The sequence below is a fragment of the Beta vulgaris genome, chromosome 4, assembly GCF_026745355.1.
Source record: "Beta vulgaris subsp. vulgaris cultivar EL10 chromosome 4, EL10.2, whole genome shotgun sequence".
Lineage (NCBI taxonomy): Eukaryota > Viridiplantae > Streptophyta > Magnoliopsida > Caryophyllales > Amaranthaceae > Beta > Beta vulgaris.
Window position 1 is genome coordinate 41,441,682 of NC_079205.1, and position 70,000 is coordinate 41,511,681.

Genomic DNA, 70,000 nt, shown 5'->3' on the forward strand with positions numbered 1-70,000 from the left:
GTATTACTAATGATATGTTTTCTTTTTCAGCTCCGGCCAAAGTTGCATTAAAGAAATCTTGGATGGGAGACATCAGTATGTCTAAGTTCACAAATTCTCTTTGGAAGGAGTATAACGAAACCAACTATGAAAATAGGACGGATAGGATGGATACCCTGGTTAGTTTTTTTTTTCTTTTATTATTATTCGACCTTTATTGGTTGATTTTGTCCGGCCTAGACCTTCGTCCAAGGGACATGACAAAAAGGGTGAAAGGAGCTCCTTCCAAGAGGTAGGCGACCACTGTAATACTCCGTATTTTGAGAATTAATTCGTATTAATTAAGAAAATATAAAGAAGTTAATAAAAAGGTATTTTAATATTATTTACAGAATAATAAGAATATAATAATATTAATACGAGTCGGTTGTGTTAATTTCGGATTTATAAAGGTTAAACCGAGTTTACCCGATCTAGAGTTACCACTTTTAGAAGGTTATAAAAAGGAAAAGAAGAGGAGAAAAACTTCAGAAACCCTAAATTTCTTCCTTTCCTCCTTCAGCCGTCACCTTCCTTTCCTTCTCTTTTTCTCTCGCTGCTCTCCTCTTCCCTCTCGCTGCTCTCCTCTTCTCTGTCGTTGTTTCCTCCTTTTCTTCGTCTCTCTCTCGCCGTGTGCTGCTGTGCGAGGCTCGCGTGGACGAGGCTGCAGGCGTGCCGGTGTGTGTGAGACGAGCAAGGGACGAGGTTGCGCGGAGAGTACGTTGGTGGTGCGAGGGTGTGCGAGTCGAGGGGTTGCGAGGCCTGCGTGAGCAAGGCCTGTGCGTCGAACGAAGGCTGTGCGAGCGGTTTTGTGAGGACAGAGCGAATCGAGGGCAGGCGAGCGTTGTGTGCTGTTGTGCGAGCGAAATGGTGCGGAGATCGAGACGAGTGCGCGACGAGTGACGACGGTCGAGGTTGGTGCGAGGCTCGCGTGAGCGACGAGGCCCGCTGCTGCTGCTGTGCGCAGGTGCGGTGCGAGGTGCGGTGTGAGGCAAGCGGGGTTGTGCGACGAAGTTGTTGCGCCGTTGCCGGAAACCGGTCGTCGGAACTTGATTTCCGGCGAGCTTAACGGTATAAAACATTTTTATATATTAAATATATTATATTAAGTTTAATTATAAGTTATGTTTTCATAATTATGTTAAATTATAATTAATTAATTAATAATTCAAGTTAATGAGTTCATGTTATTATTCTGAGTATAATTGCGGATCTAACTTTTGGACATAATACTGGATTGGACCTAAGAGTATTGGACCTAAGAGTTTTGGACATAAGATTTGGACATAAAGCATGGTTGGACTTATAAGTTAACTGGTTTGGTAAAGATAGTGGACTAATGACACTAACTGATATTAGTATGTTCACTAGCTTTGACTCCTAAAAGACGTTAAATTCTTTATAATAAAAAAGTAACGAAAATTCTTAAACAAGGGGTTTATTAATCGTTTACTTCGAATTATTAAACCGTATAGTCTTAGTTACGTAGTAGTTGTTAATATTACCAACGACGTAGCACTAAAGCTTTTTATTTAACGGTTTAGGTCCCAATTTCATAAGCGGAACGTTCGATTAAGACAGCGAAAATTCTCCGTTATAAGGTACGTACGCGTACCAGTTTAATCCCGAGTATTAGTATCATGATTAGGTTGCAATCTATGTTATTGGAACCTAGAAGCATGATAGGGAATGTTTGATTGATTGAGATTGTCTGGTTAGACATTTGTAATTGAAATTGATATGTTGCATGGGAATGCGTAATTCTATCGTAGTATTTCAAAGAGCATTTTTAATCTATCCATAGTGTAACAAGGTTGTTACAAGAGATATGATTTGAGCATAAGAGGACAGGTAAATGATTCTATGTATCCATAGTGTAACAAGGTTGTTACAAGAGATACGATTTGAGCATTTTAATGAAGAGAACAGGTAATTGATTCTATGTATCCATAGTGTAACAAGAGTGTTACAAGAGATACGATATGTGGTTATGAAATGAATGGTTAATATTAAAATGAATTATGGCAATATCTTGTAGCTGGACTCCCTACAAGTGATGAACAATGGGGGGAGTGTGGGACTTGTCCTACGCTCCTACGCAGGCCTACTGTGACGACAGTAGTGTCCTTATATTTTTGACACTCAAGTAGGCGGAAGGTTCCGTTCGATCTTGGGGGTATGCATACTAAGGTGATGGGTGTGAGACGGCTCGAAACCGTATTTGCATTTCATCTAACAGACCTAGTGTCTGTTAAGGATTCAGTAGCCCGTATGATTCTAGTAAGATGACGGTGCCCGTTCGATGCCAATTAAAGATTAAAGATTAAAGGTTAAAGGATGTAACATAGTGTAGCATCATGTTAAGATTGTTCATGTGTGCATCATTTATGTTTACATGTATTCAATGGTTCATTACGTACTCAGCATAGCTGATTGTGTGTTTTATGTGTTTGATGAACTGCGATGAACCATTGATGCTACAATGGGGAGCAGACTAGGTGTGCTGGTGCTGCTGCATAATCTCGAGCATACGGGGACTAGGCTTGGGTATTTACATTTAAAGCATTTTGAAATAAGTATTATTGGTTTTTCTAAGACTTATATATGGTTTGTGGTTTGAATGAAAGGGGCATTGATGATTCCCGAGTTGTATTTATATTTTAATTCCGCTGCATTTTAGTTTTCAAGTTAATGTTTTAAGTTATCGTTAACCTTATTATGCCTTGCGTTCCATCGCGGCGGTAACGCCCCGAGGTCGACGCGACGCAGCAGTGGTAGGCGCGTGGATTTTGGGGGTGTTACAAAACTGGTATCAGAGCCGAAGGCTCTGAATTTCAAAGACGTTTTAAAAACGATTTCAAAATGGGTAGTATGGGATAGGAGCATATAGAACATATTATGTTATGTGCATTAAGTCATAGGAATGATTGCAAATGTGATTTCGTTTCGTGTCTTGAACTCGAATGTGTTGTTTGATTGTTCAATTGAAGTTGCGAACGATTCTTGCAATATTCAAATATGAATAGGTTAGGAGGATGTACAAGGATGTTTCAAAAATGTGTTGAATAAAACCTTATTTTTGCGACAAAACTTTTACTTGATTGAAAGATCGTTTTATCTCTTATACATATATATACATATATATGATAATGTTAAAACCTTTAAGGATACTTTATGATATTCCTTGTTATGGTTGTGACGTCTCATGTGAGATGTTTGTGTTGCAAGTCAATAAAGACTTAATATTTGTTCGTGACAACTGCTTGCTATATGTGCAATGTGTATTGGTTAAGAAAGGACAGGATGATGTGTGTCACTGAGATAGCTATTATGTTATTTTCAGCGTAGAATGGTTCGGGAGGGAGGCACGCCTGAAACCTCTCTGAATATCGAGCAATCGATACGTGACTTGGTGCAAATCACTGCCAACCTAGCCCAAGGTCACAATCGTGAAGGGGTTTATCTGAAAAGGTTGCCCGTAGGAACCCACCAATACTGAATGGGAAAGGGGGACCTGAAGAATTAGAGAACTGGGTTGGGGAATTCGATAAACTTTTCTTCACCTTATCTTGCCCTGATGAGAAAACTGTGCCCTTAGCGAGCTACTACCTTCAGGGAGATGCTCATTTCTGGTGGACCCAAGCTAAGAGCAACCTCCTGAGTCAGCCTGGTTTTGGGTGGGAAACTTTCAAAAAGGCCTTAAGGGACAATATTACCCTCCATACCTTAAGAAGCAGAAAGCCCAGGAATTTATGATGTTGGAACAAGGGACTCTGTCTGTTGAGGAGTACTACCGGAAATTCATCGAGCTGATGAGATTTGCCCCGGAAATAGCACCTACTGAGGAATCTAAAGCCTCACGTTTCGAACTAGGACTTACCCTTGACCTGCAAGGAAGACTAGGGGGAGATACATTCACCTCTTTAGATCATGTGTTTGGCAAAGCTGCTCATCTTTATGCCATCAGGAAGAGAGAGGAAGGGGGTAAGCAGGGTGAAGAAAGATAAAATCCAAACCTGAGGTCCAGAAGTTTGAGAAGAAGCATAATGGGAACCAAAACCATCAAGACCCTCAAAGGAATTTCGGTAAGGGACCCAATAACAACAACTATATCCCAACAACAATAACCGCAATAACAACACCAATAACCGCAGATCTGAGCGTGTGTATAGGTGTAGGATGCCCTAACAACCATCCTGGTAGAGACTGTGAGGGTAACAAGGTGGAATGTCGAGAATGCGGGAAATTGGGACATAGGGCATATGAGTGCTACTCGAAGAACAAACTGATACCCAATGGCCAAAAGAATGGGAATTATGGGGACAAGCCCGAAATGGAAATGGAAACGGGAATGGAAATGGGGGAAGTGCTTAGAATTCTAACTACTCCAAGCCTGTAACCAACACCAATAATCAGACATCTAATGGGAACAATGCAACCAATTCCCAAGATAAGGGCAAGGGGAAGCTGTATATGATGTCGACTAGAGAACAAGAGGCTCGAAGGGATGTTGTCTCGGGTACATTTTCTATCAACTCCACTCCTGTTAAAGTATTGTTTGATTCTGGAGCATCATTGTCATTTATTGCCCATTCAACTGTTAGGACTTTAACATTGATCGAGTCTGAGTCGATTTCTATGCCTATAGTCATTCCGTCTGGGGACTGTTAATTCTTCTAAAAGATTTCTAAAAGTGCCACTGAAAATAGGAGAGAGTTTCTTTCCTTCTGATCTGATAGAGTTTAACTTATCAAACCTAGACGTTATTTTGGGGATGGATTGGCTTGGAAAGTACATGGCTAAGATAGATTGCGATGCGCAGAAAGTGGAACTGAGAGATCCTTTGGGAAAAAGAGTGTCATATAGGAGAATACCTCGAGAACCCGAATTAAGGTGATCAATGCCTTACAACTTAAGAACTACGTAGACAAGGGATGGCCTCTATTTATGTGTTCGGTGAGAAGAATTGAGGATGATCCGTTAAGCCTGAGGATGTGCCAGTAGTCCGAGAGTTCAGGATGTTTTTCCTGAAGATATACCTGGTATGCACCAAGGAGAGATGTAGAGTTCACCGTTGACCTAGTACCTGGGACTGGACCAATTTCGAAAGCCCCATATCGAATGGCTCCAGCAGAAATGAAGAGTTGAAAAACCAGTTGGAGGAACTACTTGACAAAGGGTATATTAGACCTAGCATGTCACCATGGGGAGCACCTGTCTTATTTGTGAAAAAGAAGGATGGTAGTTTGAGGTTGTGTATAGACTATCGAGGTTGAACAATGTCACTGTGAAAAACAAGTACCCATTGCCTAGGATTGATGACTTGTTCGACCAACTTCAGGGTGCGGGGATGTTCTCCAAAATAGACTTAAGGTCAGGTTACCATCAATTGAGGATTGTTGATCATGATATACCAAGACTGCTTTCAGGACTAGATATGGCCACTATGAGTTTACGGTAATGCCTTTTGGGTTATCTAATGCACCTGCAGTTTTCATGGACCTTATGAATCGGATTTTTCGACCCTACCTCGACAAATTTGTCGTTGTGTTCATAGACGATATACTGATCTATTCTAGGAGCAAGGAGGAACATGAGGGTCATTTGAGAGTCATTTTGCAGACACTTAGGGACAACCAACTATATGCGAAGTTTTCGAATGTGAATTTTGGTTGGAAAGAGTGTCATTTTTGGGTCACTTTGTCTCCAAGGAGGGTGTGTCAGTCGATCCTGCAAAGATCAAAGCCGTGAGTGAATGGCCTACTCCAAAGAATGTCACAGACATAAGAAGTTTCTTGGGTTTAGCCGGTTACTATAGGAGATTTGTGAAAGACTTCTCCAAAATAGCAAAGCCCATGACCACTTTGATGAAGAAGGATTGTAGGTTTAACTGGAATGAGGACAGTGAGAAAGCCTTTCAAACGCTCAAAGAAAGGTTAACATCAGCCCCTGTCCTAACCTTGCCTAAGGGAATGAGGGATATGAGTGTATAGTGATGCGTCCAAGAATGGGTTGGGTTGTGTTCTTATGCAAAATGGGAAGGTCATAGCTTATGCGTCTCGCAGTTGAAGCCATATGAAGTCAATTACCCAAACACGACTTAGAATTGGCCGCAATAGTGTTTGCCCTAAAAATCTGGAGACACTACCTTTACGGGGTGACTTGTCGAATCTTCACTGATCACAAAAGTCTCAAATACATCTTCACCCAGAAAGACCTTAAATGAGACAGCGCAGATGGTTAGAGCTCATCAAGGACTATGACTTAGACATCCAGTACCATGAGGGTAAAGCCAACGTCGTTGCTGATGCGTTAAGTCGCAAGTCTAGCCATAGCCTGAATACATTAGTCGTTGCCGACAAACTTTGTGAGGAGTTTTCTAGACTCCAGATAGAAGTTGTTCATGAAGGGGAGGTAGAAAGATTGCTGAGTGCCTTAACCATCGAGCCCAACTTTCTAGACGAAATAAGAGAATCAACCTGGGGATGTGAAGCTTGAGCGAGTCAAAGCAAAGCTTAAGGAGGGAAAAGCAGAAGGGTTTGCGATCCATGAGGATGGAAGCATAAGATATAAGGGTAGGTGGTGTGTCCACAAAAATGTGAAGAATTGAAACAAAAGATAATGGGAGGGTCATAACACGACTTATTCCGTCCACCCAGGGGGAGATAAGTTATATAAGGACCTCAAGAAGATGTTTGGTGGCCTGGGATGAAAAGAGCAGTAGCTGAATTTGTTTCAAAATGTCTAACGTGCCAGAAAGTCAAAAGTGAACACAAGAGACCTCAAGGAAAGATTCAACCTTTAGACATTCCGACATGGAAATGGGACTCATATCCATGGATTTCGTTGTAGCCTTACCTCGGAGTCGAGGAGGCAATAACACCATATGGGTGATAGTAGAAAGACTAACCAAAACAGCAAGGTTCATACCTATGAAAGATACGTGGAGTATGGAAGCCTTAGCCAAGGCCTATGTGAAAAATGTCATTCGATTGCATGGAGTACCCACGAGTATAGTATCAGATAGAGATTCGCGATTCCTTTCGAATTTCTGGAAAAAGGTTCAGGAAGCTTTTGGTAGTGAGCTATTGATGAGTACAGCTTTTCACCCAGCTACAGACGGTCAAACCGAAAGAACTATTCAGACCTTAGAGGACATGTTGCAGAGCTGTGCCTTAGAATACCAAGGATCATGGGAAGACCATTTGGACCTCATAGAATTCTCATACAACAACAGCTACCATGCTAGTATTAAGATGGCACCATTTGAAGCACTATATGGGAGAAAGTGTCGTAGCCCTTTGTGTTGGAACGACATTAGTGAGACTGTGGTGTTAGGACCTGAGATGATTCAGGAGACATGGATCAGGTCGATTCATTCAAGAAAAGATTAAGGCCGCACAGGACAGGCAGAAATCCTATGCGGATCAGAAGCGAAGGGATGAGAATTACGAAGTCGGGGAAAAAGTATTGCTTAAGGTGTCTCCAATGAAAGGAGTGATGCGATTCGGGAAAAAGGGGAAGCTAAGCCCTAAATTCATAGGACCATATGAGATTCTGGCGAGAGTAGGCAAAGTCGCTTATCGCCTAGATTTGCCCAATAACTTAGAAAGGGTCCATAATGTGTTTCACGTATCCCAACTCCGGAGATACGTACCGATGAGTCACATGTACTTGAACCGAAAATGTCGAAATAGACGAAACCTTATCCTATGAGGAGAAACCTGTCCGATCCTAGACCGCAAAGTGCGTAGTACGAGGAATAAGGACATCAGAATTGTCAAAGTGTTGTGGAGAAATCAAAATACTGAAGAAGCCACCTGGGAAGCCGAAGATGCAATGCGTCTGAAGTACCCTGAGCTTTTTCAAGAGGTACGTGAGTTACGGGGACGTAACTTTTCTTTTAAGGGGGAAGAATGCGATAGAATTTCGCGCTTTCACCCTAAAGTATGTTAATTATGATAGTTATTTGTAATTATTGCTGATCTGTTGTGCGAACGTTAGAAAACGCTTATGAAATTTTGGGACTTAGAAGTGCAAAAATCGTCGTTAAGACTGGCTACCTCCAAGTTTCGGGACGAAACTTCTTTTAAGGGGGAAAGCCTGTAATACTCCGTATTTTGAGAATTAATTCGTATAATTAAGAAATATAAAGAAGTTAATAAAAAGGTATTTTAATATTATTTACAGAATAATAAGAATATAATAATTAATACGAGTCGGTTGTGTTAATTTCGGATTTATAAAGGTTAAACCGAGTTACCCGATCTAGAGTTACCACTTTTAGAAGGTTATAAAAAGGAAAAGAAGAGGAGAAAATTCAGAAACCCTAAATTTCTTCCTTTCCTCCTTCAGCCGTCACTTCCTTCCTTCTCTTTTTCTCTCGCTGCTCTCCTCTTCCCTCTCGCTGCTCTCCTCTTCTCTGTCGTTGTTTCCTCCTTTTCTTCGTCTCTCTCTCGCCGTGTGCTGCTGTGCGAGGCTCGCGTGGACGAGGCTGCAGGCGTGCCGGTGTGTGTGAGACGAGCAAGGGACGAGGTTGCGCGGAGAGTACGTTGGTGGTGCGAGGGTGTGCGAGTCGAGGGTTGCGAGGCCTGCGTGAGCAAGGCCTGTGCGTCGAACGAAGGCTGTGCGAGCGGTTTTGTGAGGACAGAGCGAATCGAGGGCAGGCGAGCGTTGTGTGCTGTTGTGCGAGCGAAATGGTGCGGAGATCGAGACGAGTGCGCGACGAGTGACGACGGTCGAGGTTGGTGCGAGGCTCGCGTGAGCGACGAGGCCCGCTGCTGCTGCTGTGCGCAGGTGCGGTGCGAGGCAAGCGGGGCTGTGCGACGAAGTTGTTGCGCCGTTGCCGGAAACCGGTCGTCGGAACTTGATTTCCGGCGAGCTTAACGGTATAAAACATTTTTATATATTAAATATATTATATTAAGTTTAATTATAAGTTATGTTTTCATAATTATGTTAAATTATAATTAATTAATTAATAATTCAAGTTAATGAGTTCATGTTATTATTCTGAGTATAATTGCGGATCTAACTTTTGGACATAATACTGGATTGGACCTAAGAGTATTGGACCTAAGACTTTGGACATAAGATTTGGACATAAACATGGTTGGACTTATAAGTTAACTGGTTTGGTAAAGATAGTGGACTAATGACACTAACTAATATTAGTATGTTCACTAGCTTTGACTCCTAAAAGACGTTAAATTCTTTATAATAAGAAAAGTAACGAAAATTCTTAAACAAGGGGTTTATTAATCGTTTACTTCGAATTATTAAACCGTATAGTCTTAGTTACGTAGTAGTTGTTAATATTACCAACGACGTAGCACTAAAGCTTTTTTATTAACGGTTTAGGTCCCAATTTCATAAGCGGAACGTTCGATTAAGACAGCGAAAATTCTCCGTTATAAGGTACGTACGCGTACCAGTTTAATCCCAAGTATTAGTATCATGATTAGGTTGCAATCTATGTTATTGGAACCTAGAAGCATGATAGGGAATGTTTGATTGATTGAGATTGTCTGGTTAGACATTTGTAATTGAAATTGATATGTTGCATGGGAATGCGTAATTCTATCGTAGTATTTCAAAGAGCATTTTTAATCTATCCATAGTGTAACAAGGTTGTTACAAGAGATATGATTTGAGCATAAGAGGACAGGTAAATGATTCTATGTATCCATAGTGTAACAAGGTTGTTACAAGAGATACGATTTGAGCATTTTAATGAAGAGAACAGGTAATTGATTCTATGTATCCATAGTGTAACAAGAGTGTTACAAGAGATACGATATGTGTGTTATGAAATGAATGGTTAATATTAAAATGAATTATGGCAATATCTTGTAGCTGGACTCCCTACAAGTGATGAACAATGGGGGAGTGTGGGACTTGTCCTACGCTCCTACGCAGGCCTACTGTGACGACAGTAGTGTCCTTATATTTTTGACACTCAAGTAGGCGGAAGGTTCCGTTCGATCTTGGGGGTATGCATACTAAGGTGATGGGTGTGAGACGGCTCGAAACCGTATTTGCATTTCATCTAACAGACCTAGTGTCTGTTAAGGATTCAGTAGCCCGTATGATTCTAGTAAGATGACGGTGCCCGTTCGATGCCAATTAAAGATTAAAGATTAAAGGTTAAAGGATGTAACATAGTGTAGCATCATGTTTAAGATTGTTCATGTGTGCATCATTTATGTTTACATGTATTCAATGGTTCATTACGTACTCAGCATAGCTGATTGTGTGTTGTTATGTGTTTGATGAACTGCGATGAACCATTGATGCTACAATGGGGAGCAGACTAGGTGTGCTGGTGCTGCTGCATAATCTCGAGCATACGGGGACTAGGCTTGGGTATTTACATTTAAAGCATTTTGAAATAAGTATTATTGGTTTTTCTAAGACTTATATATGGTTTGTGGTTTGAATGAAAGGGTCATTGATGATTCCCGAGTTGTATTTATATTTTAATTCCGCTGCATTTTAGTTTTCAAGTTAATGTTTTAAGTTATCGTTAACCCTTATTATGCCTTGCGTTCCATCGCGGCGGTAACGCCCCCGAGGTCGACGCGACGCAGCAGTGGTAGGCGCGCGTGGATTTTGGGGGTGTTACAACCACGGTGGCCGTCCTAACCTCTGGGGCCTATCCATTATTAAGACGAGGCTTTATTCAATAAGGGAAGAGGACCAGCAGTCTTCTGGGCGGCTTTCTTCTTCAACTAGCTTTCGTGTGGGGACTAAATCTTCATTCAGTTTCTGGACGCGGCTTTTTCCTAGAGGGAAAGTAGTCAACTATCTTTTGGTCGTCTTCCTTCCTCGGGCAACCTTCGTCTGGGGACTGAAATTCTTATTCAGTTTCTTGACGAGGCTCTTTCCCAGATGGAGAACAGCCAACTGCCTTTTGGCCGACTTCCTTCCTCGAGCAACCTTCGTTTGGAGAGTGAAATTATTTTTCAGCTTCTGAACGAGGCTCTTTCCCAAATGGAGAGCGGCCAACTGCCTTTTGGCCGACTTCCTTCCTCGAGAAATCTTCGTTTGGGGACTAAAATTATTTTTCAGTTTCTGGACGAGGCTCTCTCCTAGATAAGAAGCGACCAACTGTCTTTTGGCCGGCTTCCTCCTTTGGGCAACCTTCGTTTGGGAACTGATTATTTTTCTAACTTATGTTTTCCATTTGTTTTTAGAAAAATGCCCCAACGTCAAAGGCGTTGGCAGAGAAGGTGACTACTAAGAAAAGGCTGACCACCACAGGGGACGAACCTCCTCCCAAGAAATCCAAAGGCTTTACGGCACATAAGAAGGCTGAGCGCCCGTCTCTTTCGAAGGTGGGGAAGTCTCTAAAACAAGATACGATGGCCATCGTTCCCTTTATCAGCGATGACATCATAAAGCCTTCTACTATCGTAAAACAATCGGACACGGTTGTTCTCCTGGAAAGCCCTAACAAGGCCGATGGGAAATCCACACAGCCGAACGCGACTAAGGATGGCTCGGCCTTTTCTAGCCATGTTGCTAGGATGGTATCCCAGATCCCCCAGCTTATAGGTCTGCTTCCTTGTTATCTGATGAGTTCTACTATCTGGTTTCTTCGTGCGAATGGTCGACGACTCGTTGGTCGAAAAAGGTGCGAACGGCCGGCGACTCGTTGGTAGAAGATGGAGGCTGACTACTCGTTGACGGCCGACGACTAATCCAAATTACTTATCCAAATAATGAACCAAATTCATTAATAGCTATCTCTCTACAAAATATGCGTTTTTTGGGTTTTCAAATATGCGTTTTTTTTGTTTTCTTTTTGGTTTTAGCTCTTTTGGGTTTTTGTTAATGTAATATAGAAGTGGTAACACAGTAAGAAAATGAAGAGAGAGTGAGAGAAAGAAGAGAGAGAGAGAGAGAAGGAAATTGGTTTTGTTGAACCCTAGTTTTGATGATGACAAAGAAACAAAGATGCAAACTAAGTAGTGAACTAATGAGTTATTTAAGTGTATGATTTTTAAGGTATCAATGAAAGGAACTAAGAGAATATGAAGTCAAGGAAGAAGTCAAGAGAGGATTTCAAAGGCTAAGTAAAGCAATTTCTATAAGTTGATACTGGAGCAAGCATTAGATCAAGAAGAATAAAAGCTAGGCGTTTTATTTTCTAGTTCCATTGTAAAGGAACAAAGTAAGGGTGGTAAGGAACAGTGGCAGTTTTATTTGAGAATGAGTTTGTTCCTTTCTAAGGAACAAACTAAGTGGCACTAAACGAATCTGTTAAAGGAACTTGGTTTATAAAAGGAACTAGACTTAGGCGTGCAAAAGTATAACGGTCAATTATGCAATTGAGTAAGTCATGCCTAAATAATAGGAAATTAGTTTTATCTAATTGAAAATCAGTTTTAAGTAGAAATTTTTTAAAGAAAAGATTTTGTTTTTCGGAAAAAATAAGAAAATAATTATCCGGTTTTTAAGAGTTTGTTTAAAAGATAATATTTTCTTAAAGATTAAAAATTCAGTTTTAATAATAAATCTGTTTTTATGACTAACTGATTTTCGGATAAAACTCAAGAAACTCCTAATCTTTAGGAGTTGTGGCTAAAATATATCCACGTTCAAAATGAGATCATGGGATCATGAGACATGATGAGAAACGTGTTCCTTAGGGGAAGGAACATCATGGGTTAATGGACTTAACATGAAATCGATCTTTACTCCCACGTTATTTGTGATTATCACTATAAATATTGAAGTCTAAATGAGTTCCAAAGTGTGTCTGACTAAGTAATTAAGTGAGTTTAACTAATTAAGTGTCAGTGCCTTCATTCTCTCATAATAGCCATTTGTTCTTTGCTTTCTTACTCTAATTCCACTAAGCTTATTTCGATCAATTGTATTTTGGTTTTTGGGTAAGGGAACTTTGAGTGAAGTTCTGTAAGAGAGAGGCTTTGAGTAAAGCTTGTATGAGTGAGAAAACTTCGAGTGAAGTTCAGAGGAACTGCTGTTAAGGGAACAGTGGCTCAGGAACTTGAGTTTAGGAACTCAAGTTGAGGCTCGAGTTAGAATTAGGTTGTAACAAAGTTGTTTGGCCTAATTAGTGAAAAGTTGAGTTTAAAATCCCTAGTGGTCGAGGTTGTTTCTTCTTGTTGGGCCCAAGAAGTTTTTCCTCATAAAAATCCCTTGTGTTCCTCAGAAAGGATAACAAAGAGCTTGTCCATCAAGCTACAACGGTCAGGGACAAAGCTATGCATGATATAAAAATGGCGGAAATCCTACATCGCCAGTCTAGGGAAGCATGGGCGAAGCGCTCGGTTGAGATGGAGGCGGCCAACAAAAACTACCTTCTTCGCATCAACAGTCTCTTCAACGAGAAGGATGAGTTGGAGTTGGCCTTGAAGGCTGAGAGGACTATTGCCTTCCTGGCCGTTGTCCAACTTAGAAGGGAGAATTGCCTTCTAAGGGCCGAAAACCATCGGCTAAAGGAAGCAGCGGTTCAAGCCTTCAAAGATGCTAAGGAGGCTCTAAGTGAGGTTGTGGACACCTTCAAAACCTGGGTTGTGAAGGCATTTGAAATGCTGGCCGAAGCGAACGACGTTCCTCGCTATGAACGTCGTTTAGACTTCCAAGAGAGCCTTCACAGAGCCATGGTGGCCGACGACGAACCTCCAGTGTTTCAAGAATCGTCTGATGACGAAGAGTAGGAGGAGACGACTGAAGAAGAGACTCCAGAACTGATGCTACCATCCCCCCTGCTAAGTAGAGCTGGTAACTTAAGCCCCCTTTCTGTTGTAACTTAGCCGAGGCCATTTTGTACTTAGTTATTTTGTTTTTATATTTTTTAGGTTATAATCCTTTTGAACAAATCAATATATATCATAACTTTCTTGTCCAATCTTGTCTTTGTTTGTTAAGTACCATAATGACTCGTCTAATTCTGAAGATCAATGAATTTTAAATAAACAAAACTCGTCCAATACTATTACAACTGATGGACGAATTGCATCTGTAATTTACTCCAATACTTGTCCGATTTTAAAATATTGAAGTTACTTGTCCATGACTACATAATTGTTTTAATTTAATAAAGCTTGTGATGGTTAGTCAGCTTATTGCTTACTGGACGAGTCTTGTTTTCAGAAGTTTACAACTGTTGGTACTGTTCGTTTGACTTTAGAGACGTCAAGAGGTTTTAACCTCAATGCTTTTTATGCTAGGTACGAGGCTATTCAGATGGCAATTTGTCTTAGCTTTTTTAGACGATGCTGCTTTTTCTTATTCCTAGACGGATTCAACCTTAGTCGAAACCTTGAATCTCTATATCTTGGATCCCCCCGCCCCCTTCTTGGACGAAGTGGATGTTATTATGGATCCCCTTTCTTCCAAGAAGGAAACCGACCATGTATATCAATATATTCTGAAAGATAAAAGCATTCAGAAGATCGGTGGACCAGCCAACTTTCTTTATTGTTTACTTGTAATAACTTGTTCCTCTATAAGGTAGTTATTACCTGGATGGCCTTATGGTTGTAAGTAAGATCCCTTTACTAAGGTTTCTTAATTCTGGTCGTCTTCTTGTAGGAGATTGATGTTACTCTTTCTACAGTTTCGGTTCAATGTCATTCGTCATGTGACAAACCTTATAGATCTGTAACATGTTTGGTCGGTCCCCTTGTAGAAGTAATGTGCGTCAAGGAAATTTTTCTTGTTTTGTTGATATTGTGGACGTTTTTTGTTTTTATTTACTTTGTTAATTAGTTAGAATTACTTATTTAGACCACTGGTCTGGCCCGTGGTAAGATGCCCCTAAGTAAAATAACATTAAGTAACAAGTAAGAAACAAATATAGGGGGAAAGTAGAAATGTATTATATGAATTTATCTCGGCTAATCACCAAGGTACTTGTATACATATCTACTTTTTCATTGTTGTGCCGTATGACTTTTGTTAGAATTTAACAAGATTTACTTAATAGCTCTGACGTGATACTTTTTCAAGGTATCTGAGCTCCAAGCTCGCGGAATAGCACGGCCATCCATGCCTTGAAGACGAAAGGTACCACTTCGAACTTCTTGGATGATTCGATAGGGTCCTTCCCAATTTGGTGTTAGTTTGCCCATCTCTTTGGCTTTGCCGACAGCCTCCATTTCCCTTAGGAACAGGTCCCCTACTTTGAGTGGTTGTCTGGCGACTCTCTTGTTAAAGTCTTGAGCCATTCGGAGCTTATACAGCTGCATTGTTAGCAATGCGTTGCCCCTGACCTCTGGTACCTGATCCAAAGCCATGCGCAGGGCAGCCAAATTGGCCTCTTCTAAGTATAACATGATTATTAGAGTAGGTTCCTCCATCTTAATGGGCAAGACGGCTTCAAAACCATAGACAAGCATGAATGGAGTTTCCCAGTTGAATTCTTGGACATTCTGATGGACCATAACACCAACTGCAAGTCCTCCATCCATAAGCCTTTAACATTGTCTAGTTTCCTTTTAATGTCGTTTGACAAGATTTTGTTGAATGCTTCTACTTGCCCATTTGCTTGTGGGTGAGCTACAGCCGCGAAGTGAGCACTGAATTATCGTTAAGCCATTTGTGTTTAGGAGTCTCAAATTGTGGTCCATTGTCAAAGACGATGGAGTGAAGGCATGCCAGATCTTGTTATGATATTCTTTTTTCAAATGAAGCCTTTGACATCATTAGTAGTGATTCTTTGCATTGCTTCAACTTCAACCCACTTAGTGAAGTAGTCCACAGCTGCAATCACAAATTTTTTCTGACCGATCGCTATGGGAAACGGTCTTAGAATGTCCATACCCTATTTGGCAAAAGGAAGCGAGAACAAGACTGGAGTCAAATAGTTGGACGACTTCTGGTGTATGTTACCATGCTTCTAACAACTATCACATTTTTTCGCATAGACAAGGGCATCCTCCTTAAGATGGGCTAGTAATACCCAGTCCTTGAAGCTTTTTCCCCAATGTAAATGAGAAGCACATGCTCCCACATGGAGCTCCCGCTAGTAGAATAATTGCTTATTACTGCGGTAATATTGCTGCGGTTTTGCCCGTACGCAGCAATATATCACGTAAAAAGAAAAAAAATATATAAATAATCATATTGCTGCGGTTTCTGCCAAAAACCGCAGCAATATAGTATCAACAAATATTTTATGAAAAATTTTGACCTTTTGACCAGGATATATTGCTGCGGTTTCCGACAAAAACTGCAGCAATATATTTAAAAAATATGAAAAAAACATTATTTTAATATATTGCTGCGGTTCTTTGAAAAAACCGCAGCAATATCCTTTAAAATTTAATAAATCACATATCTCACTTCACCCATCTCACTCTTTCAGCCATTTAGGTTTTCTCACCCTTTTCTCTCTCAGCCGTTTATCATATACACTCTCTCTCCTCCCACCTCTCTCTCTCATGCCAGTTTCACCCACCTCTCTCACACGCCAGTTTCACCCACCTATCTCCTCTCCCACCCTCACCTCTCTCCTCTTACCTCTCACCGGCACTTCCTCCTCTGTATCTCTCGTTCGTTTCCACCGTCCATCTTCGTCGTTCTCCATCTTCGCCACGAGGAACAAGCTTTTTTCGTTTTTTTGTTTCGTTTTTGTTCCTCGATTTTCGTTTTTGTTTTTAATTTTCATTCTCCAGATCTCTAATCTGTTTTTTCGTTTTTCTTTTTTATTTTCGTTCTCTAGATCTATTTTTTTCGTTTTTTTCGTTTTTTGTTTTTCGTTTTTATTTTTTATTTTCGTTTTCGTTTTTCTTTTTGATTTTCGTTCTCCAGATCTCCACTCTATTTTTTCGTTTTTTTCGTTTTTATTTTTTATTTTCCTTCTCCAGATCTCCACTCTATTTTTTCGTTTTTCGTTCTCCAGATATCTACTCTATTTTTTCGTTTTTTTCGTTTTTATTTTTCGTTTTTCTTTTTGATTTTCGTTATCCAGATCTATTTTTTCGTTTTTTCGTTTTTTTTTTTAATTTTTGTTTTTGATTTTCGTTTTTGATTTTGATTTTCGTTCTCCAGATCTCCAATTCATTTTTTCTTTTTTTCGTTTTTCTTTTTGATTTTCGGTTTTGTTCTTTATTATCGTTCTTTAGATCTATTTTTTCTTTTTCTTCGTTTTTGATTTTCGTTTTTGTTTTGATTTTCGTTCTCCAGATCTTCTATCAATCTTCGAAGTGAACGAAGATGCTGATGAAGCCGCCAAGCGAAGCCATCGGCGTTCGCATTCTGTCTGCCACAGCCAAGCGAATTTCATTTTTGTTTTGATTTTCATTCTCAGTAATGTTGTTTTTTTATATATTTTGTAAGTAGGGTTTGTAAAATATTATCTTTATTTATTGTAAAATATATAGTTTGGGTTGATTATAATTACTTTTGTGTTGTTGTTGTACAGCAAAAGTTTCCTTGGATATAAAAATATTTATATTATAATTAAGTGTATTATAACTATCACAAATTCATGCTTGAGTAATGAAAAAAAAACTTTTTTTTACCTATCCATATATTGCTGCGGTTTTGGGAAGAAACCGCAGCAATATACCTATATTTTTAATATTAAAAAAAACATATTGTTGCGGTTTTCTCAAAAAACCGCAACAATATTTTTATTTTTTTATTATTAATTTCAGCATATTGTTGCGGTTTTTGTATGGTTCAATATTGCTGCGGTTTAAAACCGCAGCAATATATTAATAACCTATTGCTACCCCCTTAATTGTTGCGCGGTCAAAACCGCCGTAATAGACCACTTTTTGACCGCAGCAATAAGCGTTTATTCTACTAGTGTCCTTTAATACCTCAAATCCATCTTCTTTAGTAATACACTTGAGAAGAGGACGGTTGAATACTTTCTTGTATAGTCTCATCCCATAGCTCAAACCACTTATCTCTGGCTTGACATACTTAGCCTCTACAGGATCAGAAAGTAGACGGCCTGTTTTCTTGAACTCTATAATGGTTCCATCCAAACTTACCCTCGACCGAGGAACATAACTTACTCTTGATCAATGCTTTTCTTTGATTTTACTTCTCAGAATATTGTTCTTGGTGCATCACCATTGGCCGAACTAGCCAAATTTGAAAGACCATCATCTTGGTAATTTTCTGATCTCGAAACTTGGTCAAGAACAAACCGTTTCAAGGGTTCGACCTTTTCTTTGATCAGGCGCATATATTTGCTCATAGATGCCTCTTCACATTCAAAATCTCCATTACCCTGACTGACAACTAACAGAGAGTCTGACTTAGCCTCAATCTCAAATGCTCCGGCCGCCTTGCACATTTTTATGCCAGCTGAAAGCGCATCATACTCCGCTTCATTAATGGACGCTTGAATTCAAATCTGAGTGCATATTCAAACTAATCGCCTTCTAGAGATTGGCAAATTATTCCTGCCTCACATCCAATGACGGTAGAAGAGCCATCTACCATAAACATCCAATGCTTCTTTCCTTTAGCTGGATGCCTGGATCTTTTACAGCTTCTATAGCTGGCCGAGTAAGCTCAACTGTAAAATCGGCCAAAGCTTTCCCTTTGATCGCCTTTCTGGGCTCAAACGTTAGGTCAAACATGTTCAATTCTACAGCCAATTTGAACATTCGCCCTGGGGCGTCCATCTTTTGCAGAACTTGTTTTAGAGGTTGGTTAGTATAGACTAGTATACTGTGGGCCAAAAAGTTCGGCCTCAACTTTCTGCTGGCCATAAGGAGTACCAAGCCAAACTTCTCCACCATTGGATATCGACCTTCCGCATCCTTGAGCACATGACTCACAAAATAGACGGGAACTTGCACTGATTCTCTTTCGGCCAATAGCACAACACTCGCAGCTTGAGACGAGATGATCAAGTATACAAACAATGTTTCCCCCTCAGCTAGATTGACCAACCGAGGTAATTGACGGAGGTGATCTTTAACCTGCTGAAGCGCTCTCTCAGCTTCCTCTATCCATTCGAATTTTGCTTTCTTCTTAATGGTCAAAAAAAAGTGATGACATCTATCCCCTAACTTAGACAAGAGTCGTCCTAGAGCTGCTAAGCACCCTGTTAGCCCCTGAACTTCCTTGATCTTGGACGGTGATGTCATGTTTAGAACTGCTAAATTCTCTCAGGATTGGCCTCTATCCCCCTTTGATCGACCAAAAATCCTAAGAATTTTCCAGCTACTACTCAGAAGACACATTTTTGGGGATTCAACTTCAATTTATACTTTCGAAGGGTCTCAAAAGTCTCTCTGAGATAGCCAATGTGACCTTGCTACTCCCCGCTTTTAACAATCATATCATCAATGTAGGCCTCCATATTATGCCCCAGTTGTGGCTAAAATACAGTGTTGATTTGCCGCTGGAAGGTAGCTGGTGCATCACGAAGGCCGAACGACATTCTCAGCAAACCGTAAATCCCTTTTTCCATGACGAATGACGTTTTGTCTTGGTCTTCTGGCCACATGAGGATTTGGTGGAATCCCGAGTAAGCATCCATGAAACTCATCAAGGCGTGACCGGTCGTGCAATCTACTAACCGATCTATTTTAGGCAAAGGGAATATGTCCTTAGGACAGGCTTTGTTATGATCGTTGTAGTCCACACACATTCTCCATGTGTCGTTGGGCTTAGGTACCATGACAACATTTGCTATCCAATCAGGGAAATGAGTCTCTCGAATGAACTTTGACTTCAATAATTTTTGCACTTCTTGGTCGACGGCCTGATTCCTGGCCGGGCTAAGGTGCCTTTTCTTCTGACGAACTGGTTTTCGATTTGGATCTATATTCATTTATGAACAGCCACTTCGCGATCAATTCCTGGCATTTCTTTAACATTATATGCAAAGACATCTTCAAACTCCTTCAACAGTCCTACTAACACGTCCTTCAATCTCGGAGCTAGAACAGACTCAACCTTCAGAGTCCTCTCCGGACGTTTATCGTCTAAAAAAATTTCCACAGGCGCTTCAACAGACTCTGGACGTTCAAGTACAACACCCATGATAGCCATAGCTTCCTCTGACGAAGGTGTTTCCTCTTTGATAGGCATGTATTTCCTTTTCTTGCTTGGCAAGAGGCTGGACGGTTTGCTTGCCAGAGCAACCTGCGTCTGAGGTCTTCCAATCACCAACCTCAAAACGTCCACTTGGCCTTTTACATACTCGGTCGCCTTGCCTTCAGCAGTTACCTTTGCCTGATCTGATTTCTCTTCTTTCCATGTTAAGGGTCTCAGAGTGGTGAGATAACATTCACAGGCCACCTGCTGATCTCCATATAAAGATCCAATTTTGCCACCATCACATTCAAACTTCAACAGCATGAAATGGGTGACAATTACAGCCTTGATATGGTTCAATGTTGGTCGTCCGAGAATGACATTGTAGGCCGTCAAATCTCTAATGACGTAGAACTTAACAAACAATGTTCTAGATGCCTCTTTTTCTCTAACCCGAACTGGCAATGTAATTGTTCCCATTGGGTGGATTATTCCTCCCCCAATCCCGATTATTGGGTGATGGACTGGGGCTAAGTTGCCTTCGTCGAATTTTAACCTTGACAAACAATCGGCGCTTATGATGTCTGCTGAACTTCCGGTGTCGACCAGAATTCTTCTTACTCTCAAATTTGATATCTTCATCTCCACCACCAAGTGATCATCATGAGGAGTTCTTAATTTTTCCCGTTCCAACGCTGACTACTAGTTTAGGGAATGTGTCAGTCTCTGCTTGATTGGTTAGCAAGACCTGGCCAAGTTACTTAAGATAATTCTTGTGCCCCCTATTGGTCGGTCCCCCAGCAACAAATCCTCCTGGTATAACAAGAACCACATCCTCATCGGTATTTTCACTTTATTTCATTATGTTTTGATCATCATCTTTCTTCTGGAATTTTCTCCCCCCTTGGGGAAAGTATGAATTTATCTTTCCTTTCTGAGCTAAATCCTCCAAAGCTCTCTTGAGATGTTTACATTCATTCGTTTCACGGCCACAATCCTTGTGAAAGTGATAATACTTGTTTTTATCCCTGTTTCTATAGGGAGTCTTCATCTCGGTCGGGGCCTTGAGTTCATGCTGATCTTTAATCTCCATAAGAATGGATTATTGATCTTTGCTGAACGATATGGGCTCTGTTGGAGTTTCAGACTCTCTTCTTTTGCTTCGTCGGGATGAAGTGGTCGTATAAGTCAGAGCCCCAGTTTCGGCCTTCTTAGGATTGTTTTTCTTCGGCTGAATTGTTTCCTCAACCTTTTTTGCTTCCGGATGCTTTGCTTTCGTACATATTTTTGTAGCATGGATGAATGCTTCAGCCTCTCTGAGGGCCTTAGCTAAAGTAGTGATCTTCTTCTTTACCAGATCGAACTTAAAACTTCTTGGCCTCAAGCCTTTGAGGCGTCAAAGGTTACCCCAGCATTGAGATATTGAATTTGCAATGCCTCCAAATTGAATCTTTTAACAAAACTTCTCAAAGCTTCCTTTGGTCCTTGGATGATCTTACCCAAGTGCATGCTTGTTTTTGTTCTTGCCGATTTGCCACAAAATGACTAGTGAAAAGATAGCTAAGCTCTGTGAAATTATTCACTGAGTTAGGGGGATTGCTAAACCATTTTTAAGCCACGCCTTTTAGAGTGGCTAGGAAATTCTTACACCATGTGGCATCATCTACCGCCTGAACATACATTTGATGCTTGTATGTAGACAAGTGATCGTCCGGATCGGTGGTCCCATCAAAGGGATCTATTGTTGGCAGCTTAACCTTTGGGAAAGGGGGTGCTTCCATGATTCTGGCCGAGAATGGAGTCGGCCAGTTAATCCTGAGAGCTCCCGATAGTCCCTCAATGAGTATGTGCTCCCGACAGTATTCCTTTAGTATTGGATTAGAGGAGGTGTTTGCAAGCCCTGGGCGCCTATACACCATAGGTTGTAACACTGTCTTCTCATGTCTTGGCTGAACAGCAAAAGGTCCCAGACTTCCCTCAGTCTTGGACGGCAGCCTTAGCGGAGGATCCCTTAGATAAGGGGTGGACCCTGTGGCCGAACGCTGCAAAGTTGTAGCCTTCTTTGCCTCCAGATACTCTTGAGTCTTGGCTGTCAAAAAGCGCAGCCCTACAGGCCTTTTTCAGCGCAGCCCTTCTTCATTTTTCCACTAGTGTAGCCTTCTTTGCCTCCAGATACTCTTGATCATTTGTTTCCATCCTATTTCCAATTGGATGAATGTTATCTTGAGTTCGGACCACCAGCTTCTAGTCCATCTTCCTTCGCTGCTTTCCTTTGACGAGCAGGCCGACTTGGACCTGGACGACCCTCTTGAGAATGCCCTTTTCGAGGGTTGTGAACAACTGGATCCGGGTTTACATGAAAAAACAGCATATTACTCTTGATCTGCTCATGGACGACCGCAGCCATCTTAGTCTGAAAATCGTTCAAGACGTTTTTGTAGATGGGCAGCTGTCATAGGACGATCAAGATTCTCCTGAATGACAGGCTCTTGACTTCATCCAGAAAGATTGACAATAGCCGAAGGCCTATCCCTTCCTCGTGGTGGCCTTTCGTCATCCTAGTACCCTAACCTCAAAGCTTCTGTTTCTAGCTACATTGGATGAGTGACAATAAGTCATTAATGCATCTCCCCACTGACGGCACCAAAGGTTATGTAATGCTTTACTCGTAGATATACTGCTTTTCCACAACAGGTTCTTCAAATGAAGACTTGTGCAACAATACCCTGATCAAAAGATCCCGAACCTGAGCTTCATTCTCGGACCTGCAAAAAGGGACCCACCCTGGAGGTTTGGGTGGTGGTCCCCCCTCCCCCCCGGAAGCTTAAGTCAGGTATCAGGAGTAATAAGGGAAGTTTTAGAGAGAGAAAGTAGAGATAGAGAGAGAAAATTATGACAGAGTAAAGTATCTTGTTCTGAAAAAACATACCTTTCTCTTGATTTCAAGGACTATTTATAATGTTTGGAGTAATTGTTGTACCTTGAGGTTACCATAATTTAAGAGCACCTGATTGCCTAAGCAATAAAACATGACATGTGGCAGGTAATGATTGGAGGGTACACATCATTCAATCATGTGCATGTGTCCTTTTGGGGCTCGGGCCTAAGTACATGCCAGGCCAAAAAGGTGGTCTGGTACTTCCCTAAATTGGGATTTGTACTTCAGCTATCTCCTTTTACCCTTGTACTTTCAGCTCCATGCAAGGGACATGTGGACGCTCCAGATGAATCCACGTGTTCCACTGAGAGACGTTGATTTTTAGGCTACAACGATTATCATTACCATTATCATCATCATCATTATATTATTATTATTATTATTATTATTATTATTATTATCGAAATTTGAACTTAATTTAACTTCATTCCAAAAAATAGGAATTATGTGGGATTGTAATTTATAAATCCATGTTTATCCCCTACTTGCTACTCCCCATATAATTTTTGCTTATAAAAGATTATAGGGATTTGAAAGAAATGAGTTTCAGTCGGTCTTACCCTTGACTCGCTGATATCTATGTACCCAATCAATGAAATGGATCATGATTTTGCCTTCTCAGCTGCATGCTTTCGAAATAAAAACGAAATTATATCTATATTATAGTCTATGATACTTATAGAGCCCAACATGATCACATCACTGAAAAACATAAAGCGGGAAAAAAAGCACATAAGACGAGCATGAGACCAATCTAATGTGCTTTTAATGAGCATGATTACTCAACCTAAAGTAGGACACCAGGCAAACCGTCATAGTTTGCAAGTAAATCATAAAATATGAGCATTAGCATGTGATCATAGTCTTAGCGCCAATCATATTAGCAAAGGAGTTAAATACTAAGTCTAACACTATATCATGTTCATGTTCCATACCCCTTTTCGATTTAGGCCATGTTAGTTCTGTTTTGCTTAATTTTTGATATTTTAAAAAACTAAACTTTTTAACTATGCAATAATAATAACTGTTGGGCCCTAGAATTTACGTGTTGGATTTCAAGTGCAAGGAGATAGGAAGAAGCAATTATCAAATGGCTAAATAAGTGGCAAGGAGTGTGGGCTCACTTGCAATTTAGTTGAGATAAACAAGGACGTGGTTGAGAATAAGGGGAGGTGCAATCTACTGGCTCTTAGTGGAGGACATTCTTTTAGCTACATACTTCGGCCTTGTTTGGTTGTATATAGGAAGTCATACTTCCTAGGAAGTTGTTTTTCCCATGTATTTGAAATTCCTAGGAAGTATAAAATTGTGTTTGGTTGATAATGGGAAGTAGAACTTCCCATGGGAAGTTCTACTTACGTAGGGGGACCTAGGTAAGTAACTTCCTCCATTTTGGAGGAAGTGCAAATTCCCATGATTTTGCCAACCAAACAACTTCATATACTTCTACTTCCTAGGAATTTGCACTTCCCATGATTTGTTTTGTCAACCAAACAAGGCCTTCCTTTGTTTAGAAATAGTTGCACCATTTCTACTTTTCACGCATGCCGATGTATGATTTCAACCATTAATATCTTTAATTATCAATAAGTAAAAATTATTAAAAGTTTATATTAAAAAAATTTACATCGAGACGAATCTAACAAGATCCCACATGACTATGTTTTTCCTAAAATATAAATCACTAAAGACAATCTAAGTGTAAGATGTGAATAGTACACAAAATAGAAATGGTGCAACTATTTCTAAACGGAGGAAGTATATTTGTGTATTGTAACCAACTTTAGACCCTAACCACTACGGGACATTAGCATACAATCTCTTTTCTCTAGCTATTACTTCATTATTCCATACTCCATAGCAAACACTCTCACTATCCCCATTAATACTTTACAAAGCTACTGTGTAAATTGTACTCAAATGTGTATATTCACGGCGACACCTTCATAGTAGATTGGTGATCAAGAGAATCACCCGCGGTTTTTCCCATCTTTCGGGTTTTCCGCGTCAACAATTGTTTGTCTCTCTATTCTTTTATTTACATTCTTGTGGATCATTAATTATTTCATATTTAATTCTGTATATTGTAATTGTTGTTGGCTTCCCAATACCTTTTGCGTACTTGGTACAAAATTGGCATAAACAATTTTGATCTATTATATAGATCGTACCTCTGTATCCTTGAGTTCTAAGGAGACAGGAAACTAAGTCTGGTGGATGAATTATGACCATGTGATCAGAGCGTGACTAGCAGCTACCAATTGATCTTCGGATCCTTGGTGCAGTAGAGGATCGTTCCCCAGCTCCTCTGTGAGATTCGGATGATCTCATGGTTGTCTGATAGACTCCCAATATCTTTTGCGTACTTGGTACATAATCGACATAAACAATAACTAAAAAAAATGGATGGATGTAACGCTCAATTGATAAAAACTTAAAGAAAATATTGTCAAAATGATACATAGCAAATCAATTGGACAATTGAAAAAGGAAATTGTGCCAAATAATTTGTGAGGGAGGAGGTACGTTCTAAAATATGTACTGGATTCCTTTTAATTTCTTTTTCTACCTGGATTTGAAATTAAGATCTCCACTAATTTTGTATATCTTTATACTCAATTAATCAGCTATTTAGGTTGACATTTCTTTTAGTTAAATATTTGAAGTACTAGGTATTGAGAAAAGACAGAATGTTTCATCCAAGTGGAAAATCCAAAGAAGTCATTTAATAGAGTATGAATAATGTTCCCTACATTTTGTAATGCATCATAATAGGATTATAACGTTGTCCAAATTCTGTAGTCCAGCAACGTGGAATAGTTATTTCAAATTTTAGGGGTGAGACTGAGGGGGACAAGAAGAGGGTATGAGGGGTCAAGGCAAACCAAATATCCCCACTTCTTTTAATACTTTTGCTCCTTTTGATAGCTTTTCAACCCTCTGCATAAAGCAAACCAACCACATTTAAATGAATACTAACTATACATTTGGTCCAGCAGCTCCTTTCTTTAGTCATCCAGAACAAAGATCCAGAGTGCATTCTTTCACCTAGAATACAAGTTACAAACTAATAAGTCTATCAAGCGTAAACAGAAAATAAAATCAAGGTTGATCAAGTCTAATTAAATTTTAATATCCAATTTAACATAAGTTAATAATTGAAAGCTTATCTCATCTACCTCATTGCTTTTTACGACTTTATGCATCAACAAAGTATATAAATACTTTCTCTATTTCTTTTTACATGTTACACTTTGACTTTTTACACTATTCACAAATTTTACTTTAACCATCGTTTGTAATTTATACGTGAATAAGAATGTAGTAATGTGTAATCTTCTAGGTCTTGTTTGGTTGTATATAGGAAGTCATACTTCTTAGGAAGTTATTTTTTCCATGTATTTGAAATTCCTAAAAACTAGGAAGTGTAAAATTGTGTTTGGTTGATAATGAGAAGCTCTACTTACCCCCTAGGTAAGTAACTTCCTCCATATTGGAGGAAGTAGAACTTCTTAGGAAATGCAAATTCCCATGGTTTTGCCAACCAAACAACTTCATATACTTCTACTTCCTAGGAATTTGCACTTCCCATGATTTATTTTGTCAACCAAACAAGCCTTAGATTCATCTTAATATATATTTTTTTAATTTGAACTTTTTATAATCTTTACAAATACAAAATTAAATATATATGTCATCAAAGTTTTGCATTGACATACATGAAAAATGAAAATATAACATGTAAAAAAACGAAAGTATAAAATATAACATAGCCACTCAAAATAAAAATAGAAGAAAAAAAGTTCACTTCACTAATATCCAAGCCTCCTGCTGATTTCTTTTCAACTGTACAATTAATTTGCAATTTTCCTATTCCTTTTCACTCCCAACTCCCAAGAAACAAGTTTCTGTGTTCTGTACCCTGGCAAACAGTCCAGGGAAGGGATAACACGAAAAAATAATTATCAAAAAAAGACTGCCAAGATCACACAATAAATACAAAAATTATGCTCCCCAACCCAAACCACGGTTGTTTCCTACAATGTACAAATGTATTAACCCCCTTAATCTCTCTTTCAGTTTTTAGGCTGATCATAAAAATACAGCCATCAAGAAAAATATTAATTCTATATATTAGTATCATTTCTTCAACAAGGCATTGATGCTGCTCATTGAAGTGATGTTAATAGCCCCAAATGCTGTCTTCTACAGGGGCGGGGGCGGGTCCAGGCCAAGCCCGGACCTGACCCAGGGACGCACTTTGTGTCGTTGTATATTCTTATTTTGGTTACTCATCTTCCACAAAGACACGATGCATGAAATCCCGGAACCTTTTAGAGTAGAGCTTTGGATCCACAGCCGAGATGGAGGCAGCATCCACTTGGAAAGACTTGTAAGCATGTTCGAGTCTTTTGCTGATATCATAATCTTGGAGGATGTCAATGATACCAAAATATACAATAACATCTAATACCTCCCCATCATTACCATTTACACTTCGTGGAGTCCCATTACTTCCTTCATACTCCGTCCGTGATACTCGCTCTGCTCGTGCAGGCATGTTTGCTCCTAGCCGTATGAAAGGTCTCCTGTGTATCAAGAAAACTAGTTATTAATAATTGTAATTACTTGTCAAGATTAACATTAGTAAATGAGTTTCTACTTTGATAACTACTACATTAAACATATCACGTATGGTTGGTTTGACTAATGATGATCATGACTGCAACTATCATAATCTGACTGTTTCATGCTTTCTGTTATTAATATTATGTCCAGCCAGCGTGTACCTTATTACGACATAATTAAGTACACATCTAGCTCTTAGAAATACCAGTCATGTTCTGTGGTTGCTAACACTAATCGTAAGTATCTACATTAAAAAAAACTACATTTTTTTTATTATACGGCAAACTCCAACTCCCAACAACCCCGAGAGGATTGCACAAAACTGAAGATAATAACAGCTATTACACTGGCCTAAGCATATAACGCCCAAATTACTCCATGGACCGCTTGAACCATTCCGATTAATAAAAGCGAGTTACTGGCACATCACAACTTAAAGGATCCAACTATGCTATGAGCAATTCAGAGGGAGTATCCAGCATTTCCAGCCTGTCAACTTCCAAATTATGAATCATTCCAATATTCTTTGACAGTTCAATGAAATTTTTGGACCATATCTTACAGGTCATGCATATGATTTTATATTTCTAAATGAGATTGACAGACAGACTAAGTTCCTTTCACTTTTAGACAATACATTCATGGTTTTATGGGAAACTACTATGTCAGGAAACCAAGATTTAGCCATACTAGAAAAGAATATTAATTAGGAGAGAGACATTCTTATGTATCTGTCATATAGTACAGCATAAATTAAGCATTTGACGACCAAGAATTGAATTGCACGCAGAGGTGCGGAGTAGGGTAGAAATGCAGGGATCAATACAATATTCAACGATTGCATCTATGCAGCAAGTGGTAAACTTTGAGCAAGAAAATTTGTATAATAGTGTGTGTCATGTGCACAGTATCATTTAAAATCTACCATTTACGACTTAGAAACGATACAAAAATCTAATGCTTTCCCAGCCTAACGTATCCAACAACCGCAGAGAGATAAATCAGATTGAGGGAAAGAAAAGAAAAGGCTAAGAAGACTTACTTTCCTTCCATTATACAGTTTGAGTCCTGCTTAAATATCTCGTATTTTCGAGGGGAACTTAGGTCTTTGTTTGTTCCTCTGCCTGCAAAGAGTAAAACACAGTTTAGTTAATATCACTTCACTTGTTCCAACTTTTGGAGATTTTTACCAACATTCAACCCAAAGACAAATTATAGTAGAAACGAACTAGTAATGAAACTAGAAAAAGATTTGAGAATGGGAGTAGTATACCAGTAGGTGACATCCCTCGCTCGTTACTAAGGCAGTCCTCGCGAAAATGAAGACCTATTAACAAACTATAGTCCATAATTCTCTCCGCCTCTAAGAATTCACAATCTCTATCAACTTGCCTGTTTTGCATATGTAAGCCATGCATTTAGTACGAAACCAGCGAGTGATGAACAGCTAAAATTGAATTTTAAATGAAGCTGACCTCATGAGCTCTTGGAACCAAGATTTCTGTAGGCGAAACACAAAATTTAGGTCAAGGTCTTTTAGGGTAGTAGTCTCATCAATTTCACCTTCAGGCTTATCAATTGACCGCCCGTGGGAAGAGCCTTTCAGATCAAATCTTTTATGAATACGGTACTCGGAGTGAAACAAATTTCCCATGACAATGAAACGTGTCTAATCAAACGACCACCAAAATAATAGTAAGAATTAGTTTTTCAGCATCAAAACTGTTGAATGATTGCTCGACATAAAGACTAAAACCATAGTACCTTCTGACCACCCATTGCTTTAAGTTTAACACAATGCACGCCGAAGAAGTTTGTCACCAAGGTATTCTTGTACTTGGAAACATGCTCGAAGTACTTTGGCAGCATTTTAATGAGTACCTGAATCAAAATTCAACCGATAACCAATTTTAAGAAGCCATTTTCAGACATAATATTGTGATAAAACCATGAAATTAGACGAGTCCCTAAATCAATTCAAAAATTGTTCCCATTCTTGCATATTAATCGGCAATTATGAATTAGTATAACATTCCCTTTATCGGAAGGATATTAGTAGATGAACGAATGTCCTGCAAACGTTAAATTCAATTCAACAAACCCAAAAACTGACCTTAACCTCAGCCTTTTTGACAGTTTTAATCATATACCGATCATCTTGTGTTAAGTAGAAGCAACTCCCACTCTTTCCAGGGGATGAAAACTCTCTCAAAGCGTCACTTCCACAAATTGCTAACATATACTCAGCTGGATCAATCCCAAATAGTTCTCTCAAATGCCTAGACATCCATATTAGTCACATAGAGAGCAATAACAAACAAGGTCAGCGAATTACACAAGCAAACTGAGGTCCATCATGGCATCAAAAAACTAGTACAATTCAATTACCTAAACACCATGGGACAATAATCTTTCCACCTGAAATCAGCTGACTGATGTGGAGGTGTGTGTTTGGATCCTTCTGGAGGAAACTTAGTCCAGAATTTCTCCTTAGGTTCAAAATCCGAAGACTTAAGATCCCGGGTTTTCGAAGAATGCTTCCCAACAGAATGCCTATGAATTTCAAATTCAATATTCAACCCACCATTTAAAATCAGCAAAAACACAAACCATCCATGCTTGTCAAACTCAACAACAATCATAAAAAGCAATCTCAAAAAAAAAAAAAAAACACAATCAAACATATAAAGTACACCATTACATTACAAAAACCAATGCCATCAATCTTATTACCTGATCCCCAATTGCAAATTAAGCATAAGCTCATAATTCTTATGTCCTTTGGGTATCGGTTGCCCAGGCTTCTTAATCTCATCACATCCTCCTCCATACCAATACGGCGTCGAACTCCCGTTACCATTACCATTACCATTAGCATTACCATTACTATTCCAATGACTAGGACTTTGACTCCTACTCAAATTCCCCTTAGGACTCTTCTTCTGCCTAAAACCCATCTCAGACTTGTCACTACCAACTCTATACAATTTGGAAGCCTCTGAATTATCAATAATATCACAAGTAATATCACCAGCCTCTTCATCTGCTTCCCATATACATATCCTTGGAAAATTCACCCCTCTCTCAGAACCACTACCACCATCCACCGACGCCCGCCTTTTCGTATTCGTTGTCAAATCAACCACCCCATCATCTTCACCACCAGCACCAGCACCAGCACCACCCCAATTCCCTGCATATGTAGTCCCATCAGGCCTAGTAAAAACCCCGGCGCCTTTCGGAACCCCATTCTCCCAATACCCCTGATACCTATTCCCATTAGCCCAAATCAATTCCCCTTTCCCAAAAATAACCCCATTCCTCCATTCCCCAACATACACATTCCCATTCCTCCACACATACTTACCTTCCCCATCTTGCACATTCTCTTTCCATTGACCATCATAAACATCTCCATTTGCATATAATTTCTCCCCTTTCCCATGTTTTTTATCCCCTACCCACATTCCCCTATATGTATCCCCTTCATTCCCAGTAAATGTACCATTCCCCTCCATTCTTCCACCCTTAAATTCACCCTCATAAGTTGCACCTGAAGGCCATGAAAACCTCCCTTTTCCTGTAGCTTTCCCTCTCCTCCATTCACCCTCGTACATACACCCATCAGACCAGAGGTACTTGCCATTCCCATGGGGCACATTTCCTATGAATGTCCCTGTGTAGTAGTCCCCATTCGGCAGGTTCCTCTCAACTACATTGTCATTGTCGGCTTGTTCGACGAAAGACGATGAATATTTTTGAATTGTTGATGTGGTTGGTGAGATTGAACATGGTGATACTCGACGGAGGCTCGCCCTACCCAGTTGTTGTTGTTGTTGTTGTTGGGGGAGTGGGAGTGTGAGTGTGAGGTTGGGTTTTTCTTCCTCTGATGAAGAGAGTTCATCTTCTTCTTCGTCTTCGTCGGAGGATTGAGATTGAGAATCGGAGAATTTGGTGCGAGAGCAGAGACTGTAGCTTCTTCTTAATGTTTTAAGTTTGAGGGTTTCTTGAAGTTTTTGGACTTGTGAAAGTGGTTGTTGTTGAGTTGTAGTCATGATCTCCGCTGATGGGTTGCCGGAGATTCACGCATTCCGACGACAAAAAGTTGGTTGGTTGGTTTGTGTTTTCTGATTTTTTTGATGGGTGTGTTTCGTTTTCTGATTTGGTTTTTTTTGTGGGTGAGTGTGCACAATGTTGTTTTTTTTTTGTTTTGAGAGGAGTGTTTGTTAGTGTTGTTGGTTTGAAGAATGGGAGGAGACAGAGAGGACAATAGAGAGGAAATGGGAAAGTGTAAGAGACTAAGAGAGAGAGAGAGTGTGTTTGTGTGTGAGGGAGGGAGGTCATGAGGCCGGCCTGGGGCCAATGGGCGAAATACGTTTGAAAGACTACTTCAACAATTAGTACAATAATTTTTTTAATTCAGATTAATTAGTATAATAGTAAATGGGTATATGAGTATCTAAGGAGATTTGTGTTTATAATACCAATTTGTTACAACAACAACCTATATAATAATTGGTATATTTTAAATGAAATCAAGTTTTGAGAGTAGTGACACCTCAAAGTGAAAAAAGAAAAAAAATATAGAGTAGTGACATAGCATTACTAGTTTACTACCTTGTTCTAGGATTATACTAGAATTTTGTAATATTGTTTGATATATGTAGTTACTCTAACTATATTGTGCATATAAATATATCATAATATTTTAAATAAAGTTGATCAAACTATGTCCGGTCCGACCCAAAAAAAATCAGTGAGTTTGGACACCAAAATCTAGCTCGGAGTTGGGATTTGGGCCTGGACTTGGTGACCCGAATCTATTTCAGTCCGGACTATGGGCAAGAGTATTGCCCTGCTTTTTAGGTCGGGCCGAACCGGCAGTTTGATTAAATGAAATGAGGGGGACGTGTGTCGTTTGCAGTATTGCAGTGCTGATTGAAGCATCGGGGATGAGCTTAGGCTTGTAGCGTGCTGATTGAAGCATAAGTGCTTGCCTTGAGCTTGTTTGCCTAATGCATTAAAAGAAACTGAAAAGGAAAATTAGTGACTAAAATTAACGTGCAAAATTAGGAAAATTAGTGAGAAAGAAAGTGAGAAACCATAACCTTATGTGCAAACGTTTTCCTTCTTCGATCTCTACTAAAATCTCATTTTTTTTTTTTGGCAATTCAAAGTTTTTACTGAAAACCAAAAAGAGGATGATACAACCTAGCACACTTAAGGTATAGACACGCTTAGATCCAAAATCCCCCACCTTCTAGGAAGGGTTTGGATTAAAGACCAAGCTAAAAAATACCTAACTACTCCTAGACAGGCCTAGGATTACACTAGCAGCACCACAAACACATACATCAACCACCATCTAAAACAACAAAAGAATTCTAAGAGGAGCATCAGCTCTACTAGCAACAGAAAATATAATAAGTTTCAAAGTCTGTTGAGGGGAGAGCAAACTTTGATTAAACACTTTTTGATTTCTCTGCAGTCATATGTGATAAATTGATTCAACAAACATCATATTGTAAAGTTCCATGATGCCATGCTTCTTGCTATTGACTTTGCTCACCATATGCACTTCAGCACTCCAAGGCAGAATGTCTCTATGTAATTTCAGCATTTGCAGGCATCTTTTCCAAATTTGAGCACTATAAGTGCATCTAAAAAACAAATGCTCCACAGTTTCCTCATCAATGTTACACAGAACACAAACCTCTCTGCAACAATGTTCCAGTGAAACAGTTTGCTTTTAATGCTTAGCCTATCATGCAAACACAACCAAGTAATGAGAATAACCTTAGGAGTAGCTTTACTATTGCAGGTGACTCTTCTCCAAGGCATTTTCTCACTATCACCTTGCATCTATTTGTAAAGATGCTTAATAGAAAACTTTCCATTTTGCCTCTCAAATCCGGATTGACTAACAAGATGTTCCCATGCAGCAATAATTTTCCTTAGAGCCCAATGGAGCCTTGAAGAGAGACATCTCCCATATGTCTTGCTGCCTAATGTAGTAGGCATGGAGCCATCTTCCACAGGCTACCATGTTTTTCAGATAATGTCCAAAAGAGCTTAGCCACAGCAGCCTTATTCTAGGTTAACGGGTATTTGAAATTTAAGCAACCGCATACTTTAGGCATACAAAGCGTATCCCAAGCAACAAGAGCCTTTTTAGAAGTTGAATCATCTCCAATCCAAAGGAAGATTCTGCAATGTTTATGAATTCCTTTAGCACTTTCTTAGGCAGAATGAAAATTTGGCTCTAGTAGAGTTAAACTAGTTTTTATATGCACGCGATGCGTGGGAAAATACGTAGAAAATTAATTTTTTTAGGGGATGTAGAAAATTAAATTAATTGTTAATAATATCTAATAAATTTTAGGGATATTTGAATTGTTGATGGTTTTCTTTTTTTATTTTTTAAATTAATTAGGTAGTTTTCTTTTTTACTTTTAAATTTTCTATTTTTTTAATTAAAGTAAGTAGTTAGAATAGAGATGTAATGAGGGTAAAATGGAATTTCTAATATTTTGGTGTCCTACCCCTCTTCCCATATAAAATAGAGATACCCTAGTGTTCCGGTATGGGACAAATCACAGGGTTCTGAACCGGTAAGTCCTTGTATTCAAGCCGGGTTGGATTCCTGCAAAATAGAATAAGTGAACTAGCCTCGGGGGTTGATCCGAGGAACGCCCCTCCGATGCCTAAGTCAGTATTAGGTTAAAGCCGGTAGCTCTCAAGTATAATGTATTGGGATTCGTGTACGTACCTTATGACTCAGATCAACGGAGTATTTATAGGGACTTGATTAAGCCCATCTCTTTTTGGGCCCGGTAATCACGGGAGAGATTCCCAAGAATATTCCCTTAGGATATATTCTTATCTTTTACTGAAATATATCTTTTAGGCCCGTAGGCGCTGGATGTATAAATGGATCTTAGCCCAGGCTCGTAAGCCCAAAAGCTATTAGACCGGTATCATTGAACCGGTATGGAACTTAGTCAGCCCCCATACAACTAGCCCCCAAGCCGGTATGACTATTATAGGCATATCCGGTTTAATAGGTTGCAAACCGTTATGGGAGATGCTGAGTTACTTTTAGCGAGAGAATGTGAATCGTTGTCAGGGAATTCCAACGGTCGCCCGAGCTGCGCACCTACATTGAAAGCTCTTCGAAGAGTGATTGCTTCACAGCTGGGTGCTACTAAAACACGTGGCATGATCATGTCGGGAAGACGAAGCGTCACTTAATCTCGACCGCGACTTTTCTATAAATACCTCTTGTGCGACCTCTGCTTCTCACTTCTTGCAATCTCTCTCTTGTGATCGCGCTCATATCGGACTTTCTCTCTCCAAAATCCTTTCGTTTTCTTGGCGTATTTGCTTGATCTCTCATTCCGGCCTCACGCTAACAGTTGATTCCGGTGTATTTTCCCTTCGCGTCTTTACTTCCAGGTATTTTATCAAAACTTTTTCCAATCTTTCATACCGTCTTATTTATAATGTCGTCCAACTCTGAAAATTCTGATTCCCAAGACATATCTAAGTCTCCCTCCATTATGAGTGAGAGTGATGCCGAGTCCGATAACACCTCCATTAGGTCTGTAGAGGTTACCACTCTCCCCTGGTTACTCCACTTCAGAACATAGGGTAAATAGCCAGAATGATTGTAGTACTTCCGGTAGACAAGATGTGGAGCCGGCCATTCATGCCTCCCCTTAAAGATGGTACTGGGACAAGCCGGGGCTTTAGGTCAGTATGGAACCATGAGAGGTTTAGCTGAACATTCCCCTGAATTGTTTCCTCCCGGCTCATCTCCTGTCGGGCGTTCTACCTTTGAGGTGGGTGAGACATCCTATAGACCGGTACCTAGGGAGATTCCGGCCTCTCCTGTCCACTCAGATGCGGTAGAGAGTGTAGAAAAATATGTAGCGGGACGGATGAGGAGTCCACCACCTTAGAACTGAGTCGGATTCTGACCGAGAGGACCCTCCCGAGATAATCCCTGAGGATTCTGATGAGGATACCCTAGCGGAACTGTTCATGCCGCCCAGTGATGAGGGTTGTGCTGGTAGTGTTCAATTAGATAGCGGCTGGGCTAGGACCTGCCGGCAAAGCAAATTTCTGATTAAGGGTCCCCAATATTTTGCTTTTCCGGACGATTACAAATTAGTCCTCCCGGCTGAAGGAAGCCGTGTAACAGATTGCCCTTCCGGTCATGTGGCTATTTATGCCCACATGCTTGATTTGGACTGCGATTTCCCTTGGATCCCTTTTTCGTCAAGGTCTTTAAAGCCTGGAACATATGTTTGGCCCAACTGACCCCCTTAGGATGGCGGAATTTGATGGCCTATGCTTGGGTGTCCGTTATAAGGGTTTTCCGGAAACCTTGAACCTCTTCCGCAAACTCCACTGGATTAAGGAAGACGGCTCTGCCAAGGGTAAAGGGGCCGGGAAGAAAAGGAAGTCCCGGGATAACGAGCTTGAGGGCCGTGGCGGATGGATGTCGATATACACGAAAGCGGGTAAGTTAACGGTCTACCCCAAACCTAGCTCCCTCAAGCTCTGGAGAGGCCGATTTTTCTGGGTGCGTGTTCCTGATGATTTCCCTTTGAGACGTCAATGGACTAAACCCCGTTCTCGCATGGAACATATCAGGGATAGGGGTTTAACCCGCCGGGAACGGGTGGCCTTTGATTACTTCGCGTCGGACTCTATCCCGGCGCTGAGAGGCAAGAAGAGGATACCAGTTCCCAAGTACTGGCTTCCTCACACCAGCTATGTTTTTACTAACCCGGCTTTGTCGGCCTTAGGCTTCTGCCGGTCTGACCCATACGGTGTGTTTTGTTTTTGCTTTTGTTAGCTATCTGTTTGCTTTTGTTGTTCTTTTCTGACTGTGATCTCGTCTTCTTTGTAGGCAAGGATTTCCTAATCCGTGAAGCTCTTCACGTCGACAGATCTTACCGGCCTTTGAGCAACATGCCTCCTAAGCCTGCAAGCAAGTTTGTCCCTATCCAACTGCCGGCTGGTGGCGGTCGAGGAGGCCGTGGTGGCCGGGGGTCTGGCCGGAGATCCGGCACTGACGACGATGTCAGGGATACTATTCCCCTGCAACGCCGTCAGGCTGAGGTCCAGGCCCGTAAAAGGAAACCGGAGCAAACGGGGGCCGAGCCGGCGGCCAAAAGATTGCCTCTAGGGCGGGCAAGGACAAGGAAACTAATGTTTCCACTGCTCCCCCCTTGCTTTCCGGCCGGGTTGCCGAGGTAGGCACCTCCTCCCTGCGGCCCAAGATCTATAAGCAACTTACTCTGCCGGATATGGTTCCCGGCCTTGAGTCCTTCGCCAAGCCCAGAAAGCAGGGCTATCTGGAGCGAAACCGGATGGAGATGCCGGATATTTTGAAGAGGCGTTGGGCTCGCTCTCCGGTGAAGAATGGCGAGAAGTTCGATCCAAAAATGACTGTTTTGGACGACGAATCGCTGCTCTTGGACCGTTCAATAAGGATGAGGAGATTAGGCTTCTCCGGGAGCAAATTTCTGAAGCCAAAGAGCTGGAGCGCGCCACCGTTAAGGAGTACCAAAAGGGTATGGACTTTGTAAGCCGCTTACTCAACCGGTACAACGGTGGCTGGTCTGCGGCCATGAGATGTGTTCGTCACACATTCCCGGACTTCGACTGGTCCAAGATTGAGGAGGCGCATGCCAACCTCGTCCATGGGCTACCAGTTGAAGGTGAGGACCTGGATCCCGACGTTAATGAAGCCGACATCGCTAATGCTGACCCCAGAGTTGAATTCGAAGAGGAGCAAGAGGCTGTCAACGACGCCACTGATATTGCCAACCCTGATGCCGATCCTACTCTGAAGGAGCCAGTGGTTGTTGTTGACGGCTCTGAGGAGGAAGAGCAAACCAAGTAGACTCTCAGCCTTCCTCCTTGCCCTTCTTGTATTGGGTCACTTTGTGGGTGGTGTGCTTTATGCAACCATGCCGTCTTTTTTCTTGGGCAGCCAAACTATCTTTACCGTTCTGTAAATCCGTTCGCCTGTGATCGGCTTTTTGCTTTTCTTTTGGCGGTCATACCGTATGTGGTTGACTGCTTAGCTCTAGGATTGTAATTTTTCATTGATTAATGAAGTACAGTTTTTTGATGGACTTTCGTATCGTCTTTAATTATTTTTTATGTTTTTCCGGCATGTTTAACGTGGTCATTGACCGATTTCAATGTGGCCATTGACGGATTAATGCTTAATTTATTTTCTACCGGCAGATCCACGAAGGTCGTTGATCGGTTTCGCACTATTGATTAATTCAGCAGATCCACTAAGGTCATTGACTGATTAATCAATAATGCTTGATTTATTTCTACCGGCAGATCCACGAAGGTCGTTTGACCGGTTTCGCACTATTGATTAATTCAGCAGATCCACTAAGGTCATTGACTGATTAATCAATAATGCTTGATTTATTTTCTACCGGCAGATCCACGAAGGTCGTTGACCGATTTCACACTATTGATTAATTCAGCAGATCCACTAAGGTCATTGACTGATTAATCAATAATGCTTGATTTATTTTCTACCGGCAGATCCACGAAGGTCGTTGACCGGTTTCACACTATTGATTAATTCAGCAGATCCACTAAGGTCATTGACTGATTAATCAATAATGCTTGATTTATTTTCTACCGGCAGATCCACGAAGGTCGTTGACCGGTTTCACACTATTGATTAATCCAGCAGATCCGCTAAGGTCATTGACTGATTAATCAATAATGCTTGATTTATTTTCTACCGGCAGATCCATGAAGGTCGTTGACCGATTTTGCACTATTGATTAATTCAGCAGATCCGCTAAGGTCATTGACTGATTTAATCAATACTGCTTAATGGGATGGGGCGGCACTGACTGATGTGTGTGGAAGATGCTCATTTTATTAAGATAAAACGACTCTTCTCGGCTATGCCGGAATTATTGCCTATAATTAAACTGATAAATCTTTTCGGTACAAGCGCCTGATTATTCACTCCTACTGGCAACATTGCCCATCTTCTAACTAAACATAGTACTTCTTAAGGACACTGGCGTTCCAACTATTTTTCAACAGCTTGCCTGCCATGTCTTCGAGCCGATATGACCCTGGTACTATCTCTTCTTTGACCAAGTAAGGTCCTTCCCAATTGGCCGTAAGCTTTCCGTCCACGTGGACTTTTCCCGTTGCTGCCGTCCGCCTGAGGACAAGGTCTCCTTTGGAGATAGGACGGCTTCGCACTCTTTTATTGTAGGCCTTGCTTATCCGGTCTTTGTATGCTACCGACCTCAGCTCTGCAACCAATCTGACCTCTTGCAAGAGGTCTAAGTCCTCCTTTTGGTTTTCTTCATTCAAAACGGGCTCATAGTTCAGGATCCGCCAGTTGGGTAGCCCTACTTCTACCGGGAGTACCGCCTCTGCCCCGAATGCTAGCCTGAACGACGTCTCTCCGGTGGCTTCCTTTTCGGTGGTCCTGTTGGACCACAGCATTGCTGGTACCATGTCGGCCCATGCTCCCTTCAGTTCATCCAACCTTTTCTTCAGGGCATTGAGGATTTGCTTGTTCGCGGCTTCGGCCTGGCCGTTGCTTTGCGGATGGCAGACTGAAGAGTAGGCGAACTTGATGCTGTAAGGACGCAAAAAGTCGCGTATCAGAGCGCAATCGAACTGGACGCCATGATCCATCACTATTCCCATCGGGATGCCGAATCTAGTGATGATGTTCTGCCAGATAAACTTCTTTACCTGATTAGCCGTTATTTTTGTCGTCGGCTCTGCCTCTATCCATTTCGTGAAGTAGTCAATACCCACAATTAAGAATTTTCTTCCCCCGGATGCCGGCGTAAAGGGCCCTATAATGTCCATCCCACTGCGCGAAAGGGATTGGATTTAAAATCGGCTGGAGATCATTGGCCGGCTGGTTGATCACTGGCGCGAACCTTTGACACTTATCGCACTTTTTCACGTAGGTTTGAGCATCCGTCAGCATTGTAGGCCAGTAAAACCCTGCTCGCAGCGCTTTCAGTGCTAATGCTTTACCGCCGATATGGTTCCCACATATTCCATCATGAATTTCCTCAATTATTTTTGTCGCTTCGTTGGCCGTGACGCACCTTAGTAGAGGTAGTGAGAACCCTTTCTTGTACAACTGTCCTTGAAAGATGCAATACCAGACAGAATCCCTTCTCAGTTTTTGCGCCGCCATCTTATCTTCTGGGAGCTCACCTTTGAGCTTATATGCCAGTATACCCTCATACCATTCTGGTTCGGTAGTGATTGTGTTGACGGACGCTGGGACAACTTCTATACTTCTTTCTACCAATGTCTCCACCCTGACGTTCCTTTTCTTGTCACTTAGACTGGAACTTGCCAGTTTTGATAGGGCATCTGCCGCCATGTTTTCTGCTCTTGGGACCAATTGTACTTCGAAGCTTTGCAGTCCCTTTACCATGTTCTTTACCAGATGTAGGTATTTCTGCATTACCGGTTCTCGGGCCTCATACGTCCCCTCAATTTGGCTTGAGATTAATTGTGAGTCCGTTATCATAATGACGTTTCTTGCTCCAGCCGCAATGCTCAGACTTAGTCCGGCCAGGGCTGCTTCGTACTCAGCTTCATTGTTGGAGGCCTTAAACCCAAAGCGGATGGCATGTTCAAAGATTTCCCCTTCCGGAGATGTCATAACCACTCCGGCTCCGGCTCCACTCTGGGCTGCTGATCCATCCACCTCGATTTTCCACCTGCCGGTGGATTCTACTGGTTCAGAGTAGGTTGTCTCCACTATGAAGTCTGCTAAAGCTTGGGCTTTGATCGCGGTACGCGGCCGATATTCTATGTCGAACTCCGACAGCTCGATTGCCCACTTCAATAGTCTCCCTGTGGTGTCTAGTTTGTGGAGGGCCTTTTCCAAAGGCTGATTTGTGAGGACTTGGACAATGTGGGAGTCAAAGTATGGTCTCAGCTTTCTTGCTGCAATCAAGACGGCATAGGCCATTTTTTCCAGCAGTTCATACCTCTGCTCCGCTCCGGCAAGCACGTGACTGACAAAGTATATGGGGCTTTGCTGCCCCTGCCGATTTACCAGTAATACCGCCGCGACCGTCTTCTCGGTTACCGACACATATAGCTGCAGTTTTTCCCCCAACTCTGGCCGGGTTATGGTGGGCAGTCGTTGGAAGTGCTCCTTTACCTTTTCGAAGGCTTGCTTCTGCTCTTCTCCCCATTCAAACTTCTTATTTCCTCGGAGTATTTTGAAGAATGGCAAGGCCTTCTCTGCTGATTTGGAAACGAACCTTGTTAGGGCCGCCATCCTCCCTGTCAGCTTTTGAATGTCCCGGATGCTCTTTGGCTCCGGGAGGTCACTGATGGCTTTAATTTTGTCGGGTTGGCATCTATCCCCCTTTCGCTCACCATGAAGCCAGGAACTTGCCGGATCGTACTCCAAACACGCACTTCAATTTTGGTGTTGCCGGAGTGTTTCGAATGTTTCTTCTAGGTCAACTATTGGTCCTCTTCAGTTAAGCTCTTTACTATACTGTCGTCCACATATACTTCTACGTTTCTGCCTTTTTGGTGTTCGAAGATCTTGTCTACCAGCTTTTGATAGGTAGCACCGGCATTTTTGAGCCCAAACGGCATTGCTTTGTAGGCGTAAACTCCTGCGTCTGTGATGAAGGCCGCTTTATTCCTGTCGGACTCAAGCAAGCTTATCTGGTGGTACCCTGAGAAAGCATCCATGAAACTTAACAGTGCATGGCCGCTAGTTGAGTCTACTAGCTGGTCAATCCTTGGCAACGGGTAGCAGTCCTTTGGGCAGGCTTTGTTGAGGTCGGTAAAGTCTACACACATACGCCATGTCCCATTGGATTTTTTCACCATTACTACATTTGCCAACCACTCCGGGTAGTCGCAGGGTTCAATAAAGTCTGCCGCCAGCAGCTTGTCTACTTCCACCTTAATAGCGCGTTCTTTTCTGCTGAGAAGTTTCGCTTCTTTTGCTTTACCGGCCTTACATCCTCGTTCACGTTCAGGCGATGTACCATGAAATCCGGATCAATGCCCGGCATTTCGTCTGCCGAGAAGGCGAAAATGTCGGCATGCCCTCTTAACAGGGAAATTAAGTTGACCTTCACTTCTTCACCCAAATCAGATCCGATTTTCACTGTTCTGTCAGGTCTGTCTTCTTCCAAACTGATTTCTTCCGTTTCCCCCGCAGGGCTAGGCCTCGGCTGATCTGCCGGCCTTCCCTCGAAATTCTCCATGGACAGGTCCTTCCTGACCTTATTTTCCAGCCTTCTCCGTTTTCTTTCCGACGGGGCGTGTCGGCGGCCTTTTATGATCAGAGTGCTTTAGCGCGGTAAGGTAGCATGCCCTTGCCGACTCTTGATTGCCTCTGATTTTCTCAAGGTTACCGTCATTAGAGGTGTAGATCATGGTAAGGTGATATTGTAATACTCCGTATTTTTAGTAAGTTATTATTTATATTTTTATAAAAGTTTTAGTTTTTGAAAAAGGTTTTATTTACTAAAAAGGCTTATTATTTATTAGAAAGGCTTTTATAAGAAAGGTTTTGGGTATTTTAAATAAATTTTAGCCAAATGAATTTTGGGCCTAACTTTCCTAAGTTTTACATTCAAGTAGTTATTTCAAAATAAAATTAAAAATATTTTAAAAACAATTTCAAAAAGGTTTGTGAAAAGAAAAGAAGAAAAAAAAAAAGGTTATAAAAGAAAAAAAAAGAAAAAAAAAAAAAAAAATTTCCGCGCATCTACGACTAGTGTGAAGTTTGTACTTGTTTATTATTTTTATTATATTTTTTATTTCTATCTTTTAGTTATTTTATCTTAATAATTAGTATTATGGGATAATTTATATCTTTTCCTAATCTTAGTTGGATAACGTAAATATTAGTTATATCCTAGATTAGTTTATCTTTTTCCTAAATCTATCTTTTAGTTTCCTAATCCTATTCCGATTCTACTTTTCCAACTAGTATAAATAGGGGTCTCCACCCATCATATTTTTCACACCAAATTTGAGAAATAAATCTCTTTTCTCAAATTTAAACTCTCTCTCCCTCTTAGCCTACCTTTTCTCTTCTCCCTAGTAGTTATTATTATTCAAGGTGCGTGTATTTGTAGATCTTTAATAATTGTTTTGCAAGTGTAGTATCATGTTTTTAGGAAAATATTTTGGATTGAAATACATGTTTTTATGAGTTTTATTATGAACTGCATCTGTTTATATGAACATGTTTGAATGTTTATAAATTTTATTTATGAACTTTGAATTATGTCTTTCGTATAATATATTTATAAAGTTTGATCTTTGAATTTATATTCAAATATTTTAGAAGGAGTTTGATCTTTTGATTCATGTTTAAATATTTAAAAAGGAGTGTTTTTGAACTATTATTATTTTTCAAAGGTTAACCCTTGAGCAAGTTATTTTATTTATGCCTTTATATGGCTAATTTTATAGAATTATTATTCTTTTTAAAGGAGGATTATTTCGAAGGATTTTTATTAGTTATATGATCTTTTATGATCACAATTTATAAAGAGGCCACGGCTTGTTATTTATTAGCAAGAACGGTAGCTATTATATTATTTACCCATGTACTTTTTGTATAAGTCATGTGGACAAGGTAGTTCCCCTCGTAATAGACTCAGTAAGGAATACTAAACTTGGGGGGTGTGCACACTTTAGGCAAGGTACCTAGGCAAGGAAAAAGGATTTTTATCAAGGTTATATACTTTATATTATATAAGTATTATCAAGTATCCAAGAAAGGTTTTTTGAAATTAAATATTTCAAAAGTTTAATTAAATAAAGTGTTTAATATTCCGCATATACATGTACTCAGTATTTTTACTGACACGCTTTTGTTTTGTTTTGTTTTATGGCTTTGTCCCTGTGATGACCCTTTTGGTGAGCAGATTTTACAGGTTGATTGATGCATACTTCATATGGGGGAGCTAGTGAGAATCATAATTAGTCAAGGAGTTGTTATTTTATTTTCTTTATTCCATTGTTATTAGTTGTACAATAAAGTTTATATTAATAAAGAGAAGTTATTTAAGTTATTTCCGCTGCATTAGTTTAAAGTTCAGTTAGTAGTTAGTATTAAAGCCTTTAACGTTATCACGTGGCGGTAATACTCTCAAGTTTCTCAAGGAGTTTTATATTAAAATATCTTTTCCAAAAGAGAGAAATTTGGGGGTGTTACAGATATGTTGAGACCACAGCTTGGGCGTCATGAATTAGCGGCCTCCCAATGATGGCATTATATGCCGCCGGGACGTCTACAACCAGAAATTCCACCATGAGATCTTTCGACCGGGAACCCTCTCCTATTTTGACCGCCAACTTTACCGTCCCTTCTGGGACAACAGATGCTCCTGTGAAGCCGATAACCGGGTAAGAGACCGGTTTCAAACATGTTTCGTCAAATCCCATCTTTTCAAATGTCTCTTTGTAGAGGATATTGGCGGAGCTTCCGCCGTCCACTAAAACACGGTGAACCATCGCATTGGAAATTTGCAGAGATACTACCAGAGGGTCGTCATGAGGATAGACGATTCCCTTAGCGTCCTCTGAGGTAAAAGCTACAGACGGCATAGATGGGGGTGCCGGCCACTTTCTGGCGTTGTTATAGTTCAACTGATGACGGACTTCCTTGAGGCTGGCTTTCTCCCTGTGAATACTACCGCCTCTAGTTGGTCCTCCGCTGATGATGTGGATCTCAGTGATCCTGTCCTTTATCGGCCTTCTATTGCCATTGTCGTCCTCCCTTGGAGGAGTTTTGCGATCGTTCCTTGATAGGTACTGGGTAAAGTAACCTCGCCTAACGAGGTCTTCGATCCCGTCCTTAAGGTCCTTGCAATCGTCTTTTGTGGCCGTAATCATCATGAAATTCGCACCACTTGGACTTATCCCTACCCTTGTAGTACATTTTTCGCGGCCTTTGCCACTTATCGTCCTTACTATGAAGTTCAAAAATCCGGGCCCGGGATATTGTTAGCGGAGTATAATTGTTGTAGTTGCTTTCCTCTTTTCTGCCGGTTGACTCCGATTTTTTATCCTTCCGGTATTTGTCATCCCGGCGATCCTTTTCTTTATCTTTCTCTATGGCCACTGGCCTTTTTGCATTAGCTGCCTTGTCAAACTCTTCCCCCCTAATGAAGTCATTAGCCTTTCCCAGGACTTCTGTTAGGCATGTCATCTTTTTTCTGGCGAGATAACTGCGAAATGGGGTACCTTCTTTCAACCCCGTCATTAGGGCCAGTACTGCTACTTCCTGCTGCAGTGTCGGGATGGTGACGGCTTCGGCATTGAAACGCCCGACATAATCCATCAAGCTTTCAGTCTCCCCTTGTTTAATAGACATTAACTCGCCGGTTGTTCGTTCGCGACGCTTATTGCTGACAAAGTGTGTCACGAACATGGATGTCAGTTGTCGGAAGTCAAACACAGTTGCCGGCGGAATGCTTTTAAATTAGGTCTGCCCTAATCCGGTTAAGGTGGATGGGAACACCTTACACCATACTGAGTCAGTATCAGTGTACAACATCATATGGCCCTCATAAGCCGATAGGTGATCCTCTGGGTCCGTCTTACCGTCATACTTGCATGTCGGCATTTTCAATTTTTCCATGGGCTCCTGTAGGATTGCAGTGGAAAAGGGGGAATTCCTTAATGACACCTGCGCTCTACGCCGGTATTCACTTCGGCTTCTCGGCTGGGAGGAATGCTGCTGAACCTCAGTATCCTGCGCCTCCTCCTCTTCTTCCTCCTCATTCCCCACCTGCTCTGTGGGGGTCTTCGAATGCGCCACCTGATCCTGGTCATGCCGGTCTCGCTCACCTTGGCGGCCCGTCCATGGTGTACGAAGTTTTCTCACCGGACTGTGGGCTCTGCTCAAGGGTCGCTTTGGCCGGGGACCTGTCGGTGGAGTTCTGCTTGCCATTGCCTGAAAAACTTCCGCTGCGCTTCTGAGTTGCTCTGGGGTGAACATATTCTGCAAGGTGTGGAAGATCTCTTCCTGGGGAGTTTCAGGAGTTTTCCTAGTGTTCACAGGCGGTCGAGTGTGCCTAGCGGCCGGCAGCGGAGTTGAGTACCCCGGGGGGGGGCTTGGTCAATGGGGACATTGTTCTCATCGGTTTTCGACATCCCTAATGGCTGCTTAGGATCCATAAGGGTTGTTTGGATGCAAGGGATGGCTTAGACTACAAGGTATTGTTCTCCCCTCCTTCTAGCGCCAATTGTTCCGGTATGGGACAAATCACAGGGTTCTGAACCGGTAAGTCCTTGTATTCAAGCCGGGTTGGATTCCTGCAAAATAGAATAAGTGAACTAGCCTCGGGGTTGATCCTAGGAACGCCCCTCCGATGCCTAAGTCAGTATTAGGTTAAAAGCCGGTAGCTCTCAAGTATAATGTATTGGGATTCGTGTACGTACCTTATGACTCAGATCAACGGAGTATTTATAGGGACTTGATTAAGCCCATCTCTTTATTGGGCCCGGTAATCACGGGAGAGATTCCCAAGAATATTCCCTTAGGATATATTCTTATCTTTTACTGAAAATATATCTTTTTAGGCCCGTAGGCGCTGGAGGTATAAAATGGATCTTAGCCCAGGCTCGTAAGCCCAAAAGCTATTAGACCGGTATCTATTGAACCGGTATGGAACTTAGTCAGCCCCCATACACCCAGATTACAGAAGAAACAAGCTGCACACGCCCAAGATAAGAAAGCTTTTTAATAGTACAACTTTTGATTCTAGCCATCACCTTCTCAATTAGAGGCTTGCATTCATTGTAGAATAATTTCCTAGAAGCCAAAGGGACACCCAAGTATTTGAATGAAATGGTCCCATAAGGAACTTGGATCATAGACTACAATCTATCAGCCTCAGAAGCATCAACACCAGCAATAAAGAGATTGCTTTTATTAATATTAGCCTCAAGGCCAGAAGCACTAGAGAAAGTTTGAAAAGCTTCAAAAAGAAGCTGAATTGAATTTTCATCAGCTCTAGCAAAAAGCAGCAAATTGTCTGCAAACATTAAGTGGGTAATACCCAACCTTTTACATCTTGGATGAAAGTTGAAGGCATGAATGTCTTTCAGTTTGCCCAAGCACGTGGACAAATATTCCATGCAAATGGCAAGTAAGAAGATAGACATGGGATTTCCTTATCTTAAGCCTTTTTTTTGTTGGAGGACTAGGAAGACCATTTATCAAAATAGAATAAGAGACTGAATTTACACACATCATAATCTAGTCATAAATTTAGGAGGAGAACACAATTCTTCAAGAACAACTCTAAGGAAAGGCCATTCAACAAAGTCGTAGGCCTTCCTTAGATCAACTTTAAGCATACACCTAGAGGTAGGCATGGGCCGGGCCGGCACGATTTGGGCCCGGCCCGGCACGAGCCCGCTCTAGGCCTGGTCCGGCCCGTTGTTCGCTACGTGGGCCGCGGGTCTGTCACGATCATGAAATTTTATTTTTTGCCCGCACCAGCACAAGCCCGCGTGGGCCGGCCCGCGGGCCGAACGCTCCTTTCCTTTGTTTTTTACCCTAAAACTGTGAAAAATACAAAAATACAACATAAAACATGGACCAGACCCATGGGAAGCACCAGCTCGGCCCGTGGGCCTGGGTCGGGCCGTGGATAAATTTTTAAAATTTCAAGCCTGGTCTGCCCCAGCCCGTCACTCATGGGCCTGGGCCCGGCCCGACATTTACTGAGGCCCGCGGGTCGAGCCCGTGAATAGGCCCGGCCCATGCCCACCTAATATGACCCTTCATAATCTCAATATCTTATAGAGTATTGTCAGAAATATTTCTTAGGCATAAATCCATATTGAGCAAGGTCAATTATGTTGCCAATCATTAACTGCATTCATTGTGTAAGAATTTCAGCAATTAGCTTATAGAGAACAGTACAACAAGCTATGGGCCTAAAATCTTTAATGTAGGTAAGATTAGGGATTTTAGGCACCAAAGTTATCATATTACAATTCAACTCAGCTGGCAGAGAATCATGATTAAAGAAGTCGTGAATAGCAGCATACACATGAGCTTTAATCACAGGCCAAGCTTTCTTAAAGAAGAAGCTTTTGAAACCATCAATTCCATGAGCTTTACAATCATTGATCGAATGAAGAGCATCATCAATTTCTTAATGAGACACAGGTTGAGTAAGCATAGAAATATCATCATGTCTCACCTAGGAACCAACTCTAAGAATAGAAACATCTGGACAAGGAAGGCAAGTTGTTGATTTGTCTATTATATATAGATTATTTACTCCATTTCCCTTAGCTTTGATAGTCGATTTGTGCTCTTTTGAGCTCGATTTTTGTGGGATTTGATATGTTTGGATTTATTTTCGTGTGTTAGATTTTTTGTGCAGATTAGGCATTTAGTGCCTTTGTTTAAGTTCCAATTTCTCCTTATGTCGTAGATTTGAGAATCACCATCGCCGGACCGGGCGATTTGGCCTGGTCGATCGGACAGTTTTTCGGGGACATTAATTTTTGCATTTTTTAGTTAGTTTTGTAAAAACTACAAATAAGCTTTTAGTATTTCGATTAGAGCATCTATTATTCTGCATTTTTAGGTTTAAACACTTAGTTTTCACTCTTTACTTTGGTAATAACTCTTTGCTTTGAAAATTATAAAGATCATTGATTTCGTTTTCATTGTTCTTGAATCATTCGATATTCCTCTTTACTTTGTTTAATTTGATGAATTCTTCAACTTGCATTATGTTTATTGAGTTTATTATTATCATGAGCGAGTAGTCTTTTTCTAGGGCTTATTGAGGAAAGCCATTCTTATACCTATTTGATTGGGGTTTAAAGTTCTTCGATATTTGGATTGTATTAGAGTAATTCCTATTGATTTGTTATATTTGTTTAATTCATGTAATTTTCGCAATATCATGAGTTATGTTTAGCTAATATGAGTTAGAATCGAAAGATCATACTCAATAGAGGCTTGGTACAATAGGTAGGTCTGATTATGTTGAGCGACCGTACTAGCATATGTTGATCTAAGAGTTGTTAAGGCCCAACTGTAGGATTAACAAAATACTCTAATTATTTGAACCTCAATTCAAGTATTGTTGAACTATATTGTAGTGATTAAATTGGTATAAGCATGGTGGACCGATCATTTGCCCTAGGTTTTTTATTATTTAATAAACTTACATCCTTTTGTGTTCTAGTTATTCTAGTTTAGTTATTAATTATTCAATCAATATCCTCTCTTGAAGTAGTTAAATAATTTAGCATAAATCTATAGAACTCCTCTCCATGTGGATCGACTCGTATTTGCCAGTTTCTGCTAGGGGTGTAAGTGGATTGGACTGGATTGGACTTTGCCAAATCCAAATCCCAATCCAGTCCAAAGTTTTTTGGACTCGAGAAATTGAGTCCAAGTCCGATCCAAATATTTTTTGAGTCCAGTCCGATAATTTTTTCTTGAGTCCGAGTCCAGTCCAGTCGGATTATTATATCTTTTTTCCCGATTTAGATTCAATGATTCACAACGTTTTTTGAGATGCTTGAGCATTTGACATCTGATTCAATTATCAATATCGACAAATTAGATTGAAAGCTTAAATTAAAGTATATAATACTATGAATAAAAAGTTGAATTAGATGCTTATCTTGATCTAAGTTGAGAGGAAGCAGAAAGACTAAGAATTAATCTGAGAGAGAAATAGAGAATGCAAGAGTCGAGACAGCAAGGTAGAAAGAAAATGAAAAGTAATAGGAAGTGAGTAGTAAGGACTGAGGAGTGAAGTGAGTAGAATTAGTCGGCTAAGTACAATAGTCTGGCGTCAAGTAAAATTGTCTAGCGCCAGTTGAAATATTTAGAGATGAAAGGTTGAAAACTACAAAATTTTAAAAATAGTATCAATTTTTTTAATATATACATTATATATGTATTACATATATATTATATATAAATATATTTTTGGACTGGACTGGACTTATTGGACTCCAAAGGGATGAGTCCAAATCCAATCCAAAAATATTTGGACTCGAAAATTTGAGTCCGAGTCAAGTCCAAAATTTTTCCAGTCCGACAAGTTTGGACTTGATTGGACTCTGGACTTTTCGTAGTCTGCTTACACCCCTAGTTTATGCTAAACAGACACAATGCACTTGCGGTATATATTCTAAAACCCATCACGTTCTAGGCGTCGTTGTCGGGGAGACGGCTAGTTCTTATAGCTTTTTGATTGATTATTTGAACTATCTATTCTGTCTCATTGGAACTCCAAGTTCCAATTGAAGTAATCTCACTACACATTTTTTCTTGGTTTCTTTTATGCTCATGTCTAAAAGAACAGGTACTCCGATTCTAACTAATCTTGAACTTGAGAAAACCCTTCGGCAACTCAAGAAGAAACAAAAGAAGAAAGTCTGCTAATCAGGGAAATTCACGAAGAACCATCAGAATCGATCATGCCTCCTAAGTTACTGAAGTCTTATGGGGTACCTTCCCCCGGCAATGTTCCCACAGACCCTACTATGACTGACATGCAAGCGGCTAACTTTGAGATTAAGCCTGCCCTAATTCATATTATCCAACGGAACCAGTTTGAAGGGCATTCATCTGAAGACCCTGCAAATCATTTACAACGGCTTCAACAACCCTAACATCTTAAATTCCTCGATTTTCAAACTCAACAACAATATGAGAGTAAGCCATCCTCCATTGAGAATTAACCAATTACATCTGTCAATCCTGTTGTAGATTCTAGCATCTCCTTCACTCTTATAAGTCGAGGATTAGAAGCAACCACAACTTGTAAGCTCACTTAAGTCACTAGTTTGCTACAATTTTTCAAAATCTTGTGTTTCTTGAGAAGTAATAGCCTGCCATTAATCTTATCTTCACTTGCTAACATAGAATTAAAATCACCTAGAACACACCAAGAAGCAAGCAAAGTATCGTTGATTTGCTGCAAACTATCCCATAAAAGCTTCCTGGCTTCAATAGTGTGCAAACCATATACATAAGTGACAGATATACTCTTGCCAATTGTTTTATCAGTAAAATAGCCATGGATCACTTTATTGGTCTTAAGAACTACCTGGTATGTGAAAGCTAATGTGTGCCAAGAAATCCAGATTCTCCCTCTATGAGAAAATTCATAATCGTTAATCCAGTTCCAATTAGTGCCAAACTTCCTCCTAACCTTCACCTTATTAGCATCCTTAACTTTGGTTTCTACTAAAGCAAACCCAGTTATATTATTCATATTAATTTTGTAGGAAAATTCAGTCCTCTCACATTCCATGAACTAATAATCATGTTATGTTAAAATGGAAAGAGCTTGTCCTCTCTTCTCCAATTGTGTGCATAATAGCCTCAGGTCCTGGCACTTCAATGCTAGGTCCTCTATTGCTTCTTCTAGTAACCGCTTACTATGCGATATCTCCCACTCTAACCTGGCATGGAGAGCTATAATCCTTCCCTCCATGCTCAGTTCTAGCTTCCTGAGTTTTCACAATAAAATTTCCTCTTATTGCTTACTAGTATCTGATCGAAGCAATTGCAGTCACATCCTTAGGTACTTCAAGCCTAGGCTCCTTCTGAGTTAACTAACCCTGGCTGGGTAGCCTTAGGAACCCACTTTTGCTTAGTGGTTACTCCAGCTGGTTGCTTGAATTTAGCACAATCATGGCTAGTTGTTTGGTGTTTCTAACATAAAGGGGAAACCCACTCATAATGTACAATCTGCACAACCACTTCTCCATTATCACCCTCAATAGCCACTATTATAGGTAGGGGTTTTGTGACATCAACTTCTATCAATAATCTTGCAAAGGACACCCTCATTTGTCTAGTTGTACACTCATCTGCATAGAGAGGGACCCTATCATGCTTCTAATCCTACTCAAGTTTATGGGCCCCATCAGTTCAAAGGTAGATTAGGGAACTTAATCCATAATGGGACCACTCTCGTAATCTCCTCATAAAAGTTAAAACCTAGAGTCCAGACCTTAACAATCATAGGCCTACTATTGAAAGTATATGGACCAAAATACAGAATTTCATTCCTATATTCCATTGTTTCAAATTTCACAATAAAGTAGCCATCCTCATGTTAGATAAACCTTAAGCTTACTAACATGGTTCCAGTTAACAACAATGAATCTAATAATAGCTTCAATAGAGGGCTTATACCCCCACAACATACACAACAATGGCATTTGCGCAGATATCTGTCAACTTAACTACTTCATTTATATCTAATTGAGCAACTAATTTACCATTTTTCACAAAGGGAGCAACAATTTTCAAGGACATACCCTTAGCAGTCATCTTCTTCTCTGCAGCCAAAGATGACCAAGTTTGGCCATTAATTGGTGGACTCTTTTTATTTCTTTAATTATGATTTCAACTTCATTACCCACTTGGAACACTTCTTCCTCTTTCTCATCCAGATCTTCAACTTCTATGTCATCTCCATGTGGATTTCATTCATCGCAACAGGAGAAATTAATGGAACAGTGATGGAACAGTAGCTTCTATATTCAAGAACTTGTGAGCTTCATGTCCATTTTTTTTATGTCAATCAATAGTGAAGATCTAATTCATAGCATTTATGACATCCTGAAACTCCATTGTCACACCTTGTGGAGTGATTTGAGGTGTAGTGCCACTAGCACTACCCATCGAAGATTGAACTCCTTGAAGAACTTGTTTTGCTAGTAAATTGGAGGATTAGAAGACTATGATTATTTCTTTTTGTGACCCATGATAATCACAGATTGATAGAAACACCCTATGCAATCAGCAATTCCACCATGGAAGACAAAACCCTAAACTCTCAATCACAGTCTTCCTCTCTTAGTTTTCCATTGATATTATCTTCAAATTTTTCAGGCATGTTAATATCAACCTATTCTTTTAAAAGATTTTTTTAGATATAATTAAAAATTACATCTTTGATTCTTTATAAGATGTTCATGTGCAAATTAATTTGATTTCATGTTAAATAGTGCTTGCTCAATTTGTTCATCAGCAAAATTTCGTATTTCAGGCTAAATTATTCTTCATATAATTACGTTTGTTATTTTTAATTTTGATCCTAATTTATTAATTTTTGTGCTTTTTAACGTTAATTTTTAATATTCTATTCACTTATTTGTTATTTTAGATGTCTATTTTTTTACATGTTAATTTAGTTGTGAATCTTTATGAAGTTGAAGTGTTGAAGTGTCGAACTAATGCTTGTTATTTTCATTTTAGTATTGTTGATTTTTCTATTGTGTTTTGTCTTCCTTTTTTTTCTTAAGATATAAGTAATGAATATTTTAATTTAAAAAGTGACAAACTAATGAAAAGGGAAGACATCAGGCCCGAAATGGCCTATTTAGCCCGCTTGGGGCATGCTTTGGGCAGTTCAAAATGGTATGTTGCCCTGGCCCGAACCGACCCGCTGCTATGGACAGACTTTCTGGATGCCAAACCCACCCCGACCCCGGTCTGGCCCATGATCAACTCTAATTTAAAATTAATGTATAATATTTAACAAAATTGATGCTTTATAAAGTCTGTGTGCAATTCATCATGTTATTATACTATATTGCTAATCTATGTCAAAAAAAACAAGGGATTATTAGAGAAAAATAGCTAAATGCACCTCTTATATAGTTGGTTGATATGATAAAATTTCTATACAAATACGACAAAATTTTATATTGAAATCCTCTTATAATATATAGGGTTTTTTGTGGGAAAAGACCAATATGTCATTAGTCCGATCCTTTGTAGGAACTACCCGTAATAACGAACTTGCAAAATAGATATCATAAAGAAAAGAGATTCGTTGTTCCTGACCCTGCTTCACCTTAATTGTTATTTGAACAAGTAAAGTTATGTCTTGGTCCGAGTGGGAATATCATTTCTCTTCTGCATGTCCATGGAGTTTTGAAAAATCCAAACATCTCAGAGATAGATAGAGAGGTAGGAATTTCTCGAACGAACCGCACTCCTTCGTATAAGATAGGGTTTTTGTGGGAAAACACCACTTAAATTTTTTTTGAAAGGGAACGACCAATTAAAATATATTTATTGGTAACTTAACACCACATTATAATTTTCAGGCCAAATTGTCAACTTTCTGGCATTGACAATTTCTTTCCCTCCAAAACCTCTTTTTGTTTTTGTCTTATTTTCCCCCTTCTTACTATTTCAATGCCCTAATTTCCCCAATTTCCCCCAATTTCTCCAATTTTCCTCATTTTATTGAAGGTAAAGCTCTCATCCTCAACCTCGGAGCGGGTAATAGTACTAGTTAGAGAACTCGGAGCAAGTGCACTCGTTCGAGTTTGTAGAGGAGAAACGGGTAAACCCATATCAGAATTAGGCTTATTGTTGTTGGTAAGCGAAAATATGAAAAAATGTGAGTGAGTAAGGAGAAAGAAAGTGAGAGAGAGAGAATGTTAATTAGTGAGAAGATGGAGAAGTGGGTAACAAGGAGAAGAAAAATATGACATGAAGATTTTAGAGAGAGAGAGAATAGATGGGGATCTCGTGAAATAAGGAGGAGAAAACAAAAAATGTGAGTTGACAAAACAAAACAAAAACCGAGGTTTTGGGGAAAACAAATTGTCAATGCCGAAAAGTTGATAATTTGGCTTGAAAATCGTAATATGGTGTTTAGTTGCCAACGAAAGTATTTTATCTGGTCCTACCTCCAAAAAAATTTAAGTGGTATTTCCCCACAAAAAACCCTATTTGAATTGGTCATTCCCCACAACAAAAATCCTAATATATATTGTGATCTTATCCTCATTATAATTTCTTTATTTGTATATGTTCCTATATATGCACAGATCAAACATAAAAAAAAAAAAACAATAAATTATCGTTCATCTAGAAATCTATATCTTTATACATTCTACATGGTATACAAATATTATTTTAAAACATATTTCGAGCACTTCTCAATAGTGTAAAAATTATAATATTCTAAATTTTGTCGCAAAAGTTGTGACTTTAGTAATACTCTTTGCTTGCTATATCATGTTTACGACTTCAATTTATCCTCCAATTCTATTTATTTCCCAAAAAATCTACTAATTTGTTCAGGTGGACCACTTTGGTTTGAGGAATCAATTTGATGAATATTAGTTTCTGTGTTATTTTTTTTGGTGAATGATGCATATTAGGCTTCGTTTGGTAGGACGTAAAATATTTTCAGTGTAAAATGATTTTCATGGAAAATAATTTACAATGGAAAACACAATTACAAAATTGGTTTTCCGTTGTTTGGTTCGATGTAAAAAAAATGATGAAATGAAAGGAAAATGAAAGGGAAAGTAAGGAGGTAGTGGGAGGAGTGTACAAGAAGAGAAGGAAAATAGTTTCCCTTCATTTTGAAAGGAAAATGGTTTTCCATCCTTGGGAGAGTAATTTTACCCCAAGGGAAAATGGTTTTACACCCTTTTGCCAACCAAACAATGTAAAACTGAAAATAGAGGAAAACAGTTTTCCGGGAAAACGTTTTACGCCCTACCAAACGGAGCCTTAATTTTGTAAATCAATTATCAAACATGTTGTTTTTCCTTACTCTTGTTTACTCCATTATATACCCATAACTTCTTGATGATAATAGTAATGATTTCTTGAGTCTGCCATGTTGTTCCATAACTTTTGGTGTAGAAATCCCTTCACACATGTAAAATCGGAACCCAAAACCTCCATCTACACCTCTTCCACAAACTCATCAAAGTCGGCCAACCCATGTCCCCCTCCATGGCGGTGGTCACTTTCCTCACCCCCAATGTCTTTTGCCTCCATCGCGAATGTTTCTTGGTTGGGTCGGGGATGGAGCAAACACAAGGAAGAGAGATAATATAGAATCATCGATAGCAAAGGTTTTGTTAAATTAAAATTATTACTTCTGGAATCTTGAAGAGGGAGAGAATTTTGGGGATTTGCAAATCGCGCCATCGTGCTCACTTGACAATGACAGGTGGGGGTGGTGTGGCAATTTGGTGTGGTAGGAGGGTGAGTGGAGGTGAGGTGGTGGATGGGTGAGAGGAGGTGAGGTTTTCAGGGGGGAGGAGAGAGAAAGGGATTATAAGTTTTTTCTAAATTCATATTTGGTGAATAATGATATGAAATTTATAAATAATGACACATAGTTAATGTATATAAACAGTATACATGATAAAGAAATAAATGAAAATAATATTACTGAAAAATGCGTAATAATGTTATCAATTTTCTATATCATTTTGTGTTGTAATGGGAATAAGGTTTATAAAAGGTTGGCGAATGATAATAAAAACCGGAAAATGATACAAGTTTGCTAAAAAATGACATAAAAATGAGTAATATGATATAATTTATCTTATAATTAACATGAGTTTGTGTAGTAATAATAATAATAATAATAATAATAATAATAATAATAATAATAATAATAATAATAATAGTAATAATAATAATAATAATAATAATAATAATAATAATATTCATAATAATAATAACATATATAATGAGTTGTAAAATAATAAGGAAATGGAGAAAACTAATATAAGTATGTTGACAAATGACATAGAAATGAAAAATAATGATATTGTTTTTATTATAAATGATATGTTTGTGTAATAATTGTAAGGTATATTTTCTCAGAAAAACTAAAAGATATTAAAAAGTTGAAAAGTGATAATGAAATGGGGAAAAATAACATGAAATAGTTCCAAAATGATACATATTTGCAGAGAAATGACATACTCCCTCCGTTTCATTTTAATGGTTACACTTTGATATTTTACACTATTCATAAATTTCACTTTGACCATTATTTGTGATTTATAGACGAATGAAAATATATTCATGTGGGATCTTGTTAGATTCATTATAACATGTATTTTATTAATATGTACTTTTTGTAATTTTTACAAATACAAAACTAAAGATATATGTCCTTAAAATTTTGCATTAGCATGCGTGAAAAGTGTAAGTGTGTAGATTAAAATGAAACGGAGGGAGTAATAGTCAGTACACGAAAGAGTTTTGCAAATTATGCTATGTTTAGTTCACCTAATTTTTACGTATTTCATATCAGATCAGACCAGATCAAATAAGATCATATCAGACAAAATAAGTTGATATCATGCTTATATTTAAAATCTATTATTTGTTGTTACTATTGTTATTGGTATGATTATCATTATTATTATTAATTTTTTTTATTATTATTTTATTATTATTATTATTATTATTTTTACTTTTATTACTATTGTTATTATTGTTATCTATTATTACTATTATTAATAATAATAATATTACCTTACACGATTACTATTACTACTAATACTACTATTTACTAGTACATTTTTCGAAAGGATTATTATTGTTGTTGTTGTACTTATTAATTATTAATATTGGTAATTATTAATGTCGTTGTTATAATTATAAATGTCATTGTTATCACTATACTAAGTTATTTTGTTGTTAAGAAAATATAGAAATTTAAAAGTCTTGTGTTAAGAACATAAAATTGACGCAAAAATAAGAAGTATATAAAAACATGATAGATCATATTCATAACAACGGGATTACTAAGTTCGGATTACAATTAAATAAGCTAAGTGCGAAATACAAGTTATTTTTCATATTACATTTAGATCAGGTTCACCTCTTCCTACTGAAATCCAAATTTGCTTAGCTAGTTTAGGTTTACCTTACCTATTTCTTTCCTGATCAAGTCGTTGAATATATCACAATCTTCTTTACTTGGTGTGATGTTATGATCTTGAAATTGGTATATCCAACTCACACATAGAATGAAATTTTGAAGTGTAAATGTAGAAACCATAATAGCCAATTGTTATGGGACGTTCGTGTTCAACAATATTTTTCCATCTCTTTTTAAGTGTTCCAAAACATCTTTTTATCATAGTACGAAGATATGAGTGAGGATAATTAAAATTTTCAAGCATGCCTTCTGGTGGGGCACCATTATGAAATTTAGGCATGGGATATCTTGTACTTATAGAACATGAGTAGCATGGGATAACCTAATGGTGTTGGCATCACTTTCAAATTCCCTCTACAAAGGATTTTGTTTCTTTCTCTCTAGAAATTGAGGATTGTTGAAATGTGCTGAGTAGGGGTGAGCCTCAAGAACCTTCGCCTGAGTTAATCGTCCATACGCCGGAAACCTAAAAGACAAGATTAGACTACCCTAGGGGTTGTTCCGGGATTGCCCCTCTAACGCTCAAGTCAGTTGAGGTAGAGAGAGAGAGTCTAGAGAGAGATGCTCTAGTTTGTTAGGTGAGAATTCAACGCCTGCTGATTGATGAGACGATTGGTATTTATAACATTATGAATTCCTAGAAAGGCAATGTTGATGGGATGGGCTTTCTAGGGATCAATGGCTAAGCTGCCTTTTCAGGTGATTAGCCTTTCCAGCCCCATCTTGGGATCCCTAGACAGCCTGGAGCTAGGTCAGCTCCCTTGTGGGACCCATTGTGCCACCTATTTGGTAAAACTCGATGACGTGGCATAAGTATTTGGGCGGGGCATTTTATTGAGCCAAAACAATTAACCCACGCCAAGGATGGGGGATCATGGAGATCCGACTGAGTGGCGCCCTTTCATGGCGGAATAGCTGCTTTCCTTTCATGATTGATGGCACCGATCGAGTCGCCTCCCCTTTGAGAGAATTTTTCGACCGATCAAGCCGTCTTCCTCAAGAGTTGTTGAGGTCGACCGGGTCACTTTTCCTTGGGAAAATGTTGAAATGGATCGAGTGGATACTAGTGATCACTTAACCAAATTGACTAAATATAGGAGTGGATTGGCAAGGGGAGAAGGTCCCCTATGAGCCGAGTAGGGTGGACGTCATTCAGATGAGGGGCTAATGAGCCTCAAACTGTCCGAGTGGGTGTCGATTGGTACTTAGTCATATTTGACTAAGTATAAGAGTCACTCGGACAAGGGGAAAGGGTCCCCTACAAGCCAAGTAAGGTGGATGCCACTCGGTTGAGAGGCTAATGAGCCCCAAGCTGTCCGAGTGGGTGCCATTTAGTATTTAGTCATATTTGACTAAGTATAAAAGTGACTCGGGAAAGGGGAGATAGTCCCCTATAAGCCAAGTAGGGTTAACAACACCCGAATGAGGGGCTAATGATCCCCAAGCTGTCCGAGTGGGTGCCAATTGGTACTTAGTCATATTTGACTAAGTATGAAAGTGACTCGGGAAAGGGGAGAAGGTCCCCTATAAGCCGATTAGGGTTGATGCCACTCGGATGGGGGGGAAGTGAGCCCCAAGCTGTCCGAGTGGGTGTCAATTAGTACTTAGTCATATTTGACTAAGTATGAAAGTGACTCGGACAAGGGGAGATGGTCCCCTAGAAGCCGAGTAGGGTGGATGCCACTCGAATGAGAGGCTAATGAGCCCCCAAGCTTTCCGAGTGGGTGCCAATTGGTACTTAATCATATTTGACTAAATATAAAGTGGCTCGGACAAGGGAAGAGGGTCCCCTATAAGCCGAGTATGTGGACGACACTCGAATGGGGGGGCTAGTGAGCCCTAAGCTATCCGAGTGGGTGCCAATTGGTACTTAGTCATATTTGAATGAGTATAGAAGTGACTCAGGCAAGGGAGGAGGGTCCTTATAAGCCGAGTAGGGTGGACGCCACTCGAATGAGGCGCCAATAAGTCGTAAGATGTCCGAGTGGGAGTCAATTAGTATTAAGTCATATTTCACGAAGTATAAAAGTGACTCAAGCAAGGGGAGAGGGTCCCCTATAAGTCGAGTTGGGTGGACGCCACTCGGATGAGGGACTAATGTCCCCCAAGTTGTTCGAATGGGTGCCGATTGGTACTTATATTGTCTGATGAAGAGGTGGCCTTTATTTAGTCAAAGAGGGTGTATTCGACCGCGGACGCCACATGACAATATTGGATACTTGGGATTTTCGTATCCCTCATGAGCGTTGAGCTGACTGGAAGATAATGAGAATTTTTGACATTTCGTCTCCTTTGGACAATGGCCTTTGCTTTTCTTTCAAATAATCTCGACTGACTCCTTTATTCATAAATAATGGGAGATTCGTCCGAGTCAATGACACCCCGGCCTCACCTCCCTATATGGGAATAACGTTGGTGTCAATAGTAATAAGTTGTCCCGAACCCTTGGCTGTCCCCGACGCCATTTCACTTCCGAGTCCCTCGTCGTTTGTGGAGGAGGAGGTCGAGGGTATCGTTCCCTATCCTTGGGAGGTGTGCTTAGCCGTTTTCTCCTCGTGGAGTTACTTAGAAAAATATATTTCTGATGGTATAGTTAGAGTTGTCATGTCGAGTGACGAAGAAGGGACGTTAACTTCTGGTTGACTGGAGTACCTTGATTTATATCCGAAGGGGGGTCTAGACGCAAAATTCCCTCTCTTTTCCTTGATTGAGGAGCTGATGGATGATCCTCGGGGCCAAGTAACCAGGTTTTAGATAAGGGACATGTATCATTTGGTCTGATCGGAGGCCTTGTACACCGTTTTGACTCCTCCTCCTTGGTGTACCACGGCGTATTACAAAGCCATGGACATAGGGATCCGATTCCCCCTAACTCCCTTTGTTAAGGAGCTTTTCGACGCTTACAATTTGACACTTATTTAGGTTTCTCCAAACTCTTGGGGGGATAGCGGCGGTTCAGGTTCTCTGTGTGATGCTGGTGTTCGATGACTCTCACCCTTTGGCGTAATATGTATAAGTTGGTGGAGATGATAGAAGGGGCGAATGGCCCCGGGTGGTGGTGCTTCCAAGTCCAATAGGGGTACCGCGCCGTGCTTGACCTCCCCACTTCTCAAAATGGCTTTCAGAGAGAGTTCGCCTTCGTGTATTTTGGCAGAGATTGGGAGATTCCGACTGTGCGATGTCGATCCTAATTTCGGACTTAATTTTGGAGTCCCTGAACTCTCTAAGGAGGAAGGGATAGCGGCCCGATACATGCAAACGAAGTCCAAGATATTACCAGGGGGGAGATCTTTGTGGCGAGCAACTGGCTCCCTAACTACTGCTTGTTTAAAAATGAGCCTCTACTCTCTTATATTGGACCAAGTCGGACCTTCCCAAAGGGTAATAGGGGGGGTTCTTCGGTTTGCAATTGTTATGCTTTGGCAACTAACTATTTTTTTCTTGTTTCAGTTTCCATATCGGGCATATCTGATTGAATCCGACCCATACATGGTGGAAAATTGAGCAACGCATCGATGAGGGCGGCTCGGATAAGAGTCAAGTTGAAAGAGAAGTCCATAGGTGTGCCTTCACCTACCAAGATCAGTCCTTTGTCCGACCCAGGACCCGGCCAAGCTGAAAGCCTCCAAGAAGAGGAAGGAGAGCGTGGACGACAAGGTCGCTCAAACTAAGAAAGCATTGGCTAAGGTTCGAGCTAGAGGGAGGAGGCCAAAAGGGCCAAGTCAGTGGAGGTGAACAGTCCATCGACCCATGACAGGGAGCCTCTTCAGTAGGCTGAGGATGCTTTTCTTTCCATCCACTCCTTGGACTTTTGTCCGATCCGGAGCCCACACTACCCTCCCCTTTCCCCTCAGCAGGGATAGCCCGGGGGGGTTTCAGGCGACGTTGCTGCAGTCCTGACCAAACCCTTCTCGAAACTAAATCACCATGAGAAGGACAAGCGATGGACCAATGCCATCGACTTCATTTACACCCCCGCCGACCAAGAGTACATCAACAAGACTTGGGGGGGAGAATGAAACTAACAAGCTAAGCTTCTTTCTAGATTTCGACTAACTTCTGATTTCCCATTTTTTATTTGTTTAATTGTTCTATGTTTTTTACAGTTCTCCGCTCGGCTGGCCAATGTCGCTCAGATGCGGGTGCACTTGGTCAAGGAGGTGGAGAACCTTAAGAAGAAGGGGAAGACCCACTTCGACCACCTCTACCAAACTCAAGAAGGCAAGTGCATAGCTGAATCCAAGTTCGCTGATGCCGAAAAGGCTATTAAGGTCGACCGGTTGGGCTTCTAGGAAGAGCGAGATTGTTGGGCTAAGGAGAAGGCTGACCTCTAAGCCTTGTTCATTGCCTCGGAGAAATTTTTTACTTCATTTTCTGCCAATGACCATCTCAACCACCCGGGTTGTAGTCCGGAGTCCGGACATTAGGGTGGCAAATGCTACTGCGTCTAGAAGAATCTGAAACTTTTAGTGATTCTTCATTGAACCGTTTGATGTAGTCGGCTAGACTTTCATTCTTCTCTTGTCTGACCGCCATCAAATGGAGACCCGTTTTATTTTGCCTCTTCCCTACTACAAATTGATGAATGAACAAGTCCTCAAGTACTGAGAAGTCGGTTATGAATCCTGTGGGCAGTTCATGGAACCAATTCAGGGCGAGGCCCTTGAGTGTAGTAGGGAAGAAGCGGCACCAGGTCAGTTAGGCCCGCAAATGGTTTAATGGTGGGTGTTTTGATCTTCCCTAGACTAGGTGCTTCTAGGATTTCTTGGCTGAATGGGACCATGAACTTAAGTGCTCCACTATTGATCCGAGGGGGCATAGAATGAGCTAAATCGCCTTGTCCCCTTCGCAAAGCGGCTTTCTTGTTTAGAATATGTCTAATGTCATACCCTTGGCTGAGGCGCTTCTGGTTGAGGAAGTTGCAGGCATCCTCGGGTTTGTGTCTGATGTCGCCTCTAGGGGACTTGGAGACATGAGTCTCTTCTCCACGCCGAGCGGATTTCCCCTTCGGTGGATGTCGCTTTTCTACTCCTTGTCTAGATCTTCTTTGTATGTTGGCTGGGTTCCCTCGCTTCAGATCATTGCCGGCTAGGCTGACCATGGGCCGAGCAGGGTTTGTGATCTTCCCTTTGGGAGAGTACCAAAGCTTCTTCCCTAGGGTTGGATAGAGCGCGTCTCGGTTGTAGGGTGGTCAGCATATCCATTATGTTGCGTTGCAAGGTTTGTTGGAGCTTAGGATGATATCTACTGCAAGCAAGGGGTGAGGGTCGGCTTGTTACAACTGTTGTGATGGGGTAGGCCGACCACCATGGGATTGCTCTTCGTTAGGATCGATGGTCTGTACTGCGGGACTCCAATGGGATGGAGGTGAAGGTACCCTTTCAGACCTCTGATGGTGGGAGGGTGAGGTTTGCCCTTCGGATCTTTAGGCATGTGCTGAAGGCTGTCTATTTTGCTCTTTGATGGGGCCATTGCTGAGTGACAATGAGGTAGATCTTACTGATTGGAGGCAAACTAACTTTGTTTTCCCCCACAAGCGGCGCCAAAGTATTTCTGTCTAGAAATTGATGATTGTTAAATGTGCTAAGTAGGGGTGAACCCCAAAAACATTCGCCCGAGTTGATCGTCCGTATGCCGGAAACCTGAAAGACAAGGTTAGATTACCCCGAGGGTTGTTCTAAGATCCCCCCTTTGATGCTCAAGTCAATTGAGGTAGAGAGAGTCTAGAGAGATATGCTCTAGCTTGTTAGGTGAGAATTCAATACCTGTTAGTTGATGAGATAGTTGGTATTTATAGCATTGCGAATTTCCAAAAAGGCAGGGTTTTGGGGATCAATGGCTAATCTGCCTTTTCATGCAATTAGCCTTTCTATCCCCATCTGGGGACCCTAGACAGCCTGGAGCTAGATCAACTCCCTTGTGGGACACACTATGCCACCTATCTGGTAATTTCTAATGACAGGGCATAGGTATTGGGCGGGCCATTTTATTGAGCCCAAACAAATTTCAACTTACCTTTAAAAATGAAGTTTATATACACTACAAAAAATACTACATATAGAGGCAAGCCAAAATTGCATCTAAATATATATTTGTAGCCTCTAATGGTGTTTAGAAGCAATTTTCTTGCTGCCTCTAATTAGTCCGTCGCTAATTATAGGTTGCCCCTAATGCCACCTTTTAGAGACAGACAAGTTATGGTGTTGCTAAAGACACTTATGTTTAGAGGCAACCATATGCTTGTCGCTAATTGTTGGTTGCCCCTAATGCCACCTTTTAGAGACAGACAAGTTATGGTGTTGCTAAAGACACTTATGTTTAGAGGCAACCATATGCTTGTCGCTAATTGTTGGTTGCCCCTAATGCCACCTTTTTCAGGCACAAAACTTGAAGTGTTGCTAAAGCCACTTACATTTAGAGGAGACCATCAGTCAATCGCTAATTATAAGTTGCCCCTAATCACTAGTCACTACAAGAAAAACTGCTATTTACGACCAGATTTCTGGTCGCAAAAAGCTGAAATCTGGTCGTAAAAAGCCTTTTACGGCCAGAAACGCATGTGGTCGCGAGTGGTCGTAAAAGGCTTCGTCGCAAATAATATTTAAAAAAACTAGTCGTAAAAACCTTTTGCGACCAGATTTAGATCTGGTCGCAATTGCTAGTCATCTACGACCATAAATCTGGTCGCAAATGTGATTAAAAAAATTAAAAAAAAAAGAAATTAACAACTAAACATAATTGCTAATTTCTTTTTTTTACAATATAATGTTAATAAACTACATTGTCATTAAAAAAAAAATAAACAATAATAAATTAACAAACTATATTTTTATTAATAATTTTTATTATCTCATACAACTAAAACAAATACAACTTAAAAGTAGTTTCTACAACTTTAAACTAAAAAATACAATTCAATCAAAATAAATTTTACAAATAAATCAATAAATGCCAAAAATTCTAGTTTTGTAATTCCTGGAATTTTAACCCAGAAATTGAACAACCTATACCCACTCTGTGTTGTGCCCAGCCTGACCACCACTGCCGCCAGTCTTCCCTACCACCGCCGCCGCCTTTATTTACACCTGCAACGCCAAAAAAATCAGAAAAAGGGCCTAAATTTAAAATCAAAATTTAAAACGAAAAAAAGGAAAAAAAAATGGCATGAAAAAATAGAAAAAAAAAACGAGAAACAAAAAAGAATGAAGACCACAGCTTCCCACCGCCGCCACCACCGCCCAGAAAATACTCCTGGTAACAGAAAATCAATAAGCTATGAGCCAAAAAACAGACAACAATAGCTCGATTCATAATATTAATACAGAACAAAGTCACAACTTGCAAGCGATTCGACAACAATGATAATAATCAGCCCCAAACACTGAATCAAATTCAGGTACATGGAGTCATTTGGCATAGGGAGTGTTCTATAGAATAACACTTTCACTAATGGTCGTTCTGGTTAACATTTTGGTGAAAAACTAATGCATACCCTAAGGCTCAAATCATTATATCTTTCGACCAGCAATTAAATCTCTTTTTTCTTTCGTCTGCTTTTTCCCCTGTTCCTGACATTGTAATTGCTTTTTCAACGAAACATTATGCTTTTATATTGTGTTCATATAAATTTTAGTTTGTTATGTACAACTAAATTTTCTTCCTGGCATCTGCAACTTACTCCATGGTCTTTGTGAACTGCGTTCAATGGTCTTTGTGGACAAAGGGTGAGGCTATAGATAAGCACTTACTCCATTATACCATTGTTCCTAAACCACCCTTTCACAATTTGTTTTATCTTTCATGTTATTAAATGTAGTATGGCGAGTTCTGATTCTGCAACTACAAACTTCCCTGGTAAAATTCCAAATGGACTCGACCTCTCGAGTGATGTTGCAGATGAGAAGCTCGCATAAAAGACAATCCAAAGGTGACACATTAAAATGATTTGATTGCCAGTTTAGCATTCTGGAGTATACACAATTGATCAATGTTTTAGCAATAATAACATAAAAAAAAAAAAAGATGAGAGAGAAGGAAGAGAGAGAAGTGAGAGAGAGAACCCTAAAAGAAACCCCACCCCCACCCACCCATGCCCTCACGGCAAATAGTGAACCTCCAACCGTGGTCTCCGCGGCGTCACCAGAGGCTCCTGAAGATGCCAAGGATCCAGCCCAGCTACCCCCTTTGAGACCCCCAGACCACAGCTTCTCACCGCCTCCACCACCGCTTCCCACCGCCGCCACCACCGCCCAGAAAATACTCCTGGTAACAGAAAATCAATAAGCTATGAGCCAAAAAATAGACAACAATAGCTCGATTCATAATATTAATACAGAACAAAGTCACAACTTGCAAGCGATTCGACAACAATGATAATAATCAGCCCCAAACACTGAATCAAATTCAGGTACATGGAGTCATTTGGCATGCATCATATGTTCATCCTTGCTCAAAAAATCATTGCAGGTCTGTCACTTATGCCTTTGTTAGACTACAGAAGTCAAACATATCAGCCAATGGCAAAAGTGACCAAAGACTCGTGCTCACCAGAGATGGCAATTATCCATGGGTGAGTAGATTATCCATCCACCCGCCCCGAATAAACGGGTTAAAACCCGCGGTGAAGCGGGTGATTGGCGGGTGATGTGTGGATCGGGTGATGGATCGGGTCGGATGTGGATGACATTTTTTTACCCATCACCCGATCCATCATCCACCCGTTAAATAATATATATATATATATATTATATATATATATATATATATATAATAAAAATATGTAAAAAAAAATTGTTTTAAAATTTTTACTGCCACTTACCATTTAATGTAATAAAAAAAATATTGATACACTTGTCAAATAAATACTAGAAGTGAAAAATGAAAACCCTATAGTCTAGATTTTCACCATCTCGTCTAGTTGTCTTCCTCAGCCGCAAGTCTCACTTTAGTCTCTCTCTCTCCTGCGTTTGATCTTCCTCAGCTACTCAGCAGCAAGTCTCAACTTATTCATATTACATGTAAGTAAAACTTTCCAAAGATTGATTTACTGTAATTTGGTAATTGTATGTAATGATTCTTATGTTCTTTCTCTCTCCTAAGTTTGGTAATTGGTATGTATTATGTTATGTAATGATTCTTGCATTAGTTTTCAAGGTAAGTTGAATTTTGTTCACTTCCAATTTCCAAACAGCTTATGTTTTTCTTGTTTAATTAATTGTTTGCTGAAATTATTTGATTAATTTAATTTATTTGTTGTGCTTAGCTTCGTTTAACAATTACTATAATTTAGTTGGTCGAATTTATTTCTCTCTCCTGCTTGTTTTCTGAAAATTATGTTCTGCCATGGAAATTGGAAAGAAAACCATGTTATTGTTTAATTTAGGTTTGCTGAATTGTTGCGTATTTGATTTATTTAGTTATGAACATGGGAGATACATCAGATAGCAGCACCTCCAAATCGTTCCCTCTCACTCAAGGCTCATCTCCTGACATCCAAAACCCATGTCATCTCCATTTCCAACTCCCAGTCTGAGCCCTGAACCTCAACCAGTTGAGGTACCTCAAACCTCAACAAAAGAGGCGCCACATACTGCTGAAAAAAAATCCACAATGGTTCCACCTCGTCTTTGTAGAAAACCTACATCACCGGTATGGAATTTGAGAAGGTGATAGTGAATGGCGAAAAGAAAGCTCAATGTGTGCATTGCAACCGACATTACTCTGCCAAAGGTAAAAATGGCACCTCCCATCTCAAATATCATATTGAACTAAGGTGCACTAGAAAGTATAGTACACAAGTTGATTTGCGCCAAAAACTCTTGTCTATTAATCGTAAACAAAATTCAACATCACAACTTGAGAACCATGTGTTTTCTCAAGAGGTATCACGAAAGGAGCTTGCTAACATGGTTATTCTTCATGAATATCCACTGTCCATTGTTGACCATATTGGGTTTCGAAGATTCATCAATAGCTTGAATCCAAGCTTTAAGATAACTAGCCGTAATACCTTGAAAAACGACATCATGAAGATGTTTGGAAGTGAGAAAGCAAGTTTGAAGAAGCTCTTTGATGATCATGTTGGAAGAGTGGCAATTACTAGTGATATGTGGACAGCTTCAAATCAGAAAAAAAGGATACATGGTTGTTACATCACATTTCATTGACGATCGTTGGATTTTGCGGAATAAGACTTTGAGGTATCCCTTTTTCTTTATGCTTCTGGTTTGCTACTTGGTTGCTTGCTCATGAAACAAAACTGATTTTTTTTTTAATTACTTGTTAAATCCATAGGTTTGTTTATGTTCCTTGTCCACATACTACCAATATACTTGCCCAAGTGTTGGTTGATTCTTGTATAATATAGCTGAGAAAGTTTCTTCTGTGGTTCTTGACAATTGTTCGACAAATGATGCGATGATTGATGTTTTACAAGAGAAATTTGATCCTGATAGTTTGTTGTTGGATGGTGAGTTTTTACATGTGCGTTGTAGTGCACATATATTAAATCTCATTGTGCAAGATGGTCTAGATGTAATTTCTGGTGGAATTGAAAAGATTCGTAATTGTGTTGTGTTTTTGGACAGCCACTCCTAGTAGAGTTCAAAAGTTTGAGGATAAGGCTAGAGCCTCGAAAATTGATTGTTCTAGAAAGTTGCAACTTGATTGTAAAACTAGGTGGAATAGCACCTATTTGATGCTTGTTAGTGCTATGCCATATAGGAATGTCTTTGGTAACTTGAAAACTCAAAACCCCAGGCTTAAGTTCAGTGTTCCTACTCCACGTGATTGGGAGTTGGCGGAAATAATATGTAATAAGTTAAAGAGGTTTCACAAAATCACTGAGTTGTTCTCTGGTAGGAAATATCCTACTGCCAATCTGTTTTTTCGGCAAGTATGTGAGATCAAAATGGCATTAAAAAAGTGGAAAAGAAAGTGAAAAAGAAGAGCAACTTATTAAGGACATGGCTCAAAAAATGATAGAGAAGTTTGACAAGTATTGGGCAAGTACCAATGGCATTTTGGCAGTTAAGAGATTATTGTATGATCTTCTTCATGAGTACCGGGACAAAGTAAGCAAAGATGATTTTCACTCTTATTCTAGTCATGATGGTGTGTCAAGTGGGAAAAGAAAAGCTAGAAGTGATTCTTTGGATAGTGGTGATGAAGGTGATACATTGACCCAAATTAAGAAGAATAAGAAAAAGAAGGTAAATGTGAGATGTGAGTTAGACCACTATCTTGAGGATGATGCATTACCAGAGAGCACTGCATTTGATGTGCTTCATTATTGGAAAATTGATTTGAAATATCCAACTTTGAGAAAAATTGCTAAGGATATTTTAGGTATTCCTGCATCAACGGTGGCCTCTGAGAGCGCTTTTAGTATGGGTGGAAGGGTAGTGAGTCCCCATCGCTCGAGGCTTCATGCTGACACAGTGGAAGCACTTATGTGTATGCAAAATTGGATCCATGGACAATATGCTGGTAGATAAGTACATGTAGTTCATTATTTCTATATGACTTTAAATTTTCATATATTAATTACAAGTTTTTTTTATATATAATTTCAGAATCTTCTCTTGAGAATGCACATGCATGTGCTACTATTTTGGAGGACTTTGATGTGGAAGGCGATGGCAGCTCATCAAGTGTAGTGCTTGATGCTAACCCAGTATATATTTTCACTCTTAATTCTGATTTTTTTTCCCTTTGAAAATACGTTTAATTTTTTAATATTGATTTTTTCCCTATTTATGGTAGGATGGAGAGGACTTTTGAGAAGAAAGGAATTAGAAGATTTGAAGGAGCACTGGAGCAGCACCAAACTAGCATATAGAAAATAGCAATGGATTTGTTGTATTTTATTGTTTGACAATTTATTAAGCCATTATTAGTTTTACTATTCGGTGTGTAATGAGATTTATATTTATCACTTTAATGTTAATATATGAGTCTTTGATTAAGTTTTCAAATATTAATTTTTAAAAAAAGTTGTTAAATCTACAAAATAATTTTTTTCTAGCATCACCCGCTCCACCCGCCCCACCCGTGGATGATGGGTGGAGCGGGTGATGGATGGAATTTTTCGCGGGTGATGGATGGTGTGGATGGAGATTTGGATCGCGGGTGATGGGGCGGATGGAGCTCCACCCAGCCCGTCTCCGATCCATTGCCATCCCTAGTGCTCACCAGTAGCCTTTATTACAAACTTCATTAAAATAATTGCTACATCTACTGTAGGAGAGTGTCTTAATTGACAAAAGAAAATGGTCTAATTTAGATCTTATAAGTGTGGGTAATAGTTTAGAGAAATCTGAAACATATATTTAGAAACCTTAGTACAACATCATCATTACATATTACATTGAAATATATCAACAAAAATCAAATGATCTGATTTATTAGAGATTTATCAAGGGTCGTTATTAGAGAAATTCAGAAGAAAAAAACACATAAAAATGAAATAAGAATCAACAGCAACACCATTAGACTAGCAATAGCTACACAAAGAGCAACAATGCAAATCTGCAAGCATTTTTCTTCACAGTGTAGAATTTCAATCTTCCTATCAAAGTAAACTTAACTAACCCTTAAGGACTAATCATCCACCCAGATTCTCATAATCACATCTCCCAGTTACTCAGATAAATTTGAA

General features: G+C 40.0%; 4 protein-coding genes and 1 pseudogene across 4 annotated transcripts; 2 read left to right on the forward strand and 3 right to left on the reverse strand.

Moving 5' to 3' along the window:
• Window positions 1–25,081: 25,081 nt before the first annotated feature.
• LOC125497230 (small nucleolar RNA U3) lies at window positions 25,082–25,286 on the forward strand (annotated as a pseudogene).
• Window positions 25,287–26,697: 1,411 nt separating this feature from the next.
• On the reverse strand, window positions 26,698–31,919 carry LOC104891207 (phosphatidylinositol 4-phosphate 5-kinase 1). Its single transcript, XM_010676867.4, has 8 exons — window positions 30,302–31,919; window positions 29,957–30,121; window positions 29,682–29,847; window positions 29,333–29,449; window positions 29,044–29,237; window positions 28,842–28,960; window positions 28,611–28,692; window positions 26,698–27,528 (listed from the first exon to the last, which is right to left on the reverse strand). The coding sequence occupies exons 1-8, from the start codon at window positions 31,621–31,623 to the stop codon at window positions 27,228–27,230; spliced, it is 2,466 nt and encodes an 821-aa protein (XP_010675169.2). The 5' UTR covers window positions 31,624–31,919; the 3' UTR covers window positions 26,698–27,227.
• Window positions 31,920–39,395: 7,476 nt separating this feature from the next.
• Window positions 39,396–40,904, reverse strand: LOC130591142 (uncharacterized). Its single transcript, XM_057394071.1, has one exon. The coding sequence runs from the start codon at window positions 40,902–40,904 to the stop codon at window positions 39,396–39,398; it is 1,509 nt and encodes a 502-aa protein (XP_057250054.1).
• A 3,561-nt stretch (window positions 40,905–44,465) lies between these two features.
• LOC125496673 (uncharacterized) lies at window positions 44,466–44,984 on the reverse strand. The gene has a single exon (XM_048642199.2). The coding sequence runs from the start codon at window positions 44,982–44,984 to the stop codon at window positions 44,466–44,468; it is 519 nt and encodes a 172-aa protein (XP_048498156.2).
• Window positions 44,985–66,992: 22,008 nt separating this feature from the next.
• LOC125496674 (zinc finger BED domain-containing protein RICESLEEPER 2-like) lies at window positions 66,993–68,281 on the forward strand. The gene is made up of 3 exons (XM_048642200.1): window positions 66,993–67,485; window positions 67,709–67,810; window positions 67,929–68,281. Exons 1-3 carry the CDS (start codon window positions 66,993–66,995, stop codon window positions 68,279–68,281), a joined length of 948 nt encoding a protein of 315 aa, XP_048498157.1.
• Window positions 68,282–70,000: the final 1,719 nt, after the last annotated feature.

Coding starts and splice junctions, on each gene's coding strand:
- LOC104891207 (XM_010676867.4), bottom strand. CDS start 31,623: ATGACTACAACTCAACAACAACCACTTTCACAAGTCCAAAAACTTCAA. Junction 30,122..30,301: donor AATTTGCAATTGGGGATCAG/GTAATAAGATTG, acceptor TGAAATTCATAG/GCATTCTGTTGGGAAGCATT. Junction 29,238..29,332: donor AAGCAATGGGTGGTCAGAAG/GTACTATGGTTT, acceptor TCGTTTGATTAG/ACACGTTTCATTGTCATGGG.
- LOC125496673 (XM_048642199.2), bottom strand. CDS start 44,984: ATGTCTATTAAACAAGGGGAGACTGAAAGCTTGATGGATTATGTCGGG.
- LOC125496674 (XM_048642200.1), top strand. CDS start 66,993: ATGGAATTTGAGAAGGTGATAGTGAATGGCGAAAAGAAAGCTCAATGT. Junction 67,486..67,708: donor TCAGAAAAAAAGGATACATG/GTTGTTACATCA, acceptor TGTATAATATAG/CTGAGAAAGTTTCTTCTGTG. Junction 67,811..67,928: donor TGATAGTTTGTTGTTGGATG/GTGAGTTTTTAC, acceptor GTTTTTGGACAG/CCACTCCTAGTAGAGTTCAA.
- LOC130591142 (XM_057394071.1), bottom strand. CDS start 40,904: ATGGCGGCCCTAACAAGGTTCGTTTCCAAATCAGCAGAGAAGGCCTTG.